This window comes from Caretta caretta, chromosome 2 (assembly GCF_965140235.1).
Source record: "Caretta caretta isolate rCarCar2 chromosome 2, rCarCar1.hap1, whole genome shotgun sequence".
Taxonomy (NCBI): Eukaryota; Metazoa; Chordata; order Testudines; family Cheloniidae; genus Caretta; species Caretta caretta.
The window spans coordinates 269,539,944-269,610,284 of NC_134207.1; the positions used below are offsets into that span (position 1 = coordinate 269,539,944).

At 53.2% G+C, this 70,341-nt stretch overlaps 3 protein-coding genes across 4 annotated transcripts; 2 read left to right on the top strand and 1 right to left on the bottom strand.

Annotated features, from left to right (window-relative positions):
* The first annotated feature begins 4,124 nt into the window (after positions 1-4,124).
* On the top strand, positions 4,125-28,165 carry LOC125633069 (uncharacterized). The gene is made up of 4 exons (XM_048842177.2): positions 4,125-4,567; positions 6,190-7,338; positions 8,025-8,034; positions 24,853-28,165. Exons 2-4 carry the CDS (start codon positions 6,605-6,607, stop codon positions 25,876-25,878), a joined length of 1,770 nt encoding a protein of 589 aa, XP_048698134.2. The 5' UTR covers positions 4,125-4,567; positions 6,190-6,604; the 3' UTR covers positions 25,879-28,165.
* Positions 28,166-30,932: 2,767 nt separating this feature from the next.
* On the bottom strand, positions 30,933-37,469 carry LOC125633028 (uncharacterized). 2 transcript variants are annotated; one of them, XM_075124708.1, is made up of 3 exons: positions 36,897-37,469; positions 34,317-35,474; positions 30,933-33,224 (listed from the first exon to the last, which is right to left on the bottom strand). In XM_075124708.1, the coding sequence occupies exon 2, from the start codon at positions 35,458-35,460 to the stop codon at positions 34,555-34,557; it is 906 nt and encodes a 301-aa protein (XP_074980809.1). In that variant the 5' UTR covers positions 35,461-35,474; positions 36,897-37,469; the 3' UTR covers positions 30,933-33,224; positions 34,317-34,554. The 2 variants fall into 2 exon arrangements, with proteins under 2 accessions (XP_074980809.1, XP_048698111.1); XM_048842154.2 differs by having other exon boundaries at positions 34,308-35,474.
* A 4,750-nt stretch (positions 37,470-42,219) lies between these two features.
* Positions 42,220-53,911, top strand: LOC125632964 (uncharacterized). The gene is made up of 4 exons (XM_048841961.2): positions 42,220-42,743; positions 44,326-44,452; positions 47,977-48,096; positions 50,461-53,911. The coding sequence occupies exons 1-4, from the start codon at positions 42,720-42,722 to the stop codon at positions 52,833-52,835; spliced, it is 2,646 nt and encodes an 881-aa protein (XP_048697918.2). The 5' UTR covers positions 42,220-42,719; the 3' UTR covers positions 52,836-53,911.
* Positions 53,912-70,341: the final 16,430 nt, after the last annotated feature.

Genomic DNA, 70,341 nt, shown 5'->3' on the forward strand with positions numbered 1-70,341 from the left:
AGTACGACTGCTAGCCATCCTCATCTCTTGCCTGCCCGGCAGAAGATGGTACAGTACGACTGCTAGCAATCCGTATCGCCTGCCTGCTCACCATAAGACAGTTCAATAGGACTGACTGCAGGACTAAAGAGAATGACCTGGTCAAGTCACTCCAAATTAAGTCCCTGCGCCCATGTCTGTCCAGGCGCTCCCAGCCGACGTGGCCAGGAGCACCCCGGACATGACGATGACGGCTACCAGTCGTACTGTACCATCTGCTGCCACAAGGCAAGGGGTTGCTGCTACTGTGTAGCAAAGCAGTACCGCGTCTGCCAGCACCCAGGAGACATAGGGTGACGGTTACCTGAGCGGGCTCCATGCTTGCCGTGGTATGGCGTCTGCACAGGTAACTCAGGAAAAAAGGCGCGAAACGATTGTCTGCCCTTGCTTTCACGGAGGGAGGGAGGGAACGGGGGCCTGACGATATGTACCCAGAACCACCCGCGACAATGTTTTAGCCCCATCAGGCATTGGGATCTCAACCCAGAATTCCAATGGGCAGCGGAGACTGCGGGAACTGTGGGATAGCTATCCACAGTGCAATGCTCCGGAAGTCGACTCTAGCCTCGGTACTGTGGAAGCACTCCGCCGAGTTAATGCAGTTAATGCACTTAGAGCATTTTCTGTGGGGACACACACACTCGAATATATAAAACCGATTTCTAAAGAACCGACTTCTATAAATTCGACCTTATTCCTTAGTGTAGACATACCCTAGGTGTGGATAGAGTCATGAATCCTGTGCTGTGAGTGCAGGGCCAGGTGTGTCCTGTAGCCATGTATATCTAATGTCTACACAAGAGTGTCTTGTTGCCCTTGGAGGGCTTGTGGGGTGTTTATTATGTAAATGGCTGGGGATTAGAAAGTTGGTTCTTTTTAATCAAGAATGGAATTTCTTAGCTTGTTTCCATGTAGTGCCTGGTTTTTCAACCACAGGGGATCTGGGAGCCTGAACTCTTTTGCCACAGACCAAACCTTTAAACCCAAGACAACCTGTGCTGTCTGCAAACCCTGTTGAATCGACACGGTTAGTATAAGAAACCACCAGAAATGTGCACTGCTGCAGGTACCCTCAATCCAAGTATCTCTCAGCCCTTCACACACACATGAATTGCGTCTCACAGCCTGCCCTGTGAGGGAGAGAGGCAGTTATTATTATCCTCGCTTTATAAATGGGAAACGTAAGGTCCAGAAAGGGAAAGAGGCGGTGCATCCGGGAGCAACAGAGAAGGGGAGGGGCACTACTTGGCCCTCAAACCTTCCCCCTCTCCCACCCCCATCACAGCCCATGAGGCTGTGGCTGCAAGAAAAGCCCCAGGTGGCCACGTTTGAGAACCGCTGAACCACGTGAGTGGAGAAGGTTCTCAGGAAGGTTATGATCTCTCCTTAGCCCTCTTCTGTGCTACCCTAGAAATAGCTCGTCCCTGCCCGGTGACGTTGTGACAGGTGACTCACCTCTTCGAACAGCGTATGCTTGAGCAGTGAGCTTGTGCGTCAGCCGGTGACGGGGCTCACTCCCCACACTAGTGCCCCTTGCTGGACATCTTAGGGATTAGCTCAGCAGGTCGGTACTCCCTCTCCCGGTGATGCCTCGCCTGCCATCACATCTTCTCTCTGACCCAGGTTACTCCAGGACCGTGGTTTAGACTCTCTGGCTGTAAGGCTCTGTCTACACTACAGCCTATGTTGGCAAAACTTATGTCACTCAGGGGTATGAATATTCCACCCCCCTGAGCAACATCAGTTACGCCGACATCAACGCTCGTGTGCACAGCGCTATATCAGTGGGAGAGCTTCTCTTGCCAACATAGCTTATGCCTCTCGTGGGGCCGGGGGTTTTATGCGGACGGGAGAGCTCTATCCCATTGGCATAGAGCATCTTCACCAGACGCACTGCAGTGCTGCAAGTGTAGACATGCCCTCAGAGTTCAAACAGCGAAGAGAGAGATGGAAAATTTTTCTGTAGCTTTGTTTTATTTCCTTCATTCAGTTCAGCATTTCGATAGGGTCATGAACCAATCCTTTGTATTGCAATGTTCCTTGATGGCCCATCTGATCTGATAGTCCTTCTGGATGGGTAGGGGACAGGGATGATTTCCTTGCCTGGGTTAACAAGTTCAGAGCAAACATTTTCAAAGTTATAAAGCAAAACTTGTGTATTTTCTTATAGCAGGGAATGCCAACATTACACATGAGATTAATGCAAACAACAACTTACAAACATTTCTTAGAGTCTGAACACTAAATATATTCTTATAAGATTAATAGTTTTGCTCAAAATAGATAACATACAGGTGAATTGGTTTGGTCTCCGGTGATAAGTTTAGAGACTAACCAATTTATTTGAGCATGAGCTTTATGCTCAAATAAATTGGTTAGTCTCTAAGGTGCCACAAGTACTCCTTTTCTTTTTGCGAATACAGACTAACACGGCTGTTCCTCTGAAACCGGTGATAAGTTTGTTAGTTTTTAGCTACTGCCTGCAGTATTGGCAAGAGCTGGCCCCTGGTTTGCCAGCGACTCAAAATTAACCAAATGTTTGGAACAGTACAAACATACATGCATAGAAGAAGCTTACTGAAAATACAAATACTCAGTGGGAGGGAGAAACCTAGGAATTGTACTGCTTAGAGAAGCAGGGTGTTCAGTAGTAACTAATACCAATTCTGCACTATGGAGACTTTGGGCCAGATCCTCAGTTGGTGTAAATCTATGAAGTCAATGGATTTTGCTCATATGCATCAGATGAGGATCTGGCCGATTGTGTAGGGTCTAGGAGGACTGGAAGGATTGTATAATAAACTCTGTGCATTTCAGTGTAGCCAACACTCATGGTTTTATTGCAAGTCTCATGGTATTGGATGCTTTTCTTACAAGCCCCAGCTCTGGGAGTCATGTCAACGTGCGAATTTCAGCTAGTGCTCATGGCTTTGCAGGAAAGCTTGGAAACATGACCCATCCGCCTCTGAGGCTACGTGTACACAGCCGGTGGCAGCAAATCTCAGCACCTGGGCAGACTCAGGCTTGCATTACAGCTCTAAAATCAATTGCAGAGACATTCGAGCTGGAGCTTGGGATCTGAAGCCCTTCCCCTTCCCTAGGCTCCAGAGCGGTTTTAGTGCGGAGGCGCCAGTCCTGTGAGTCTGAGCTGCCGACCGGGGGTCTGCAATTCACTGCCGCGGGCTGCCACTCACGGTGTAGATGCACCCTGAAAGGCTCACAAACCAGGCGGCAAATAAAAGAACCAGCCATTTGTGGGTATGAATTTCCATGATTTTTTTTAAAGAAGGAGTACTTGTGGCACCTTAGAGACTAACAAATTCATGAAAAAACTCATGCAGATACAGACAGACATCATCTTCCTTTCCAAATGCAGACAGATGGACGTCGTACCAAAAGGACTGAAGGAAAAAAATGTGTTAGTCTCTAAGGTGCCACAAGTCCTCCTTTTCTGTTTGCGGATACAGACGAACACGGCTGCTACTCTGACACCTGTCATGATTTTTAAGGCAATCGCATCCTTTGGAGGACCTGGCTTATGTGTTTTGAACACTCGGGGTTTGTACTTTCTGCGATCTCAGAAGGCAGCATGGTGTCCTCTCCATTTCACTTACCGATGGGCCCCGGGAGCAGCGACTGGCTCACCACACTGCAGGAACCGGCTCATTTTGGCCACAGCACATTATATTCACTTTTACCAGATCAGCCTAATAACACGCCCCCCCGTCCATTCTCTTCTAGCTGACCTGTTCATTTCAGAGTGCCCACAGCCAAGTCTGATTATAGGAGGCAGGGAGGCTGCAGCCCCAAACAGCTGGAACCCGTTTCAGTGAGACAGGCAGCCACATTGTCTGGGTTTTAATTTTTAATCCCTTATTTTAAGAAGCCTCGTCAGTGCACAGTGCCATGACCTGCCATTGGGCCGGGTATTTCATTGACACCAGGTGTGGATCTGGCCCCGAGCATCCAGCACGCTACGGTCTGTGTTATACCAGTGCGATACACTCCAATCGGCCTGCGTGGAGGAAAAAAAACCAGAAATCCCAACCATCCTCTGCACCAGTAAATCCTTCCAGGAAGGACTACAACTCCCAGGAATACCCTGCAAGAGAGCAGCTCTCACAACAGAGCAGGCTGGGCGAATTAAACACAGCAACAAGGGAGACCAGAGCCCCGTCCTTCCCCCAGCAAAACCTCTGTGGATTATGCTCTAAATCTAGCCTCTATTTGCTCTCCAAGCAGGGACTAATCCCCCCCCCCCCCTCAGCTCAGCTGCGTTTCTGTTTGCTGTGCAGCTTCCCCTGGTACTTTACTGAGCTGCACACAAGCTGGTGGCCTGAGGCTGAGTTTGCAGCCATGATGAGCTGCAGTGAGAGCAGAGAGCAAGCAGGCATGAGGAATGCTAAGAGAACTGAACCCTGTCAGAGCGTGGTCTGGAGCCTTCCTTATTTTCCATTTCTCTGCTGAGAAACCCAGTCTGGCCAGAGGAAGGAGAAGCAAGGAAACGCCTGGAGAGGTTTCTGCTCAGGTAGGAATCTTACCGTGATCTTGGGGCTAATCCAGCTTTCATTCAGATCAATGGGAGTCTTGCTGTGGATGTTGTTAGAGCAGGACCAAGCATCACTAGCTTAACCACATCCAAATGTAGTACAATCTCTGCATTAAAAATCAGTGCAGCCAAGAGAAATTTGTTTAAGCGTCTGCTGCCCATGTGATGACTAATAACTAGTCAGGATCAGACTGCGGGCTCAGTTCTGCCGTGCAAACTTGGAGTAAATCCCCTGCCCTGCTTTCAAAAGAAATCGCCCAATTCGCACTGAGACCACACCATGACCTGTGCTAGTTTTAGAGAATTTAGAAGCTGTAAAACACAAAGTGATGAGTCAAATCCTGCTCTTGTTTACACCCATGTAAATCGTGAGTAACTCCACTGATGTCAATGGAGTTACTCTAGGTTTACAAGCGTGGAATTCAGAGCAGAGTTAATTATGGCTTCAGTTCTGGAGGGGCACTGAGCACCCCCAACACCCACTGAATTCAGTGCAGGTCCTGAGCACCTCTGTGAGTTTGGCCCAGGATTAGCACTCAGAGGGTCTGATTCACCTCTCACTTCCCGCAGTGCAAATAAGGAGCAGCCCCACTGACCTCACTGCTGTAAAACGGGTCTAAGTGACTGGAAAAACCGGGCCGAGAATTTTTGCTAGGGCCAGAGACATTCTGGCTGAACATTTCTGCCCAGCAAAGGGAGCTGGCTGACACCAACGGAGCTGGCCTTCGGTGTCTGTATGACAATTATTCTGTTTTATTGTATTGCTGAGGGGCTTGGCCCTCAGACACACCAATTTAATGACAGGTTCAGTTCTTCTAGCAAGAGGAACAACACTTTCTGCCCCTGTTGCCCCCAGGGAGATGTAAGCCGTTATTCAAGAAAAAGCCCAGGTGGAGAATTAAGTATATCGTTCACTTTATAGTGAATTGATTTAGAATAAAGCTCTGGCCTTAATTCCCCCCTTGTTGTAAGAAAATAACCCGAATAGCAGCACCCTCTCCCCCTGCTGAAAGAGGGGCTCCACTGACACCCGAGACTGCTTTGCGGTGGTGTCAGATCCGCGTTTGGGTCTCCGATGATGGTGTGTAACAGCACGCTTTCCTAACGGGCCCAGTCCTGCAGTGCTACTGGCAGAGCCCCATTTGAAACTGCTAAAGTGCGATGTAAGAAGCCCGAGATTGCATTCCCACTGCTCCTCTCCCCCAGTTTTCAGAGCAACAGCCGTGTTAGTCTGTATTCGCAAAAAGAACAGGAGGACTTGTGGCACCTTAGAGACTAACCAATTTATTTGAGCATGAGCTTTCGTGAGCCACAGCTCACTTCATTCAACATCTGATGAAGTGAGCTGTAGCTCACGAAAGCTCATGCTCAAATAAATTGGTTAGTCTCTAAGGTGCCACAAGTACTCCTTTTCTCCCCCAGTTGACTTTCATTCTGGGCAAGCAACAATTGCAAAACTAGGCTCAAATTATTCCAGTTTCATTCTCACTCACTTCAGCAGTGGGAGGTCTCATGTTTTCAGGCTTATGAAGATATATATGCTTCATGTTGGGACAATTGTATTGCATCACAGTAACCTCCAGAATATCTTTCTTCCCCAGTACCCGAAGGATCCATGAACAAAAAGAAGCAGCAGCATACAGAATACATTGAACTGCAGGGAACAGCCTCAGAAAGACACGATGAGAATGGTTTCTAGGGCTGTGAGAATGGGACAAGCTGCAGGACCTGGTGAAATCTGAAACCAAAGAGGAACCTAGGAGAGAAATCCACTCCTGGTTAAAGAAGACCCAGCACACTTGCTGATGTTAGACTATGGAGACTATGTGATGTGGGGAGTGATTCCCAGAGCAGAATCTTCCTAATGCAGCCCCCACTAGACAGAAACCCTATGCATCTGTACAGCACCTAGCACAATGGGGCCCTGACCAGGTTAAGGCCCCTAGGTGCCATTGCAGTATCAATGTTTAATACTAGAAATACCTTTCCTGTGCCGTAAGCCGGAGGGGAAGGAAGATGCTCAAAGCCCCGCAGAGCCCTGACCTGGACGACAGGCCGTACAAGTGCACCGAGTGCGAGAAGTGCTTCCGGCAGAAGAAAATCCTCAAAGCCCACCAGAGCATCCACACCGGAGAGAAACCGCACACGTGCGCCGAGTGCGGGAAGAGCTTCCGGCAGAAGAACAACCTGCGGAAGCACCAGTGGACCCACACCGGCCAGACTCCCCATCAGTGCGCCGAGTGCGGGAAGCGCTTCAGCGAGAAGCAGCGCCTGCGGAAGCACCAGAAGACGCACACGGGGGAGACGCCGTACGCCTGCCCCGAGTGCGGCACGCGCTTCAGCCACAAGCACAACCTGAAAACCCACCAGCGGGTGCACACCGGCGAGACGCCCTACAAGTGCCCCGAGTGCCAGAAAGGCTTCAAGCAGCAGAACCACCTCGTCAGCCACCTGCGCACCCACCGGGAGGAGAAGCTCTACAAGTGTACCCAGTGTGACAGGTTCTTCAGGAAGAAGCCCAACCTGCTGAAGCACCAGGCGAGCCACGTGGGGGACAGGCCCTATCGCTGCAAGGACTGCGGGAAGACCTTCAAGCAGAACAACCACCTGGTGAGTCACCAGAGGACCCATGCCGCAGGCAGCCTCTACATATGCACCGAGTGCGGGAAGAGCTACAGCCAGTGGGCGCACCTCACCACCCACGGGCAGGCCCACGCCGGGGCGGGCCCGCTGACCTGCAGCGAGTGCCGGTGAGGGCTTCGCACAGACCGTCTCAGAACACATGGATGAGAGACCATCAACAGAACTGAGCATGGTACAGCTTCGTGGAGCAGATGACTAAGGAAAGACCAGGAAAATCAAGACTTTACCCATTTAGATGATATGCTTTTGTTCTGAGTTTGTACAGTGCCTACCACAGAGAGCCCTGGTCCATAGCGAGGGTCGTAGGCACTCTGGTAACACAAATAATAAATCATAATATACCCAGAGGTGAATAGGAAAGCTTCATTGTGAAGCCACTAGGATGGTAAGTGGCAGAGAATCATCCACGCAGGAGAGGAATTCTCTAGGTGTGATAATTACTAGACAGTTTCAGCAATAAATCTAATCTTAGTAGGACAGATGACTCTCCGGAGGAGAGGCGCTGTGTGCATTATGTGGAAATCTGAGTAGCAAGAAGTGTGCTGTTAGAATAGACACATGGAGCTGGATAGAGTGTCACTAATGAGTCCTCTCTGCCCCTGCAGAATTTCTAGCAGAGAGAATGGGTATCATTTTGTTAAAGTATTTCATGAAACACGATGGCTATCTGCTGCATTGTATGTAGTTATATGATGGTCATTTTGTTATTCTCCAGAATAACCATCAGGTTTACACACAGTTGTTGATCAGGTTTCCAATTAACAGCCTCTGTTTTCCTTTCTTGTTTATTCAGGAGTTTCCTGGTTTGCCCCAGAATGTTTCCATTTGCATGACTTTCCAGCCCATCCTTTTAAAAACACCATCTGTTCCCCATGGAAAGTTCTGCCTTATGTTTTTTCCCCAAAGATACTGAATTCAATTCCTTCTGGTGTTGTGTTTTATGGAAAAGCAAGGGGAATAACATAACATAAGAATGGCTCTACTGGGTCAGACCAAAGGTCCATCTAGCCCAGTATCCTGTCTTCCAACAGTGGCCAGTGCCAGGTGCCCCAAAGGGAATGAACGGAACAGAGAATCATCAAGTGATCCATCCCCTGTTGCTCATTCCCAGCTTCTGGCAAACAGAGGCTAGGGACACCATCCCTGCCCATCCTGGCTAATAGCCATCGATGGACCTGTCCTCCAGGAATTTATCTAGTTCTTTTTTGAACCCTGTTATGGTCTTGGCCTTCACAACATCCTCTGGCAAGGAGTTCCACAGGTTGACTGTGTGTTGTGTGAAGAAATACTTCCTTCTATTTGTTTTAAACCTGCTGCCTATTAATTTCATTTGATGACCCCTAGTTCTTGTGTTATGAGAAGTTGTAAACAACACTTCCTTATCTACTTTCTCTACACCAGTCATGATTTTATAGACCTTAATCATATCTCCCCTTAGCCGTCTCTTTTCCAAGCTGAAAAGTCCCAGTCTTATTAATCTCGCCTCATATGGAATCCGTTCCATACCCCTAATCATTTTTGTTGCTCTTTTCTGAACTTTTTCCAATTCCGATATATCTTTTTTGAGATGAGGCAACCACATCTGCACACAGTATTCAAGATGTGGGCGAACCATGGATTTATATAGAAGCAATACGATATTTTCTGTCCTATTATCTATCCCTTTCTTAATGATTCCCAGCATTCTGTTCGCTTTTTTGACTGTCGCTGCACATTGAGTGAATGTTTTCAGAGAACTCTCCACAATGACTCCAAGATCTCTTTCTTGAGTGGTAACAGCTAATTTAGACCCCATTATTTTATATGTAGAATTGGGATTATGCTTTCCCAACTATACATGAGCGAAAATTGCTAAAATGAGATTCCACAGAGAGCAACATATTATGTGCCTAGTTCACCCTACTGGAACATGGATCAGTGCTCCGCAGGCCAAGTGCTTGGTCGAGTTCCATTCAGGGAATTCTTGTCATCCAGGAGTGAGGCGAGTGAGAAGGTTTAGGGCTTCTGTGTCCATGATGGGCACAGCTGTGACATGACGTGGCGTCTCCTGTCATTCTAGGCCCTGATCCTGGGAACATACTCATGTTTAACCCTTAGCACGTGAGCCACCCCTTTGCAGTCAGGGGGACGATTCACCTGGTTAAAGCCAAGCACTTTTGTAAGTGTTTGAAGGATCAGGGCCCTAATTTGTAAACATATTTTTTTCCTTTCTGAGACTAGAAACCTCATTTGAGCCTGGGAAGGGGAACAGAAACAAAGGGATGAATTTTTAACTGTCCCAGCAAAGAACAGGGTGAACAATAGTTTGGGGTGAGTCATTTAAACAAAAGGGCTATTAAAGGGCTCATTGAGATGTATCTATTGTAGAACAATCCCAGCATCAGAGAAAAGATTAATCGGTTTTAAGGGCAATAGGAACCATTCAATCATCTAGTCTGATCCCCTGTATACGGTAGGCGAGAGAATTTCACCCAGTTACTCCTGAACTGAGCTCAAGCATGTTTTCAGGGAAGACAGACCATCCTGATTTGAAGTATCAAAGAATGGCGAAATCTACCACTTCCCTGGGTAATTTGTTCTAGTGTTAAAAATGCATGTCTCATTTCTCATTTTAATTTGTCTGGCTTCCGCTTCCAGCCATTAGTTCTTGTGATGACTTTCGCTGCTGGATTAAAGAGCCGAGCCTGCTAGTACCCAGTGTTTTCTCCCCAGAAGGGTACTTCCAGGCTGTAACCAAGTCAGCTCTCCGTCTTCTTTGTGATAAATTAAACAGACTGAGCTCTTTAACACTCTTGTGTGAAGGCATTTTCTCTAGCCGCTGAGAACCATTTTTATGGTTCTTTTCTGCACCTTCTCCAATTTTTGAACATCCTTTTTAAAATGTCAGTACCAAAATTGGACACAGTAGTCCAGTACCGGTCTCACCAATGCTGTGCACAGAGGTAAAAATTACCTCTCTACTTCTACTCACTGCTCCCCTGTTTATCGAAGGATCACACAGCCCTTTTGTTTGCCACACCATCGCACCAGGAGCTGATGGTTAGTTGTTTGCTCAGCTGACCCCTATGTTTTTTCAGGGTCACCGCTTTCCCGGGTACAGCCCGCAGTCTGTTGCTATGGCTTGCTGTGGCCCACTGCTGCATCCCCAGTCAGGCGCAAAAGACAAAAGGGGTTGAGTTAGCTGTCACCCCTTTCCAGCACGGCACCACCAGCAACAGTGTTATGCAGCAAAGTCACTGGTAGCAAACCAAACAATCATCCCCCATCAGGTCTGCTTCTCCTCGGGGAGGCTCTGGCAGGAGCGCTCCCTAGTCAGACTTCTCCTACCTGGCCCTAGCCAGACTTCTCTGGCTCACAGACAGAGAGCTGGAGGTCTGCTCTTCCTCCCAGCCAGTTCACAGCTGAGCTGGGATCTCCCCCTGGTAATTTCCCCCTGCTAGTCCCACACCTATTGCAGGGCTGAATGGGCCCACAGCAGCTCGTTAAGGCTCTCCAGCCAGCATGGGGCATGTGTACCCCCTCACACCTGCATTCTTTGTTCCTAGCTGTATGACCTCACATGTATTTATCAAATATGGATATAAAATCCCCTCAAATTTCCACCCTTTCGTCTTTGATAATCAAACACTGCTACAAAATCACTCCAAATGTTTGCTTTTATCAAATATGGACATAAAATCCCCTCAGATTTTGATCCGTTTCTCTCATTATCAAATATCAATATAAATGGTATTTTAGATTTTTGCCATTATCCAATTCTCAAATACTGATAGAAAATTTCCTCAGATTTTGGCCCTTTTAATTCTATACTACTATAAAACCGCTTCAGATGTTGCTTCTTCTCTTCAAAATTGTATTGAATACTCTTAGATTTCCCATTTGGTCTTTCTAATTATTTAATATTGATACAGAATCTCCTCACCCTGCTCCAGTTTCCATCAGATTACTGAACTGTGATTAAAATCTCCTCAGATTATGCCATTTTTCATCCAATTTTCAAATATTGACATAAAACCCCCTGAAATGTTCCCTCTCTCTCAGTTATTGAAGAATTATTTAAAACTGCCTTTGCATATTGCCCCTTGTCACTAAATATCAAAATTTGATTTTAAAAGCCTCAAATTTTTCCCATGTTCTCCCCAATTCTCAAATGTTGGTATAAAATCCACTCATGCTTTGCCTCTCCTCTCTAATTATTAAGTATTTATATAAAATCGCCTCTGTTTTCTATCTAATTTTCAAATACAAATATAAAACTCCCTCTGACTTGGGGTTTCCCATCCTGTCTAACTGCAACTCGTTTTGGAGGGAAACTGCTGGCCTGTGTTTTTAACTCAGATGGGCCCTTGCTCTGGATTAACTGCACGGACGGGCTGACACTGAAACACTGGTGGGAGCGAGATTGGAACCCGGGGCTGCCAAGGGTCAGGCCCCTTCTGTGGTACTCGTGCGCTGGGCACCGTGTCATGTCAGCCGCAGCCTGGCGGGACCCTCGCACACTCAGCCGGGCCGTGGGCAGCAGCTGCAGATCCTGCTCTGGGGCACCTGGCACTGGATTGGAGGCAGCCAAGTGGTCTCGTTGCCTCTCGGCGTTCTCTGACACCCCGCTCGCAGGCCCTTGGGGAGGAGGTGTAGCAATGGTAGTGGAAGATGATAAGCAGTGGGGGACCTGGGGATCAAGGGAGGGAAGAGAAGAGGGCTGGCGAAGGGGGAGAAAATGGGGCAGGGGCAGAATCATAGACTTTAAGGTCAGAAGGGACCGTTATGATCATCAAGTCTGACCCCCTGCATAACGCAGGCCACAGAATCTCACCCACCCACTCCTGTAACAAACCCCTAACCTATGTCTGAGCCATTGAAGTCCTCAAATCATGGTTTAAGAATGAGGGAGGCTGCCCCAGATCCCCCACTCCCTCAACAGATGCCTGGTTCCCACTGCCCCCTAAGACACTGCCTCTCCCTCCCAACACACACAGCCATTGCCAGGCTGCCACTGCCCTGGAAACCTCCAAGCTCATCTTTCCTCCCCCCACCACCAACAAGCTGTAACCATCACCCCCTGGGATTGCTGTGACACCAGTCCGGCTCCCTGGCAGTGCCCCCGGGGCATCTCTAACCAGGCCAGTGCTGCAAGCCCATATGACTCTAACAGCCGGAGCGGTCTGATACAGCCCTGTGCCAACCAGCTCCGATACTCCACGCTCCTGCTGGGGTCCCCAGACACCCCTTCTAACTCCTCACAGTCACACTGCCCCTTGCTGGTCCACAACCGCTCAGCAAAATCACCACAAATCCCTCTTCCACGCTCCCCACACCTCAGCAGCCCCTGGCTCCTCTCAGTACCTCCTCCCTATTGGCTCCCCAAACACCCCTGGCTCCCCTCCAGTTCCTGCCTCTCCCACACCTGCTCCCCCTGCTCGGGGGGTACCCTGACTTGGAATCAGTGACGATCGGTCCCCAGTGTCACACGTGGGGCTGCACCAGATTTTGCAACTGTGGGAATTGGGCACACTGGGCCCAGTTCTGCTCTCTGTGATAGCAGTGTAAATCCAGAGTAACCCCACTCACGGCACCAGAGTGACTCCAGGCTTACACCAATGTGCCTGGGAGTGGAGTTTTGGCTCATTTGCTGGGCGGGTGGCATGTGTTTGAATCCCAGCCCCTGAACCTCGGGCAATCCTTGTCCCTTTCGCTCCAAGCCAGAGAAACTTTAATTATGGGAGTGGGCCCATTGGACTTTGTTTCAAAATAGGGGTAAAATCCTCATTAGTTCAAATGGTGTAAATCGTTGTATCTCCCTGTACATGCTTAGGGGCCAGCATCTTTACAGCGATGCCGGTGGCTGAATTGGGGTTATTTATGAGGTTAGACAAAGCCACTGTGGTGGGCTGGGATGGGGAAAGCTACTTTGACTAGCCCTTCAGAGTCTGTGCGTCAGCAGCAGCTCCGAGACAGTTGTTTTCAGAATAGTTCCTCTGTTAGAAAGGTAAAATCAAGAGCACAGAAAGCTCCTGATTCAACAAACCTGGAAAACCAGCAGGGCCAGAGTTCACAAGCTCAAAAACAGTAGAGAGAAAGTATCAGAGGGGCGGCCGTGTTAGTCTGGATCTGTAAGAGCGGCAGAGAGTCCTGTGGCACCTGATAGACTAACAGACGTCTTGGAGCAGGAGCTTCCGTGGGTGAATACATGCCATGCAGCCGACGAAGTGGGGATTCACCCACGAGAGCTCATGCTCCAGTACGTCTGTTTGTCTGTCAGGTGCCACAGGACTCTCTGCCGCTTTAGTAGAGAGAAAGTGTCACACGTAAATAGATTTTTTTAAATTAACAATGTTTGTAGTAGCTGCCACTCCATGGGGGTTGCTGTATCGGCCTGTTAATGCACAACACAGCTGGTTACAGGCATTCAAACGCCATGTACCTGAGCCAAGTACTGTCTTAAAAGACCAATAAAATCCACCTTGTTGTGTATTAATGCTGAGTCATAACTTATTCACCATACTGCATGGGTTGATACTAACTAACTCAGGCAGAATGGACTCTTGGGGACCTATTATTAATCCAATTATTTGTTAGGAGAGAGAGCTTGTTTCTTACTAATGATCTTTTCTTTTTAGTACAGCAGATGATGCCGTGTTGAATGGAAAACAAAACAAAAATCAGCATAAAACTTGAGAGAACAACTGAAAGAAGATACAGTCTGCAATAGATATGAGAGAGGTTCGCAGAGCTGTCGTAGGAGAGCCAATGCAAAGTGAAAAATAAGAGGAATCACATCAAATATCAAACCAAATAAATCGATTTCAGCAAAGAATCCAAGACAAAGAGCCAAAAGCTTCATAATTCTAGGCAGAGAGACCAGACCAGAGAATAACAACATAAATATACTGCAGAACTGAAGACGCAATCAGATTCCTCACTCCGTGGATTATCCAAATGGAAGAGAAACCATTCAAGAGCTCTGAGTGTGGGAAAATCTTCAATCTGAAATGAAATCAAAACACACAAGGCCAGTCACGCAGGAAAAAAAGCTATAAACGTGTACTGACTAATGGGGGAAAACAACATACAAACTGGAACTGGTCTGAAATTTTCCAGCTGGACAACTGTCAGTTCGAAACTGTTGATTCAACTAAATGAGCATATTGATTTCATCGAACATTTCAATTAAACAGTATCCAAACATTTTGTTTTGATTAAGTCCTAGCGCTTTGTCTCAATCATATAAACTATATTATTCATTATATTACATTATGATATGATATTTGAATACGGTGGAAACAAAGTGCTTTGATAAGGTTGTTTCAACATTTCCGGAACAACACTCGATCTGAAGCAGGCCGCCCCAGCTCTGAAATAGTCCTGATGCTCCGCTCCTATATTAAACTGATCTCTGCATGTCCTTTACAGTTCTGCCCCCTTGTGTGACGTGTGCTGAACTAAGCCACAGGCTGGTACCCCCAAGCATCCTGCTCAGCCCTGAGCGGGCACTTGGCGTGGACCAGAAGCTGACACAGGCCGCAGCAGCTGCCCCAGATCTCCGCACCTAGTTCCCACCTCAGGGCTGCTGGGAAATGTAGTTTATTTTTTACATCAGCGACCAAGAGAAAGAACAGGAAACTACAGCAATTCCCCCCAGGAAGTGGTGCTGTGCAAGCCAGCCCCGACTGCATAGCGAGGGATGGAGCTCAGAGCATCTGGCGCCGCGCTAAGGATGGTCTGAATGGCTCACTCTGGGAATATCCCTTCCATAGATCTGCCTTCCCTTATCTCCCAGCCTTCCCCTCCCCTAGGCCCCAACATCCCTCCCGCTCGCTCGGTCCCTTTGTTCTACCCTTGCACTCACTGTAGCCCTTAGGACAGTCAGACACTGCAAGAGGCAGGAGTGGAAACAGGCTCTCCTAACCCTGAAGAGAGGAGAGATCTGGGAACTCACAGCGGTTATAATCACAGCGTCATCAGGGAACCGGACAGGAAAACACCTGGTGAGATTTCAGCTCAGGTAGGACACTGACTTTCTTGTGTTTGCACCTGGACCATGATGACACAGAGGACTGAACAACGAGCTCTGTCTAGGGAACTGAGCTGCTCAGAAATTTAAAATCTCTTCCACATGTAACCTGCCTTTAAGGGAACAGCTGCATTCCAGGAGAGCTTTCTGCGGGCACTGGGTGGCGCAGGGATGGGTAACTGGGCTGTAAACATGTTTTAGCTCTAGGTTGCTAGTCAAATCCAGACCAAGGTGGCGGTGACTGAAGGTTGCTGCCATCTGAGGCTGTTTGCCGGACTAGCTGTTATACATTCTGGGGATCCCAGTGCAGTTCCTACAGGATGGCGATGGGGTTCTCCTCCCCAAGCCTACCATCACAACTGGCCCACGGTCACGGAGTCCCCGGGCGATGCTCTGGAACTGCTCCCCATGAAGCCAGGCAGGACTCTGGGGAAGTCTCCTCTCTGGGCGCAGCCTGTCTGCAGGACACACAGCTCACCCAGCTTCCACCTTCCTGGGTCTGACCTCGGAGCATTCAGCATCCTCTGCCTCTCCGTGCGCTTCCCACAGCGAGTCCGCCCAGGCGGGGTTCTGGGGAAGCCAGAGAGTCCTGCCCCTCAACTCTGCAGTCAGACGGGACTGTCAGTCAGCCAGTAACACAGAGGTTTATTAGACGACAGGAACATGGTCTAACACAGAGCTTGTAGGTGCAGAGAACCGGACCCCTCAGCTGCGTCCATTTTAGGGGCCAGTGAGCCAGACAACCCCGTCTGCACTTCACTCCATGTCCCAGCCAGCCCCAAACTGAAAATCCTTCCAGCCCCTCCTCCTCTGGGCTTTGTCCCTTTCCCGGGCCAGGAGGTCACCTGATTCCTTTGTTCTCCAGCCCTTTAGCTCTCACCTTGCAGGGGGGAAGATCCCAGGGCATCAGTGGCCAGGAAACAGGGTGTTGGCCATTCTCTGTGTCCAGACCCCTGCAGACACCTGCCCTCTAGGGCTCTGCAATGATCATACACCCTTACCCCACCCCCTAGAGACTTAAGAACTGCCTAGGGGAAACTGAGGCACCCCCACACTATTCAGAGGAAACATTAAGAACAGTCCCACTTCGTCACACCCATCGCAACAGAGCCGCTGTAGACCGAACAGTGGCTCTCAACCTTCCCACACGACTGTGTCCCTTGCAGGAGTCTGATTTGTCTGGCGTACCCCCAAGTTTCACCTCACTTGAAAACAACATGCTCACAAAATCAGACATAAAAATACGGAATTGCCACAGCCACGCTGTTACGGAAACGTTGCTGATGTGCTCATTGTTACCATACGATTATCAAATACATCCATTGCAATATATTACTGTCCTTACATTTCAGTGAATAGTGTGCAGAGCAGTATAAACCAGTCATTGCCTGTATGACGTCTTCGCTAGTGCTTTCTATGTAACCTGCTATAAAACCAGGCAAATGTCTAGATGAGCTGACGTGGCCCCTGGAAGACCCCTGCGTCCCCCCAGGGGTACATGTCCCCCTGGCTGAGAACCGCTGGAATAGATCACGGCGAGTCCCCTGCCGCAGGCAGATTCCCGGCCGTTCATAGCTAAGGCACGTGGGCTGGCCCCCGTGAGAAGCGGAGCCCGCGGCTGCACCCGTCACTGGGTGAACCCAGGGTTTCAGTCTCTGGAGATGTCAGGCGGGCGCCTTTCACAAGCAGTCGTGTATCTAAGCAGCTGGCTTTTATCCCACACACCTGAGCACACAGAATTTTGCTACCTATATAGGTTGTTTGCTACTCCAGGCAATGGAAACATCACTGACAAATATCTGTATACAACACAAGGGGCCAACCATCTAATCACACAAACCCAAACATCCTTGCCCTGCCCCTGCCCCTGCCCCACTCCTCCCCCAAGGCCATGCTCCTGCCCCGTCCCTTCTCTGAGGCCCCACCCCCCGCTCAGTCCATCCCCCCCCTCCGTTGCTCGCTCTCCCCCACCCTTACTCACTTTCACCAGGCTGGAGCAGGGAGTTGGGGTGCGGGCTCTGGGCTGGGGCTGAGGGGTTTGGAGTGTGGGAGGGGCTCAAGGCTGGGGCAAGAAGTTGGGGTGCAGGAGGGGGTGCAGGCTCTGTGCGGGAGTTTGGGTGCAGGAGGAAGCTGAGGTCTGGAGTGCAGGAGGGGGTGAGGGGTGTGAGCTCTGGGAGGGCTTTGGGGTCAGGAGGGGGCTCAGGGCTGGGGCAGGGGGTTGGGGTGAAGGAGGGGGTGAGGGATGTGGGCTCTAGATGGGAGTTTGGATGCAGGAGGGGGCTCACGGCTGGGGCCGGCAGGGGGTTGGGGTGCAGGAGGGGGTGAAGGGTGCAGGCTCCAGCCGGGCAGTGCTTACCTAGGGCAGCTCCCGGAAGTGGCCAGCATATCTGGCTCCTAGGCTCAGAGGCAACCAGGTGGCTCTGCGCACTGCCCCTGCAGCTCCCCTTGGCTGAAGTTCCTGGCCAATGGGAGCTATGGAGTCTGCGCTCGGGGCGGGGACACCACACAGAGACACCCTGGCCACCCCTGCACCTAGGAGCTGGACATGCCGGCCACTTCCAGGAGCCGCACGGGACCAGGGCAGGTAGGGAGCCTGCCTTAGCCCCGCTGTGCCGCTCACCGGACTGTTGGCCTATTAAAATCTCCCGGATAGCTTTCAATAGCCGCCGGGAGATTGAGGCCGATTCCGGTGGACTCCTGGCCAATCCAGGAGGGTGGGCAACCCTAGCTGCTGATGCCAGCACTGCCTGGCATTTGTGTTCTCCAAGATGCAGCGGGCGTTTGAGGGAGAGATCGGGGATGTCAAGGCCTCCTTGTCTTAGGACATACTAAACAAGAAATTTTTATCCTAACCATAGTGTGATGCTTTTTGGGCTCTGCCCAGTGATGAGCTGCCAAAATCTTAACAACTGGTTCCCTATAAAAAGTTCTGATTTAAGGGATGTGTCCCAGTATGTATTTTTATGTACCAACAGGGTTACCCTACGTCCGTATTTTCCCGGGAGGAATTTTTAAAATTTAAAAAATGTCCGGGGAAATACGGGTGTGTGTTAACCCTGTCGAAAGTTCCTTTTTAAAAAGATGGGCCTGACCTAGCAATGAGCTTGTTTCACATGTGTGGGGCCCCGCCACGCCCTGGGCATGTGCTAGGGTGACCAGATGTCCCGATTTTATAGGGACAGTCCCGGTTTTGGGGTCTTTTTCTTATATAGGCTCCTATTATCCCCACCCCCGTCCTGATTTTTCACACTTGCTGTCTGATCACCCTAGGGTGTGCACATGTGTGGGTCCCAGCTGCTCCCGGCCCCCCTCATTGAAGCAGGTCTGCAGGGTTACTGCCCTGGGAACTGCAGGGCACCAATGGATGTGGGGCCAGCTGCAGACAGGGGCGTGGGGCAGGGCTAGCTGGAGGCAGGGGGGGCAGGGCTGGCTGCAGGCAGGGCAGGGGGTGCGGAGCTGGCTGGAGACAGGAGGGTGGGGGGTTGGCTGCAGGCAAGGGGGTGCAGGGCTGGCTAGTGACAGGGCAGGGGCTGACTGCAGGCAGGGTAGGGGGGTGCAGGGCTGGCTGGAGACAGGGGCTGGCTGTAGGCAGGGCAGGGGGTGCGGCGGGGCTGGTACGGCAGGGCAGGGGTGCGGCAGAGGCAGAGGCTGGCTGCAGGCAGGGGTGCGGGGGTGGCTGGAGGCAGGGGTTAGCTGCCGGCAGGGCAGGGGGTGTGGCAGGGCCTGGCTGCGGGCAGGGCAGGGGGTGTGACAGGGGCTGGCTGCGGGCAGGGCAGGGGGTACGGTTATCTCAAGTGCTTATATACGAATGCACAAAGCCTTGGAAACAAGCAGGGAGAACTGGAGGTCCTGGTGATATCAAGGAATTATGACGTGATTGGAATAACAGAGACTTGGTGGGATAACTCACATGACTGGAGTACTGTCATGGATGGTTATAAACTGTTCAGGAAGGACAGGCAGGGCAGAAAATGTGGGGGAGTTGCACTGTATGTAAGGGAACAGTATGACTGCTCAGAGCTCCGGTACGAAACTGCAGAAAAACCGGAGTGTCTCTGGATTAAGTTTAGAAGTGTGTGCAACAAGAGTGATGTAGTGGTGGGAGTCTGCTATAGCCCACCGGACCAGGGGGATGAGGTGGATGAGGCTTTCTTCTGGCAGCTTGTGGAAGCTACTAGATCGCACGCCCTGGTTCTCATGGGTGACTTTAATTTTCCTGATATCTGCTGGGAGAGCAATACAGCGATGCACAGACAATCCAGGAAGTTTTTGGAAAGCGTAGGGGACAATTTCCTGGCGCAAGTGCTGGAGGAGCCAACTAGGGGGGGCGCTTTTCTTGACCTGCTGCTCACAAACCGGGTAGAATTAGTGGGGGAAGCAAAAGTGGATGGGAATCTGGGAGGCAGTGACCATGAGTTGGTTGAGTTCAGGATCCTGACACAGGGAAGAAAGGTAAGCAGCAGGATACGGACCCTGGACTTCAGGAAAGCAGACTTCGACTCCCTCAGGGAACGGATGGGTAGGATCCCCTGGGGGGCTAACATGAAGGGGAAAGGAGTCCAGGAGAGCTGGCTGTATTTCAAGGTATCCCTGTTGAGGTTACAGGGACAAACCATCCCGATGTGTCGAAAGAATAGTAAATATGGCAGGCGACCAGCTTGGCTTAACGGTGAAATCCTAGCGGATCTTAAACATAAAAAAGAAGCTTACAAGAAGTGGAAGGTTGGACATATGACCAGGGAAGAGTATAAAAATATTGCTCGGGCATGTAGGAATGAAATCAGGAGGGCCAAATCGCACCTGGAGCTGCAGCTAGCGAGAGATGTTAAGAGTAACAAGATGGGTTTCTTCAGGTATGTTGGCAACAAGAAGAAAGCCAAGGAAAGTGTGGGCCCCTTACTGAATGAGGGAGGTAACCTAGTGACAGAGGATGTGGAAAAAGCTAATGTACTCAATGCTTTTTTTGCCTCTGTCTTCACGAACAAGGTCAGCTCCCAGACTGCTGCGCTGGGCATCACAAAATGGGGAAGAGATGGCCAGCCCTCTGTGGAGATAGAGGTGGTTAGGGACTATTTAGAAAAGCTGGACGTGCACAAGTCCATGGGGCCGGACGAGTTGCATCCGAGAGTGCTAAAGGAACTGGCGGCTGTGATTGCAGAGCCATTGGCCATGATCTTTGAAAACTCGTGGTGAACGGGGAAGTCCCGGATGACTGGAAAAAGGATAATGTAGTGCCAATCTTTAAAAAAGGGAAGAAGGAGGATCCTGGGAACTACAGGCCAGTCAGCCTCACTTCAGTCCCCGGAAAAATCATGGAGCAGGTCCTCAAAGAATCAATCCTGAAGCACTTACATGAGAGGGAAGTGATCAGGAACAGTCAGCATGGATTCACCAAGAGAAGGTCATGCCTGACTAATCTAATCGCCTCTATGATGAGATTACTGGTTCTGTGGATGAAGGGAAAGCAGTGGATGTATTGTTTCTTGACTTTAGCAAAGCTTTTGACACGGTCTCCCATAGTATTCTTGTCAGCAAGTTAAAGAAGTATGGGCTGGATGAATGCACTAGAAGGTGGGTAGAAAGTTGGCTAGATTGTCAGGCTCAACGGGTGGTGATCAATGGCTCCATGTCTAGTTGGCAGCCGGTGTCAAGTGGAGTGCCCCAGGGGTCGGTCCTGGGGCCGGTTTTGTTCAATATCTTCATAAATGATCTGGAGGATGGTGTGGATTGCACTCTCAGCAAATTTGCGGATGATACTAAACTGGGAGGAGTGGTAGATACGCTGGAGGGCAGGGATAGGATACAGAGGGACCTAGACAAATTGGAGGATTGGGCCAAAAGAAATCTGATGAGGTTCAATAAGGATAAGTGCAGGGTCCTGCACTTAGGACGGAAGAACCCAATGCACAGCTACAGACTAGGGACCGAATGGCTAGGTAGCAGTTCTGCAGAAAAGGACCTAGGGGTGACAGTGGACGAGAAGCTGGATATGAGTCAGCAGTATGCCCTTGTTGCCAAGAAGGCCAATGGCATTTTGGGATGTATAAGTAGGGGCATTGCCAGCAGATCGAGGGACGTGATCGTTCCCCTCTATTCCTCATTGGTGAGGCCTCATCTGGAGTACTGTGTCCAGTTTTGGGCCCCACACTACAAGAAGGATGTGGATAAATTGGAAAGAGTCCAGCGCAGTGCAACAAAAATGAGTAGGGGTCTGGAACACATGACTTATGAGGAGAGGCTGAAGGAACTGGGATTGTTTAGTCTGCAGAAGAGAAGAATGAGGGGGGATTTGATAGCTGCTTTCAACTACCTGAGAGGTGGTTCCAGAGAGGATGGTTCTAGACTATTCTCAGTGGTAGAAGAGGACAGGACAAGGAGTAATGGTCTCAAGTTGCAGTGGGGGAGGTTTAGGTTGGATATTAGAAAAAACTTTTTCACTAGGAGGGTGGTGAAGCACTGGCATGTGTTGCCTAGGGAGGTGGTGGAATCTCCTTCCTTAAAAGATTTTAAGGTCAGGCTTGACAAAGCCTTGGCTGGGATGATTTAATTGGGGATTGGTCCTGATTTGAACAGGGGGTTGGACTAGATGACCTCCTGAGGTCCCTTCCAACCCTGATATTCTATGATTCTATGTGACAGGGGCTGGCTGTGAGCAGGGCAGGGGGTGCGGCAGGGGCTGGTGCGGGCGCGGCAGAGGGTGTGGCAGGGGCTGGCTGCGGGCAGGGGGTGCGGCAGGGGCTTGCTGCGGGCAGGGCGGGGGTGCGGCAGGTGCTGGCTGCAGGCAGGAGGTGCAGGGGTGGCTGGAGACAGGGGCTGGTGCGGGCAGGGGGGCTGGGTGTGTGGCAGGGGCTGGCTGCAGGCAGAGCAGGGGGTGCGGGGGTGGCTGGAGACAGGGGCTGGTGCAGGCAGGGGGACCAGGGGTGCAGCAGGGGCTGGCTGCAGGCAGGGCAGGGGGTGGCTGGAGACGGGCTGGCTGCAGGCAGGGCAGGGGGTGGCTGGAGACGGGGGCTGGCTGCAGGCAGGGGGTGTGGGGGTGGCTGGAGGCAGGGGCTGGCTGCAGGCAGGGGGTGCGGCAGGGGCTGGCTGGAGGCAGGGCAGGGGGTGACTGGAGTCAGGGGGTGCAGGGGTGGCTGGATACAGGGGCTGGTGCAGGCAGGGGGTACAGGGGGTGCAGCAGGGGCTGGCTGGAGACAGGGGCTGGCTGCAGGCATGGGGTGCGGGGGTGGCTGGAGGCAGGGGCTGGCTGCAGGCAGGGGGTGCGGGGGTGGTTGGAGACGGGGACTGGCTGCAGGCAGGGCAGGGGGTGGCTGGAGACGGGCTGGCTGCAGGCAGGGCAGGGGGTGGCTGGAGACAGGGGTTGGCTGCAGGCAGGGCAGGGGCTGGCTGGGGGCAGGGGCTGGCTGCGGGCAGGGCAGGGGGTGCAGGAGTGGCTGGAGACGGGCTGGCTGCAGGCTGGGCAGGGGGTGCGTGCGGCAGGGGTTGGCTGCAGGCAGGGCAGGGGGTGCGGCAGGGGGTGGCTGGAGGCAGGGTAGGGGGGTGGCTGCAGGCAGGGACTGGCTGCAGGCAGGGCAGGAGCTGGCTGGGGGCAGGGACAGGCTGTGGGCAGGGCAGGGGGTGCAGGTGGCAGGGGCTGGCTGCGGGCAGGGCAGGGCAGGGCAGGGGGTGCAGGTGGCAGGGGCTGGCTGCGGGCAGGGCAGGGGGTGCAGGGGTGGCTGGAGACGGGCTGGCTGCAGGCTGGGCAGGGGGTGCGTGCGGCAGGGGCTGGCTGCGGGCAGGGCAGGGCAGGGGGTGCAGGTGGCAGGGGCTGGCTGCGGGCAGGGCAGGGGGTGCAGGGGTGGCTGGAGACGGGCTGGCTGCGGGCAGGGCAGGGGCTGGCTGCAGGCAGGGCAGGGGGTGCGGCAGGGGGTGGCTGGAGGCAGGGTAGGGGGGTGGCTGCAGGCAGGGCAGGAGCTGGCTGGGGGCAGGGACAGGCTGTGGGCAGGGCAGGGGGTGCAGGTGGCAGGGGCTGGCTGCGGGCAGGGCAGGGCAGGGGGTGCGTGCGGCGGGGCTGGCTGCGGGCAGGGTGGTGGGGGCTCGCGGGGAGCAGCCCGAGCAGCAGGACGCAGCCCCGGCCCAGCAGAGCAGCCGGGGACCCCCCAGGCAGCAGCGGGAGCCCCAGGGCCAGGGGAGCAGCAGCACCAGGGCTCATGCCCAGGGCCGGGGGGCAGCCCACGTCGCTCCCGCAGCAGCGCCCCCGGTGGCCGGAGGAGGAATCACATCACTTCCCGGCCGGAGCCCAGCAAAGCCCCCTGCAGGGAAGCGGGTTAACAGCCAGTTCTAAAACTGGTTCAGAATTTAACAACCAGTTCACGCGAACCGGTGCGAACCGGCTCCAGCTCCCCCCTGGCTCTGCCATGGCTTTTAATGCCACAGCATGTAATGGGGCTAAAAGTGAACTTACCATGAGCATGCATGTTCCAAGCTATAAACACGTGTGTACACTGTAGGAAGCCACTGCTTTTGCTTTAAGAGCTTTGGTCGGTTAATTGAAGAGGTGACAGTGTGAGGTGTCTGAAATATGACACAAGGGAAATCTCTATACCCATTGGTCCAAATTATCGCGGACTCTCAAACATTACACCCGAGAGGCAGCACTTTCAATGTAGCAACAACAGTGAAGAATCAAAAATTTTGGAGACCCCCCTGTGAATAAGAGTTTTCTGGATTATTTTTGCATTTGACGATAGCGCCATTGCTAGCAACAAAATAATTTGCTTTTTCCATTTTCATTACAGTGGGTAAAAGGTCCACGAGTGGAAACTAGAGAAGAGAAACACCATAAAAATATAAAGCAACTGGAGGAACGGGAGTTTCCGAGAGAAAGACACAAAGAGCTGGTTTCTGGAGCAGTGATAATGAGAGAAGCTGAAACAGCTGGAGGAGACTGAGAAAGAAGAGGAAGCCAGCAGAAAACAAGCCAGATACATTCACTGCTGGTGAAAGAAGTTTCAACAAACTCAGCAGCGTTTTTAAGATTCCCGGTGCCATGCACACAGATCTGGTACACATACAATAATCACACCCATTAGACACCACAGAAAAAAAACATGTCCGTTTGGGGGAAAAACTCATGGAGTCTTCACAGAATTAACAGAGCTGGCTGAATGATACGAAACATATTTTGGAGACTGGAAGCTATTAATTTGGTTCCATGTTATTTCTGCAGTCTCATTCTTTGCTATTCACCAGTATTTGAATAGCCATCGGGTATTTGTGAAAATGTCTGCGCACCGCCAGAGTTTCATGAATTTTAACTCCAGTGATTACCTGTCCAAACCTTCATCCGGGGAAACACATTTTTCATTATTTACTATTCATTATTTTTTTAGTTTAAACGTTTCAGCCATGCAGTCAGGGAGCAGAAACAATCCCATGGGACCGAGGTGATCAGTCAAACCCCCACGAATAACGAATAGTAAATAACTTGTGGACAACCCATAGACTGAGATTTATTAGCACAAACCCGCTGGTGAACACATTCACATTGCAAAGATGCTCCGGCCGAGGAGAAAGGGCTGAATCCCCAGCACAGGCCGATCGCAATGACCCATCGTTCAGCCAGCTCTAGTAGATAATACCCTGTATGTGGGCCACGAACAGCAACACCATGTTCCAAGCTGCCCAGGTTCTCTGTGGGGATGAGAAGCCCTATAAATGCAGTGAGTGTGGGAAAGGCTTTGGCCAGGAGAAGATCCTCCGAGAGCACCGGCGAATCCACACAGGCGAGAGGCCGCACAAATGCGCTCACTGCGAGAAAAGCTTCACCTGGAGCACCAGCCTGATCAAGCACCAGCAGATCCACACGGGCAGCAAGCTGCACGCCTGCCCCGCGTGCGAGAAGAGCTTCCGGTGGCGGCATAGCCTCCTGCAGCACCAGGCGGTGCACACCGGCGCCAAGCCGCACACCTGCGCCCAGTGCGGCCGCAGCTTTGTGGAGAAGCAGGCGCTGAAGAAACACGAGAGCATCCACACGGGGGAGAAGCCCTTCACCTGCAGCGAGTGCGGGAAGAGCTTCCGGCAGAAGGGCAACCTGGTGTCGCACGAGAGGAGCCACCTGAAGGAGAAGCCGCACCGATGCCCCGAGTGCGGGAAGTGCTTCCGGGAGCAGCGCTTCCTGGCCACCCACCAGCGCACCCACACCCAGGAGCGGCCCTACCAGTGCGCCCAGTGCCAGAAGAGCTTTGGTGCCAAGCAGGGGCTCCGCGTCCACCAGCGCCTGCACACCGGGGAGCGGCCCTTCCCGTGCCCCCTGTGCGGGAGGAGCTTCACCGAGAGGAAGAACCTCAACAAGCACCAGCGGACCCACAGCGGGGAGACGCCCTACACCTGCGGGGAGTGCGGGAACAGCTACACCCAGAAGTACAGCCTGAAGGTACACCAGCGAACCCACAGCGGGGAGACCTCCCACACCTGCGGGGAGTGTGGGGAGCGCTTCAAGCAGAGGAACCACCTGGTGAGCCACCAGCGGGGCCACAAAGCCGGGAGCCTCTACATATGCGCCGAATGTGGAGAGAGCTACAGCCAGTGGGCGCATCTCACCGCCCACGAGAGAATCCACACCAGGCAGAGCCAGCCAGCGCGCACTGAATACGGGTAACAGAGGCAATGTATCTCAGAGCATGCCAAGGATCCACACGACAGCCCATATCCATACACCAGTTAAAGGCCCCGGCTACGCCCCAGGTATAGGGCATTAGCCAGAGCCATTCTGAAACAGAATGCTTCCCAGAGAGGCGTCAGGACGTCTGGGCCTTCCCGGTCTCTCTAAGGACCTGATCCAATCAATGGGAATCTTTCTGTTGACTTCAGTGAACACTGGATTGGGTCTCAGTTGTGTAGACTGGGTAGAACTTGCCATAAACCATTTTACTAGCCAACTAGATAACAGTGATAAGCATCATGCACAATTTACGTGGTGTCCTAGACTTGCAGGTACTTGTAAACATCAATTAATTAAATGAGGCAGAATCCTAGTCTAGGAAGCCGTGTAGGTCAACCAGTTTGTCACACAGCCCGTAGCGGGTTGGGGATCCATTTGGAAGTTGTGTTCCCGCCTTCCTGGAACAATTTTATTTCAGAAGAGCTCTGTCTAAAATGTTGTCCCTCTCGGGCAGGCAGGGCCAAAGAAACTGGTTCAAAACACAGAGAATGCTTCGCAGAGCCAGTCCTGCTCCCATTGAAGTCCATGGAGAATTTGCAATCGAGCCCTTTATGTTTGCTGTCTGCGCACATGCATTTGGAGTAGAAAGTGCACACTTTAAAGGAAAGTGATTCCATTTCTAAGGCACTTATCTCACACAAGAAACATCTGTCTTGACATTGATGCTGATGGTGTAAACAAAGCTAGAGCTGGGGCAGAGAAGACCTTTAAGCTATAACTTTCCCTGGGTTTAGCTGAGCGGGAAAGGCTGGATCCCCTGGCAGCAAACAGAACACCAGCATCTTCAGAAAAGGACAGTTGGTGAAAGAACTTCTGGGGGATCCTGGCAAGGATGGACCCATGACAAGCATCACTAACCTCCCTACTGGGTATACTTGAAGTGTTAAATTTAAAAAGCTAATGCCCTCAAGGGACAGGCAGTTTGAGACGGGCAACAAACCCAAACGCACAACAAACACCATACAAAAACCCACCAGCCACAACTAGCAAAGAGATTCCTCCAATAACACAATGTTGTTAATGTATGATTGTCTCCTAGAGAAGAGCCCTGTGATCCAGATTCTCGCTCATCATGAGTGGATGCTGGTATTCCAGTGGGGAAGGAAGCACCCAGTCCCGCCTATTTCATGGAGGAGTTTGAAGGGGACTTCCTGAATTTAGCTACCAAAGATCACCCTTTGCACGTAGAGAAATACCACATATATGCACCACTTGCTGGAGGTGCAGGTCTTGGTGGGACATTTATCAATGACCTTGCTGGACACGAGGGATGGGACCAAGTTCTGGCAGCCACTGGGCAGCAGAAAGCTTAGCTCGAAGCACATGCTAAGATGTTCATTCTTCCAGATTTAAGTCCAACCAGAGCAAATGGAAGCAGAGAGTGCCATGCTGTGAAGTAGAAGTCATGTGGGTGAGGACACAAGGGTTTCCATTCTGTGTCCTGCCAATGCATGGGCAATTCCTAACAAGTCCTTTACCTGTTGGGACGTCGGGTGATGAAATTGGGTGCTGGGAAACATCACACCAGACAAATGCCCGAGAAAAAGAAGGTTTGAAAGGTGACCCGGGAGATGAATGAGCTGTAACTGTGCCATTTGTATGACGCACACTCAGGCTGTGAATGCCGGCTTTCTTAGAATGTATTTCTATAATTTATTATTTGCATAATGGCAGCAGATGCTGAGCAGTTTACGGACAGGTATAAAGGAAAGGCTTCGCCTCATTGATTTTACAGTTTCGAGTTCCTGTCTACTATATGGTCCTTAATGCACAAACATTAAAATCAGCACTAAGAGTTGCTGATGTCCGTTCCTTACCATTTAATTGTGTTGAGATGGAAGCTACTCGACCCATTGTTCCGTAAAAAGATGGAGCACAGAATTCTCTTTAAATGTGGTATTGATTTTCTAATGTGGTAAGGAGAGTGATCCTGGCAATTTAGGTCTGTAACTCATAGCCCTAGTAAAAACAGTAAAACATATATTACAGAAAAAAAATCACTGATCAGCCACAAGGAACAGAACCATGAGCAATAATGAGCTTGGGTTAATTATTATGAGGAATATCTTAGGCACAGAGAATGTGTTTCGTGTTGCACAAGACACAGATTGGTTGTCTATAACTAACCCTAAGAGGTGCTGATGGTCTGTAAGACGAATATAGAAAAGATGAGATGTATTCGGAGATTCTCTGTGAAAAGAATAAAATTTCCTGCATAAACACACCTGGCATTTTGGCAGAACGGTGAATTAGTGGGTGAAGTGACTGCAATAAATCAGAAATGTGAAATATATTTGGATTTTAGTCAAACATTTGATTCTGTGACTCACAAAATTTCCTTTCAAAAGTTCATTCAGATTGGTGTGGATTGAAAACCGGTTGGAAGACCAGTCAGTCTAACCTATCTATGTTCTTATTATGGTTCCCATCATTGGGGTATTTTCACAAAGAGTAATCAGAAATGGCCATGTAACCAGTTATAGGGAGGTGTCTCACAGGGTTTACAGGAACTGGTGAGAGGTCCTGTTTTAGTTAACATCTCAGTCAGTGATCTAAAAGATGAGGTGACCAGCACACCAATGAAATCTGTACATGATACCAAATTGGAAGGACTTGCTAACATCAATAATCCCAAGGGTCCTAGTGGGATTAGAGACCTGGGCAGGAAATAACTAAATTAAGATCAACTTGGAAAAAAGCAGTTAGTACATGTCAAGGAAAGTAACCAGAATCTCACATACTCAGTGGGGAAGGAGACACCTGGGAAGCAGAAATGGCTGGAATGGACCCAGGTCTGACGGTGGTCAGCAAATTAGACATGTGATGTGGTGGCAAAAAGTTGTGTCCTGCATGCAATTGTTAGCACTGGTTTTCAAAAATCAAATGAGAAGAAAATTCCCAAAGTGACCAGATCATCAGTTATCAGAGCATTTCCTATTGGTCCTTGAAGACTTCATGTTACAATTTTTAAATGGGCTGGGAAGTTCTTGGATACGGCATAACGGTCCATGGCCACATGTCCATAGACGCCACCACAACCAACTCAGCTGCACTCCTGCAGCAGTGTGCTCCTCAAACCCAGGACCACAGGGATGGCCCTGAGAAGACAGTAGCAGCAAGGCTTTCCTCCCTCCCTGGCTCCAGACACACACTAGGGGGTAATGGTGCATGAACCTGCTAGCCTGGATACTGCACAGTTCTCCTTACCTGTGAGCTGAGGCTGGAGAATTTCTTTCTAGATAGTTAAGTGGTTAGAAGAAAATTCTCGGTTTTATTTGGGGTTGGTTTTTTTTTTTTTTTTTTTGCTTTGTTTTATATAGTTCCTTGTTCTAGCAGCCATGTGGATGCCAGGGGCTGGGGCTCTTGGATTGGTCCCTGCCCCCAGGCCGGGTAGGCTTACCTGCCCCGGGTAGAACACTAAATGCCTCTTGACCCTGGACGTTCAGCCCTGTTTCCAAGACAGCTCTGGCCAGAGTGGGGCCTTCCGAGGGTACACGGGAGGGAGTAAAAGAGATGAGCTGCAGGATGGCATCGGAGGACCGCACGCTAGGTGTATGCGACTAGCTGAGAATTGCCCTCTCCCTCTCAGGCCATAGGCATACGGACTGGGTCGTTCCGTAGGGTTAAAAAACTTTTCCTCCCACCCCCGGGAAAGAAGCCAACACTTCATTGATTCATGCACAGATAAAACAGATGGTGCCTCCTAGCAGCAGGCCCTGCGGCTCAGTACGCACAGAGAAATACCGGCCGGAGCAGCAGCTCAAAGACCCCAGCTGGTGCCATGGGGCTCATAGGGATCAAACCAGACCTGTGCGAGGAGCTGGGGCACATGGAGATGCTACTCTCATTAGCTGCGGCGGAGCCCTCCATCTTGGCTCCAACGGGATTGTGCGGAAGAACTACTCCAGTGGGAGGAGATTAGGTGACAAATTCAGATCCTGAAATGAGTTTCTCAGACTGGCGTTCGCATCGCATTAACAGCGAGGGCACGGGAAATGCGCTCAGTCACGCAGCTCCCCTTGGAAGTACTGTTTGGGAAACCCAGCGGGTGAGTCTTTGGCACATATGTTACGAGGGAGGTCTCTGATCTCCTGAAACTCCACCCTGAAGGCAAGTGATCTCCGAAGAAACCCAGTTTATTGTGTGGATCTCTTCCTTTCATCTGAATAAATCCCATTCGGCTACAGGCACTGTCTGTCAGGGCCCTTTGAACGTGCAGGGACAAGCCTCAAGAATACGGCTTTGAGATCATTACTGAACAGAGGTGTTGGGCAGCAGGAGGGAACTGATGAAATAGAGAAAGCTGGGAGGGGGACAAGGGCTTGTTTTCTGCTCCACCCCATATCTGTTCTGGGTATCCCCCATCTTGGGGAGAGGGCCTGGTTTGGTTAACCTCTCAGGGAATGCTCTGGAAGAGAAGGTGACCAGCACACCTGTGGATGGCGTCCCCACGGGGCCTTAAGCTCACAGTGCTCGCTGGAGAAGCTTCCATTGGGGGGATGATGTGAGGGTGTCATTCCCCTGCACCCAGCATCCCTCCTCCGCCAGCCCCCACGTCCCTTACGCTCATGGAAGCGGAGGGGAGGAACTAGACCGAAGTCTGTGCACTGTTGCATGTGGCCTGGAGTACATTCCATGGGTCCACAGGGCCTCCCACGTGCTGATGGGACGCTGCTTCCGAGGGCCATTGCAGCTCCAGGGCTCAAGGGTTCCCACTGGTTAAGTGCATGTGATTGTGTCTCCCAAGCCCCAGTGACCATCACAGTCTGCTACTGCCTCAAGCTAACGGAGCGTGGTTGTTTTTTTTCCCTTTAGCTGAACGGGTAGAAGCCAGTGGTTTAAGCGCTGATGTTCCTGGGCCGCGAGAGTGGGGATAGCCATATCTGTGCAGCCAGTTCGTTACACCTAACCAGGGGCTGATGCTGGAAGATCATGGGTGAGCCGCGATCAGGACAGATTTTCACATCAATCAATCATCACACAGCGCAGAGTTCCTTTCAAACACACCTTCCTTTATTGATCTCTAGCATTCCAGCTACAGTACCCGAGAGACACCCCCCATTTCACTGCTGCTTCCCCCCAGGATTAACCCTCAGCAGACATGCCCCTCCCCACCATGCTCCTGTCATATTTTCACACCCTTTAATCAACCCATATCCTTCTGCCCAGGCAGGGGTCACTACAAGTATTCAAGCAGATAGTTAAAGACCCAGGATCCTCTATAGAAATACGAGCCATCACATGCCTCTTAATCAGGAATACGGCACTCTCCAGCCATAGAAAGGTCTTGGGGAAATGGTAGCCGTGCCTTCCCAAAGAGAAACTTACCCAGCCAATCCTCTGGGGTTACAGACAACATTCAGATTTTTTTTTTAAAAAAGGGTGTTGGGAGGGTGAGGATCTCAAAAACCTTGTACCGATCGGAGTGTTTGCATGAATCTCTGACGATGAGATACACATGCTCTCTCATCCAGGGTGGGTACCCTATCCCTTCGTAGGATAAGGGTGATCAGATTTTCTCCTCAGTCACTAAGGCCTCAATCCTGCAAGGTGCTCAGCACTCTGACCCTGATCCAGTGAAGCACTTACGCCCTTGCTAAACCAGTGAGTAGTCCCACTGATGCCAATGCATGTGCTAAAGTGCTTTGCTTTGCTGGATCATGGCCAGAGTATTCAGCACCTTGAAGGATTGAGCCTTTCTGCTCCTGTTCCCACTGAAGTCAATGAGAGCCTGTCCATTTATTTCAACAGGAGTTGGACTGGGCCCTAAAGTCTGATCTATGATGTTAATCTCTGGATGTATCAGCTGTTATGACTTGAAATCCATGGGTTAATTTTACCCCAATACAGCTCCACTGAACCCAGTAACGATATGCCCATGGCGAGATCCGGAAAGTGAAAATGGCTAGAAACTAAAACTGACCAATCTGGTTTCCTTGCCCAGGCAGAGTGAGATGTAACACTGAGCAAACGGCAGAAAACCATGAAAGGAAAATTCATTTTTCCAAACCATTTCTCTTTTACTCATCTGAACAGCTGAGTGACACAGGCAGGAACCGTTTGTGTTGGACATCTCTTGAGTTTTATGCTGACTGCACTGATGGCCTTTTCCAGCAGCTGCCTCTCCCAGGGAAAACAGACTGAATTCTTGCCCTCCTCACATGCAGCAGAAACTTGCCTCCTTTTGAAACATTAATGAAACCTTCCCCTTCTGCCCGAAATCTTCAGGCATAGAAAAGAAACATTACAAACACAAACAGAAAGGACCAGAAGAGACTAGAACAGGAGGTGGGAAATATCACAAAGGGAAAAATGTGGATGCAACTACATGCCACTGGCATAGCAACTCTCCTTGAACTGGCCTGTAACAGCAACCAGGGAGCAACACTCCAGTGCAGCCACTTGGAGATTTCTTGCTGTCCTGTACAGCAAGGGGAGCGAACAAGATTTTTCCAACATACATGACATTTGTATGATGTCTCTCCTTGTGTTTTATCAAAATATTTTCCCACCTTCAGGAGGTCTCAGGTGTATATTCAGAATTACAGATTCACAGAATTTAAAGCCAGAAGAAATCACTGTGCTCCTCTAGCCAGACCTCCTGCACCAGCCAGGTCACAGAACCATACCCAGTGATTCCGGCAGAGAGAATTATTCTTAGCTTATCTTTGCAGCTCCTTAGTTCTCCAGTTCTGGTTAAGTGATCTCACTCATGCAGATTCACTGGGGAAGTTTTATCTTATGAGGAGCGTGCCCTCCCTTGGGGCATTTAAATGGTCTCCTCTGTTACGGATTCTCTGGGGTATAATGACAGCTGAGGCATGTCCCGTGCTCAGAGCAGGTAAATGGGGCCCCTCCTTTGCGGATTTTCTCATATGTCAGCAGGAATATCCTCAAACCAAGCCTCTCCCACATTCAGTTAACTGGGATGGTCTCTCCCAAGTGCAGGTTCTCTGGGGTTTTGTGGGCCTGCTTCTCCCTGAAGGTTTTGCAGCAAGGACTATATTTGCTCAGTCTCTGCTCTGTGTAGGGTCCCTGGTGATTTAGAAGAAATCTCTGGTCTCTGAAGTTTTTTTTTTTTTAATCAATTATGAGGATAACACAGTTTCTCTGGGTTGGATTCCAGGGGGTGGGATGAGATCCTGCTCCAGGTGCCACCTTCTCTCCTGTGTGGTTTCTAGGAGAGGTGGCTGTGGGCTGAAGCTCTTCCCACATACAGTGTATGAATATTTCACATGAGTCATGAGCTCCTGCTTCTTTTTCACACTCATCCTTCTCGCTCCCTGGGTAAATGAACACATTCAGAGATTAATTCATGCGCTAGTGGAAAATTTCCAACTACCCGGATAACGCAAACAATACCGAGCACATATAAATAGTGCTTTACGGGCCAGTGCCAGGGCCAAACACCCCAGGGCAAGAGCTGGGGGGGGAAGCCGGGCAAACATGACTGACAACTGCTGTAATTTACACAGCTCTGCAATGGTCACAAAGCACTCTTAATTCAGCCAAGGGCTGGGATGGTGCAGCCACGTTTGCCTTCTCTGGGCACACTCCCCTCTGCTCTGTTCACTGGCACCAGCCACCCTGCCTGCATCCCCTAACGCAGAGCTGCTGGTACCTTCGTGCTTCCGCTGTCCCAAAAGGGGCTGCAGCAGACGCACCCCAACTGCCCAGCTAAGGGTATTTAACCAACAGCCTGGGAGCTGTGTCTAATTGGCAAGAAGTGAGTGCAGCTCCCCTAACCCTTAATATGGAGGAGGGGCTTACAGAGAGCCCCGATCCCAGCATGCCTGGCCTCGACTTGCTCTGAGCAGCCAGGCGAACGCCGTTTGGAAGACCAGGGCCCTTGTGGCCCACGCTGTAGAACACTGGGCCTGCAGTGATCCCAGGGCTGAATATTGGCCAGGCCAGAACTACGGGCTTTAAGGTCCTCAAGGCTGCAATGCTCCACGACAGAGAGAAAGTGAAGAGAGCTGTTCCTAGTTTTCAGGGGTGCTTGGCATTCACCGCTCCCATGGGAGCCAGCAGGAGGAGTGGGTGCTCAGCACCTCTGAAAAGCAGGCCAGTCAGGTCTGATCCTGCAAGATGTCAGGTGTCTCCAATGGAGGCTGAAGGGTACTGACGGGACTCAGCACTTCACAGGATCAGTCCCTACAGTAGCAATAAAGAACTTCGCCAGGAGTTTCCCTCATTGTTTAGCTCATCTGCTCCCAAGCACAGGAAGCTGAGCGAGCCGGGACAGGGACAGGGAGCTGGGAGAGGGACGTGGGTGGAGGGCGAGGCCATCACCATGGAGTCGGGGCGCTGGGACTTGGGATTCCTTCTGGGGCTTCTATGTGGGGTGGGCACAGAAGAGCACGAACCTGACCGACCAATGGAAAGAGGAGCTGTACAGGGGGACCCAGAGTCAGTGCGTGAAGACAATCAGTATCCCCTGTGGGGACTCCGGGGTGCGTAAGGAGCGACTGAGGCCTTCTGGACACTCCGAACGTTCACATGGCGTCTCTGCCGTTCAGCCTCTCACATCCAGTGCAGTCATGGGCCCCTCCAGGAGCTCCCAGTGGAGTTCAGAGCTATCCGCTCTGCAAAGCTTTTAGCATGACATCAGGCTCATGTCAGGGCTTTGTCTCCCAGGTGGGTTCTCTGGTGCGTAGTCAGGTTTATCTTCTGCGTGAAGGTTTTCCCGCACTCGGGGCATGTGAAGGGGGTCTCCCCAGTGTGGATTCTCTGGTGGATCTTCAGAGAGCCTTTCTGGCTGAAGCGCTTCCCGCAGTCGGGGCAGGCGAAGGGCCGCTCCCCGGTGTGGATGCGCTGGTGGGTGACAAGGCCGCTCTTGCAACTGAAGCTCTTCCCGCACTCGTCGCAGGTGAACGGGCTCCCCCCTTGGTGGGTCTTCTCGTGCGTCACCAGGAACGTGCGCTGGCTGAAGCTCTTCCCGCACTCAGTGCACTGGTACGGCCTGTCCCCGCTATGGGTCCTCTGGTGGCTGGCGAGTGTCTGCTTCTCCTTGAAGGCCTTGCCGCAGTCACCGCATTCGTAGGGCCGCTCCTCCGTGTGGGTCCTCTGGTGGTTGAGGAGGAATCGCTGCTCCCGGAAGCTCTTCCCACACTCGGGGCAGGCGAAGGGCCGCTCCCCGGTGTGGATGCGCTGGTGGGTGACGAGGTTCTGCTTCAGGCTGAAGCTCTTCTCGCAGACACTGCACTTGTAGGGCTGCTCGCCCGTGTGCGTGCGCTGATGGATGATCAGGTTGTGCTTGAGGCTGAAGCTCTTACCGCACTCGGGGCAGACGTAGGCCCTCTCCCCCGTGTGGTTCTTCTGGTGCCGGGTCAGGCTGGGCTGCTGGTTGAAGCATTTCCCGCACAGAATGCATTTGTACTCCCGTTCCTCCGCCTGGCTGTGAATTATGAGGTCTCTCTCATCGCTAAAGCTTTCGTCGCAAGCGGGAAATGTGAATGGCCTTTCTCCGGGGGGGGGCGTCAGGTGAGTCATGAGATCCTGCTTCTGATCCGCACTCATGGGACCGTCATCTCCTGGATAAACAAACACACTGCAGGTAGTAAGCCAGGCCCCAGTGGAAAAGAGCTGTGAACACACCCTTGGACACTGAACAGACTCCTCACGGTCACTTCCAGCATCAACAGCCATTAACTCTGCCTGAAGACAGCTGGGTTTTATTATTATTAACAACACCCCCATTCCATTGATTTGTCCACTTCTACTCAGAATAGCCCCAGTGTGGTTTACAAATATAAACGGATACAGAGATGAAAGGGATCATGCTGAAACGCAGCCTCCTCCAGGGTGGAATACGAGAGCCCTGAAACACCACACAACAACAGCTAAGCACCCAAAAGGAAGACTCCAATTTCAGCAGTGGAGGGAATTTAAATAAAGACAGTGTAACCAATCAAGTCAAATAGGGCACTGACCCTTACCCAGCGTGCCATGCTTCCCGTAATGACTATCAGTGATCAGGGCCTGGCTGTCTTGTATACCTCACCTGAAGGATGGTACCTACAGCAACAGTGACCCGTGCATGTCTACACCCTGGTATTTATTCAGTACTGGAGTAGAGGGAAGAGTGACATCTATTCAGTCTCACCACATCTGTGTATCCTGGGAGGTCTCCAACTCCCCTAGCCTGACTGCTTAACGGGAAGGCATGAGGGGATCACAGCACAAGGTGGGGGGGGGGGCTGATGGCTGGGGGGTTCCTCGTCATTGGAATATGTTGCAACCAGAGGGAAGTTGTCCCTCTGCTTGTATACGCTCAAGCAGCTGAATTAGGGTGCCCCAGCTTTCCCCAGCAGGCGACTGCATGGAGACCCAGGAGCCCAAGTGATGAAGGTCCTGCCCACAAAGTGGGGCTGGTAGCAGCCAAACTCCCCCTTCACAGTGCCGCCCACAGAGACGACAAATCCCAGCATGCAATGGACCAGAGTCCCAGCATGCAACGAATCAGGCTTAGCCCTGGACCAGCGAGTGCTGCCCGCTGGGGGCAGCCTAGGACCCCGCGCTGTGTCCGCATGGAGACAGGGCAGCCGCGTGGGACAGCCAGGAGCAAACGCGGAGCCGCTGAGCCCCACAATGCCCCCGCCAGGCGTGTTCGCCTCGCCCACGGCGAAGTGACTTGCCCAAGGCCGCGCAGCCAGGCGGTGGCAGAGTTCGCGCTCCACGGGAGCCGGGCAGCGCGTCGCACTCCCTTGGGCTGGCAGCCCGCTCGCGCCCGTGGGCCTGCGGCGTGGGCGGGACCCGTCTCCCCTCTGCTGGGCCGTGTGAATGCCCAGGGGCGTGCTGCCCCCCGACGCCCACCCGCGTCCACCCCGGTACTGCCCCACCCCTACCCCTCGGCGCGGCCGCAGGGCCCCGGCCACGCAGAGCAGCCAGTCACCGGGCCGGGGTCCCCGCCCCCCACGCGCCTCACTGCGGAATCCCCAAGCGAACGCTCTTACCCAGATCCGCTTTCACTCCGGCGTGGCCGCGCGCAGACGCTGCACCGGTGCGGGACCCGCAGCGAGCGCCGGGAGGTTTGTGTACAGCAACCCAGCCCGGGCTGTTCCCCGGGAGACAGGCTGGGTCCCGGGTGCAACTCCCCGGCTCCCTCGGTGCAAGCCGGCGGCGAGTTGGCTGGAAGCGTCCGACGGGAGCGGAGGTGGCTGGGCCTTCCTCGGGCGGATTCCCCGCTTCGGCTCGGTGCGCCGGGCTCCCGGGCTCGGCTGCAATGCGGAGCTTGTGCCTCGCTCCGCTTCCTTCTCCTCCCCCAGCCCCGCGCCGCTAAGAGACTCCCCCGCGGGCAGGGGCGGAGAGGAGCTTGCGGAGCAAGAGGCGGCGTGTGGGAAGCGGGACAGGCTGGATTCACACCGCACGGGCGAGTGCGCCGGTGATGCCGGGAACTCAGCTCGCCCTTGGCGAGTCACACCGAGCCCGCTCCATTGTGCGGGGCTTCCAGCCTCCCAGCCTTGCAGTGCATCCCTGGGAGTAGCTGGGGCACTTCCTGCGAGGGGAAGGAGGCTGGCGATTGCTGCGATTTCCTGTTTTATCACGGGGTGGGGACGGGCTGACAGGCCTCCGCCCTGGCGAGGAGACACCGGCCAGACAAACTGTGACCCCCCCAGGGTCAGTCCGGAGAGAAGAGCTGGGTGTATTCATAGAATCATAGAATATCAGGGTTGGAAGGGACCTCAGGAGGTCATCTAGTCCAACCCCCTGCTCGAAGCAGGACCAATCCCCAGTTTTTGCCCCAGATCCATAAATGGCCCCCTCAAGGTGCTCCAAAGCTTCTCTCCCCCCCCCCCCCCGCCCCAGAAGTTGGTCCAATAAAAGATATGACCTCCCCCGCCTTGTCTCTGTCACCCCCTGGGACCCACCGGCTACCACAACGCTGCCTACACACTTCTGTCCGCTGTGCAGTCATGTATGTTGTCGGTATGTATCCTCCCAGATCATCCCGCTTTCTGGGCCAAAGACCATCTGGTCACCGTGTGCAGATGAATCCAGAAAGCGAGCTGCAAAGGGGTGAAATGGGTTTGTGCCTTTTATAAAAAGACATTCTAAGATGTATTAAAAAAGGCAAGTGTCAGGGGGTAGCCATGTTAGTCTGTATCCACAAAAACAACCAGAAGTCCGGTGGCACCTCAAAGAATAACAGATTCATTTGGACATAAGCTTTCATGGGTAAAAAACCACTTTTTTTTATTTTGGCATCTGAAGAAGTGGGTTTTTTACCCACCAAAGCTTATGTCCAAATAAATCTGTGAGTCTTTAAGGTGCCTCCGGACTCCTCGCCTCCTCTCCTTGTTTTTCACGTTAGAAATTTAGGTCTTCTTTAATCTGTTTTTTTCGTGGAAGACTCTATGGATGACTAGAAAACTCTGAATCGCTGGAGATGTTCATATACTATGATGATGAGGATGGTATAAAAAGACAGGCAAACAGAACTAGACTTATGGCACTAGAGAGACCATTCAACTGACCCTTGATTAATTGAGTGGGGAGATAATTGTTATTCAGCACGTTTAAAACGCTTTGGTTTTTGTTTGCGTTTGTTGACACATTTAACTCAGATGCCCGAGAAACGCTTGGAAGAAAGATGTCTTTGTTAAAACTTCAGACCTGGCCCCGATCCCTTCCGTTAAGGGCTAGGGAAACTCACAATCCTTATTGGCCCCCTCTGAACACTGCTGCTAACAACACCTTCCTGCTTCTATGGGTCATCCTGAGTTCATCCAACCCCTCTCTGTCCCTCCGCTGGCTCCCCCTTCTCCACTGCAGCCAACACAAGCTTCTTGTCTTCCTCTGTAAGGCTCTTTGTGACTTAGCCTCACCCTCTCTGATCTGGTATTTTACCCCACCTTTTCACTGACAAATAACCCAGCCTTTGCTGTCCACCACTCAGCTTCGAGCCTCAGACATGGCTGTGATTTCTTCAGCACCACCTAGTAAAAGTTCCCCAGCAAGGTGGGGATGAGGTGGATGAAGCTTTCTTCCGGCAACTCGCAGAAGCTACTAGATCGCACGCCCTTGTTCTCATGGGCAACTTCAATCACACTGATATCTGCTGGGAGAGCAATACTGCGGTGCACAGACAATCCAGGAAGTTTTTGCAAAATGTAGGGGACAATTTCCTGGTGCAAGTGCTGGAGGAACCAACTGGGGGGGAGCTTTTCTTGACCTGCTGCTCACAAACCAGGAAGAATCAGTAAGGAAAGCAAAAGTGGATGGGAATCTGGGAGACACTGACCATGAGTTGGTCGAGTGCAGGATCCTGACACAGGGAAGAAAGGTAAGCAGCAGAATACGGACCCTGGACTTCAGGAAAGCAGACTTCGACTCCCTCAGGGAACTGATGGGTAGGATCCCCTGGGGGAATAACATGAGGAGGAAAGGAGTCCAGGAGAGCTGGCTGTATTTCAATGAATCCCTACTGATGTTACAGGGACAAACCATCCCGATGTGTCGAAAGAATAGTAAACAGCAGGCGACCAGCTTGGCTTAACAGTGAAATCCTTGCGGATCTTAAACATAAAAAAGAAGCTTACAAGATGTGGAAGATTGGACAAATGACCAGGGAAGAGTATAAAAATGTTGCTCAGACATGTAGGAATGAAATCAGGAGGGCCAAATCGCACCTGGAGCTGCAGCTAGCAAGAGATGTTAAGAGTAACAAGAAGGGTTTCTTCAGGTATGTTGGCAACAAGAAGAAAGCCAAGGAAAGTGTGGGCCCCTTACTGAATGAGGGAGGCAACCTAGTGACAGAGGATGTGGAAAAAGCCAATGTACTCAATGCTTTTTTTGCCTCTGTCTTCACGAACAAGATCAGCTCCCAGGCTGCTGCGCTGGGCAACACAGCATGGGGAGTAGGTGGCCAGCCCTCTGTGGAGAAAGAAGTGGTTCGGGACTATTTAGAAAAACTGGACGTGCACAAGTCCATGGGGCTGGATGCGTTGCATCCGAGAGTGCTAAAGGAGTTGGCGGCTGTGATTGCAGAGCCATTGGCCATTATCTTTGAAAACTCATGGCGATCGAGGGAAATCCCGGACGACTGGAAAAAGGCTAATGTAGTGCCCATCTTTTAAAAAGGGAGGAAGGAGGATCCTGGGAACTACAGGCCAGTCAGCCTCACTTCAGTCCCCGGAAAAATCATGGAGCAGGTCCTCAAGGAATCAATCCTGAAGCACTTACACGAGAGGAAAGTGATCAGGAACAGTCAGCATGGATTCACCAAGGGAAGGTCATGCCTGACTAATCTAATCGCCTTCTATGATGAGATTACTGCTTCTATGGATGAAGGGAAAGCAGTGGATGTATTGTTTCTTGACTTTAGCAAAGCTTTTGACACGGTCTCCCACAGTATTCTTGTCAGCAAGTTAAAGAAGTATGGGCTGGATGAATGCACTAGAAGGTGGGTAGAAAGTTGGCTAGATTGTCGGGCTCAACGGGTAGTGATCAATGGCTCCATGTCTGGATGGCAGCCGGTATCAAGTGGAGTGCCCCAAGGGTCGGTCCTGGGGCCGGTTTTGTTCAATATCTTCATAAATGATCTGGAGGATGGTGTGGATTGCACCCTCAGCAAATTTGCGGATGGTACTAAACTAGGAGGAGTGGTAGATACGGTGGCAGGTAGGGATAGGATACAGAGGAACCTAGATAAATTGGAGGATTGGGCCAAAAGAAATCTGATGAGGTTCAACAAGGATAAGTGCAGGGTTCTGCACTTAGGACGGAAGAATCCAATGCACTGCTACAGACTAGGGACCGAATGGCTAGGCAGCAGTTCTGCGGAAAAGGACTTAGGGGTGACAGTGGACGAGAAGCTGGATATGAGTCAGCAGTGTGCCCTTGTTGCCAAGAAGGCCAATGGCATTTTGGGATGTATAAGTAGGGGCATTGCCAGCAGATCTACGGACGTGATCATTCCCCTCTATTCGACATTAGTGAGGCCTCATCTGGAGTACTGTGTCCAGTTTTGGGCCCCACACTAGAAGAAGGATGTGGAAAAATTGGAGAGAGTCCAGCGAAGGGCAACAAAAATGATTAGGGGTCTGGAACACATGACTTATGAGGAGAGGCTGAGGGAACTGGGATTGTTTAGTCTGCAGAAGAGAAGAATGAGGGGGGATTTGATAGCTGCTTTCAACTACCTGAGAGGTGGTTCCAAAGAGGATGGTTCTAGACTATTCTCAGTTGTAGAAGATGACAGGACAAGGAGTAATGGTCTCAAGTTGCAGTGGGGGAGGTTTAGGTTGGATATTAGGAAAAACTTTTTCACTAGGAGGGTGGTGAAGCACTGGAATGAGTTACTTAGGGAGGGGGTAGAATCTCCTTCCTTAGAAATTTTTAAGGTCAGGCTTGACAAAGCCCTGGCTGGGATGATTTAATTGGGGATTGGTCCTGCTTTGAGCAGGGGGTTGGACTAGATGACCTCCTGAGGTCCCTTCCAACTCTGATATTCTATGATTCTAAGGTCTGTTGACCTATCAGCCTCTGCCTGTAAATCCCCGAAAACTCACCTCGGCTGTGATGCCTACAGAGCTCTGCCAGCTGACAAAGGGAAGGGAGAGAGGATGAAATGTACAGACAAGGTTAGAGGGCAACTTGGATGTTGTATTTATAGATTCCAAGGCCAAAAGGGACCATTGTGATCATTTGGTCTGACCCCCTGTATAATACAGGCCAGAGGACAACCCCCAAAATAATTCCTAGAGAAGAGCTCTTTAGAAAAACATCCTACCTTGGTTTTAAAATGACCAGTAATAGAGAATCCACAGGACTAAATGGTGGTGAATCATCCTGCAATTTACATGGTCTAATCATATCCACACATTTATAACATGCCCATCACCATAGTATCTAAGCAAAACCAACGCACTGGATTTGTAACGAAGCCTATACCAAGCCTCTTCCCCCCAAGTATGTTTGCACCTGCAGTATATAGTGCCAGACTGTTTGCCCCACACTTAAATCTGGGTGCAAGTACGTCACTCTCTAAATGCTGCTCTACGTACCCACCGTTAAAAGGCGCCCACCAACATCGGAGGGGGGCCCTGAAAAGCTGGCTCAGACACGTGCCCAAGTTTCACCAACTCTAGACCTCTGAGGACTCTACTCATGCAAGTGGGTCCATGGAGGGCTGGGGGATCAGACCCTTAGTTTCCTAAATGTAAAGAGACTGATTTGTAATGCAGAGGGGACGGGCTTTGCTGGCAGTGCAAGGGTGGGAAGGTTTGCCACAGCAGCCATGCAGAAAACAAAGGGTTTACATGACTGCTCCGTGGGCTGATGGGAAGTGTAGTTCTCCCTCTCTGATAAGGTTAAACATCTGTGCTGTGATCACAGGCAGCTTCAGTACCTTCCGGGGAAGGACTACAGCTCCCAGGAATGCTTTGCAGCTCTGTAGGAGTAAAAGCCTTACAATAGAAGGGACTCTATGGGGCTAAGACAGCTGCACATGTGATCTCTGTGGGTAACTGCCTTATTCCTCAGCATCCTTAGTTTGTCAGGGTTTGCTTTAAAAAAAAATCCCTCATAGTCCTGCCTGCAGATCGCCCCCCTTTTTCTTCTGTCTAATCTTTCACTGCCTTTCCTGGTAACCTGAAATCAGACCAGAGTCTCTCTGCACTGGCAGCCATTAAGAGAGAAAAAACGGGCAGAGGGAATAGGAATCTCTAAATACTGATTGATTAAAAAAAAAAAACCGGATCTGGGGTCCTCATGGTCTGAGGAGTTCCAGCCAAGAAAGCCCATCTACACCCGGTTCATTCCAGCATCAGAGGGGAATGGCTGAGGAGATCTCCGCTCAGGTAGGACATTTACCTTGAACATCGTGTTTGCAGATAAATTAGAAATACACCGAAGAATCTGTCATGAAGCAGATGGCGATCTCAGTTACACTGGTGTAAATCCAGAGCAGCTCTACTGAATTAAGTGGAGTAGCTCCAGATTTACACCAAGATCAGGATGTGTCTCTGTGTCCTGATACTCAGCCTGAGCCAACCAGTTAGGCTGCAGCTAGGGTGACCAGATAGCAAGTGCAAAAAATCAGGACAGGGATGGGGGGGTGATAGGCGCCTGTATAAGACAAAGCCCTAAATATAGGGACTGTCCCTATAAAATCGTGACATCTGGTCACCCTAGCTGCAGCCTGCAGGTTTCTAAATACATAGGTTGAGACTTGGATTTCGTTCTACTGGAGCAGTTTCTAATGAAAGGGTAAAATACCTCTCGGCTGGGACTCCACTATAAAGTCATCGATTCCAATGCCAGGCGGGACCGTTCATTGTAATCATCTCACCTGACCTCCTGGGTAACACAGGCCAGAGAACGGCCCCAGAGTAATTCCTGGAGCAGAGCTTTTAGAAAACCCTGCCTAGGAGCAGGGAACATATATATTCGAGCTGCCCCATCTGCCCTATGCAGGAAAGCAGTGCCAGGCTGTCATATCTGAGGGGATCTGACCTACAGCACTGCATCTCTCCATAGAGCATTTGTGGCCGTCGTCAGGTGCATGTTCCATTTAAAAACGTGGCCCGAGATGGCTGAGAAGTGCACTTGGGCTGAAGAACCTCATTTTGGAGATGGGGCATGGAAGGGGATAATCTAGATTAGTTTTAGACTGGAGCGCAGGTTAGAGGCTGAACCAGGACTCAGGGTTTATATTTAGCAGCACAGAGCCCGGCTGTTCTTGTGAGATTTCATCCCCAAACGGCAGAGAACTCACGGGAACAGCTGATCTCACAAGTCTTGTGCCACATGAGGCCAAAATCACATGAGAACAGGTTCCAGCTTCATCTTAGCCAGAAGAGGAAAATAAGACCCTGCCAGGTTTAGAATCCAACCTAGAATCAAAACCATAGGGCGAGCTTTGGAGCTGGGGATCCGTATCCAGCCCCTCGGCTTTCGAAGGGGTTTGGATCATAGGTCGTGCAGCATTAATAGCTATGGTCTTTGGGAAGAGAATTAGAAAAATAACCTGTGGTTATGGTCACCTAAATGTGTTACTGTTCTGCAAAGGCTGGGCATGTTCTTTGGAGGAGCTCAAAGTAACGATCCCTGCAGACAAACCATTCCTTGGCAAGGCAATGCCATGTATTGTAGGTAACCAGCTCTGTATTTGCACCCACAAGACAAGGCATATGCCTGTAGCTAGTTGAAGGGCAAATGGCAGGTTTCAGGAAGGTAAGTACCACACAAGGGTTCCAGAACTGAGCATTCTCACAATCCCGTTACAAACCCTCGGGTTCCCTGAATTTGTTCACCTGCTTCCTACTTCACACACTGTTAACCCCACACACACACACACAGAGCAGCTTTTAACCTCACACCGATACCATTAGCCCTTCATGTTCCAGGTGGGCACTGAGCGGGTTGCTGTTTGTGTTTCAGAGGCTGGTAACATTTGAGGATGTCAGTGTCTATTTCTCCCCGGAGGAGTGGGTGATTTTGGAAGAATGGCAGAGAGAGTTTTACCGGGACGTCATGAGGGAGAATTATGAGCTTCTGATCTCAATGGGTAAAAATCAACAATCGTTTTGCCTTCACTTTATGGATAGCCTGATTCTGGGCATGTCTGGGGGGACTTCAGTTTAGTCACTTTGGACCACATTTTTAAGGGTTTGATTTCAATAAGAGTTAGGCCCGTAGGTGCTTCTGAAATCCCACTAGGTGCCGATCTGCATCTTTAGGCACCTGAATATCTTTAAACATCTGGCCCTTTCTCTTTCTCCATCATGGTGAAGCTGTGGGCCTGATTCTGAGCTCAGTTACGCTAATGTAAATCTGGAGTAACTCCAGTGAGGTCCATGGAGATTCACCACTGTAAACATGGTTTAAGTGAGAGTAGAATCATACTCTGTGAATGGAAATAAGGCAGTAACATGCCTCGAATCTGACCCACTAATCTGGAAATGGGGGTGAACAGTGAAAAGGCAAAGTTTACAGATGATACAAAATTATTCAAGACAGTGAAGTTCAAAGCAGACTGCGAAGAGCTACAAAGGGATCTCACGAAGCTGGGTGATGAGGTAACAACATGGCAGATGAAATGCAACCTTGACACGTGCAAAGTAACGCACACTGGAAAAAATAATCCCGACTGCACATCTATAATGATGGGTTCTAAATTAGCTGTTACCACTTAGAGAGATCTTGGAGTCACCATGGATAGTTCAGCTCAATGTGCAGCAATGGTCAAAAAGGCAAAGAGATTGCTAGGAACTATTAGGAAAGGAATAGAAAATAAGGTAGAACATTTCACATACCATTATGTAAGTCCCTGGTGCCCCCACACCTGCTATACTGTGACCAATTCTGGTCACCCCATCTGAGAAAGGATACAGGGGAACTGGAAAAAGTTCAGAGAAGGGAAACAGAGACGATCAAGGGTATGTAACAGCTTCCATATGAGGAGAGACTAAAAAGATTAGGGCTGTTCATCTTAGCAGAGACGACTCGTGGGGATATGATAGAGGTCTATAAAATCATGACTGGTGTGGAAAAAAGTGTTATTTGCCCTTTCCCACACTACAAAAACTAGGGATCACCCAATAAAATTAATAGGCAGCAGGTTTAATACAACCAAGAAGTACTTTGTCACACAATGCACAATTAACCTGTGGAACTCATTGCCAGGGGATGTTGTGAAGGCCAAAAATATAACTGGGTTCAAAAAAGAACTAGATAAGTTCATGGAGGATAGGTCCATCAGTCAAGATGGGCATGAATGCAAAACCATGCTCTGAAGTGTTTGCCAGAAGACGGGTGGATCACTCCAGCTGCCCTGTTTTTTACAGTTCCCTGAAGTTCTGGGACCAGCCATTGTTGGAAGACAGGATACTGGGCTAGCGGGACCATTGGTCTGACCCAGCACAGCCGTTCTCATGTTCTTAACTGCTGACTTGTGGCGTATCCCTCCTCAGTACAGTTCTCTGAAAAATGCCCTCTGAGTTGGTTTGTTTTGCAACTTTTTTTCTGCAGATCATCATTGCACTAGATGACGCGTGCAATAGAAACGCCCGTTCATTCATGCATTTACTCCAGAGCGTTCTTCCTCTAGGGCAGCCCACAAACCCACCACCATCCACCGGAACAAATATTCTCTTAAATATTCCTCTTCATTGCTGTAGAGCAGAGGTACCCTCAATTTCTTGCTGCACCCCTTCTCCACAGGAGTCACATAACAGCCCACCCCCAAACTCCCACCCAACTGGGGCAAAAGCAACTCACCAAGCAGGGCAGGCGGCTCACCCCGAGGTCAGGGCAGGACCTGGCTGGCTACGTCTCCAGAGAAGCCCACGGCAGCACAGTGCGGGACTAGACCAGGGCACCTTGTGCTTCCTCCCCCTGCCCAGAGCCTCTAGCTCCTGCAGGCTCCTGCAGCACATGGTGCTGGGGCAGGTCAGGCCTGTGGGCCAGGGCAGGACAGCAGCGGGGACAGTGCACAAGGAGTCCCCAGCAGTCCGGGAGCGGGAGGAAGAAGAGAGCAGCAGGCTGCCGCTAGGATGGGGTGGGGCTGCACTCCCCCTCCCACCCCGAGTGCTAGGGGCTTCCTGTATGTTATTTTTCCACATTTAAACTCCAGGGTCCTGATCTTTCAGAGATTTCGGACCAGGAGTGGTGCTGACTGCCTTGAAAGCAGTGGAATGACTCGTGGCAGTCAGTCCCACTCCCTGTAGTGCGTTGTTCGCAAGATAAAACCCTTACACACACAGCAACAGCTCCACGGACGCCAGGTGTAGCAGAGTGCGGCATGGCCCCCTTGGCTCCTGCCTCTGCTAGGTCCATAAAGTCACTCGGTGCAGTTTATTTACAGGCTTGTTCCCATCTGCAGGCCACCCTCGCTGCTTCCACTCTCTGCCTTTTCCCTGCGGCTTTTATACAGCCCCAGGTTAATCAGGCGGCAGCTGTCTCTGCTTCCCCAGTTAGGACCAGGTTAGCTCCAGCCAGCTCTAATTTATTCCCCTGAATGGGAGCTGGCCTGACAGAGGGCTGAATCAGCAACCCTTTGCCCAGCGCCCTGTCACACAAGGGGTGTTATAATCACTGACATCGGGGTGACTGTCCTTTATTCCACACACGCTGTGACTGGAACAATTCTCAGTGGAATACAGAAGTAGGACATTCTAGGTAACAGAGGGGTGGGTGGTGATGTGGTACTGGAAAGAGACCCTCCGGCCCGCCCACCCAGCGGTGTCTGTGCACCACTGTCCCAGGCCACATCCACACCAGTGACCTGGCAGGCATGTTGCCCAGCGCTGGCCAGTCCCCCTGTGTGAGGCCACTGTATTCCCATGCCATGGACCACATTGCCAGCCAGGCTCGGCTGCCTGGCGAGTAGGCCCCGGGCTGCGGCTGTCCAGGCAAGACACCCCCTCCCCATTGAGTCCTGTTGCTGCATGAGGCCAGGAAGGGGATAGCACCATCTCACCCACTTCTCTTGCTGGTGAGACAGGGGGGCAGGACCGGGAGCTGCAAACGGTGCCCACCGTCTCCCAAGCGGTTGCCATGGCACTGGCTGTCGAGGGTACCGGCCCTGAAGGATGCAGGGCAGCGCAGTGGATAGCCCTATGCTACGCAGGGGGCTGTATCTCTGTATCCAATCCAAGGGAGGGCAGGGGGCAGCCTGCTACACGGGCTCTCTGTGGTGGGAGAGCTGTGTGGGGTGGAGAGGCATGCTAGGCCCGGTCTCTGTGTCCCAGGAGGGTAGCCCCAGCTGGAGGGAGGCCCCTGCCAAGATGAGAGTCCCTGGGGGAGAAGGGGACCAGGCTGAGTAGAGAGATGCTGCCTCAGATGGGGTGGGGGGCAACACACAACAAAGCAGGGGACCCTCCTGAGGGGCAGTGGAGCAGGGAAACCCACCCTTGGGAGGGATTAGGAAGAGTGGGGCTTGCAGAAGCAAGACCGTCTCTCGGAGGGGAGTTTTCACCTTGCCAGGGGGCACATTCACCAGGAGGAGGGGACCTTGTCAAGGGGCCACAGAAGACTCTGAAGCCTGGGAGATGCAAAAGGAAACTAACTGGGTCTGCCTTGCGCTCTCAGCAGGTCATTCTGTTACGAAACGTGACCTCCCGCCACAGACCGAGCGAGGGGAGGACCCGCCACGTCCCAGGGCGTGGAGCGACGTAGAGGAAAAGGGGACTCTGCAGAGCTCCTTCACAGGTGAGGGATCAGACCTGCTCCAGAACGCAGAGGTGTAGGCCCTGCCAGCCCTAGCCAGCGGAAATGGGCTCACAGCTTCCTAGGGAGGAGCTGCATTTAAACACGAATCTCTGAGGGCTGCTCCACTGGTTCTTTCTTGGCGGATGCCGCCAGGGCGGAAACGGAGCAAGGCCACCATTCCACGAGCGCTTCAGGTTACAGGGTTTCTCTTCCGAGCTTCAGATTTTTACCTCTTCGTTGTCACATCTTGGTGGGCTGAGCGCTCAAATGCCATTCAAAGATTTTGTTCACCTAGAGCGTCTTGAATTTTTTGCTACAAATTTAGCACCTCGTTGGTTAATCTCGCTCTCAGATCCATCCTTCGTTTCTTCAAATGGTTCGTTATTCTCTGGGCAGTAGGGATGTAGCGACACGGGACTCACTGGCACAGCGCCTCCCGCTGGTCATCCTGGGAATTAGCTCTCCAGCCTCCGGAGCACCCCCTGCAGGCCAGGGTCCTGCTTGCCTCAGGCCCCCCGTGCCCCCCCGGACCCCAGTGCTCCTCTACATCAGGGTTCTGCCCCCTGCAGTACCCCTGCACACTGGGTCTCCCCTCCCTGGGGAATCCCCACCCCATCTCAGCAGCTACTGCCAGTCCTCACCTAGCCCCCACACACTGGGGCAGACTGCAGCCATCATCGGCAAGGAGGGTTTGGACCTGCTGCCTTTGCCTAACCTTGGGCTGCCCCTTTGCAACCCCAGTACCTGCTTTAGACCTTCAGCAAGGCCTGCAGGCTGGGGATTTTCCAGCCTGGAGCCCCCCAGCTCCTCTGGCCTTTCCCCAGCCCTGCTCCACTTTGGGTACCCTGTTGAGCTCCCAGGCAGCCAGGCCCATCTCTCTCCACAGCTAGAGAGAGACTACTTGAGCCCCTGGCCCACAGCCTTTTATAGGGCCAGCTGTGGCCTGATTGGGGCATGGCCCCAGCTGTGGCTGCTTCCCCTTCAGCCTAGCCCTTGGCTCGCAGCCCCAGCCCTCTCCCAGGGCTGGCTGTAACCCTTTCAGGCCCGGAGTGGGTGACCACCCCGCTACAGGGGGCCTATAGTTTTCAGGCTGTTGGCTGTTCGCAAACTGTTCGTTTTGATGATTTCGATTCATTATTAGTGCTTCTTACAGTGCTATGTGGTTGGGAAAATTAAGACACATGATATTGTGTGTGCTTCCTGTCTGGGAGAATAGCAAATAAGAAATCAAGAATAGCACATGATTAATAGCACGCTTTCTGGTGTGGATTTTCCTACTCAATCTTTTCTGTGAAAATTTTTGGAATTTCGGGTAATTTTTGCAATACGGTAGACTCTCAGAGTTATGAGCACCAGAGTTACCAACTGACCCATCAACCACATGCCGCATTTGGAACTGGAAGTGCGCAATCAGACAGCCGCAGAGACCTTGAAAAAAACCCCACCAAAGACAGTACAGTCCTGTGTTAAGTGTAAACTGCTAAAAAAATAAAGGGAAAGTTTAAAAAAAAGTTTTGACAAGGCAAGGAAGCTGTTTCTGTGCTTGTTCCATTTAAATTAAGATGGTTAAAAGCAGCATTTTGCTTCTGCACAGTAAAGTTTCAAAGCAGGATTAAGTCAATGTTCAGTTGTAAACTTTTGAAGGAACCGCCCTCGGGCTTTGTTCCGAGTGACGAACATTTCAGAGTGACGTACAACCTCCCTTCCCGAGGGGCTCGTAACTCTGCGGTTCTGCTGTATGTGACAGTCATCTTAATCTTCCTAAGTAACCAGCAGTGCGACCTTCTGGCTCACTGCAAACTGATGTGACCTGACAGCATTTTTTAAAATCTATCTTTCATACATGCCACCTAGTGTTCAAATAATTAAGACGATCCTGGGAGCAATTTTATCTTTAACCAGCAAATTCTAAGAAATCTTGGAAAGGAGGAAGCAGCATGTATGGTGGGAGTACGGTCTCCTGAGTTGTGTTCCCAGCTTTCTGTCACTAACCTATTGTGTGACTTCTGCCAAGCCACTTGATCTCACTGTGCCTCAGTGAGCCACTCTGTAAAACGGGTATGATACCACTACTGCTTACCTACCTATCTCACAGCACGGGTTTGGGGGACTAGATAATGCCAGTAAAATGCTTTGAGATCCTAATATGGAGGCAACATCCTGTTGGCACGATGACTTCCTACAAAAGTTCAAAATCTTTTAAACCTTGTATCTGTAGACATGGAGGTGGTACAAGGGGCCTATAACCAGTGCTGCTTGTGAGACACACCTTCATGGGATCACACTGGAAATCAGACAGAGCTGATATTAAGAGTTTTACCTTCCCTTGCAATAATATTCTGAACTCTTGTCTCTGTGTTGTAGATGATGACAACTCTACTATAAAATCAGAACCACCTGACCCCTTACCAGAGAGATCAGAAGAGAGTCTCTCCATGTCTCCAGACTGGAGAAATGCCTACAAGATCCAGTGCAAACCACAAAGGCAACAGATGTACCATGCAGAAGCCAAGCATGAGAAACTAACTATAAAATTAGAGCCAAGTGAGCCCTCATCAGAAAAGTCTGAAGAAGATCTTTCCACATCTTCAGACATCTACAGGATCCAGTGCAAACCAGAAAGGCAGCAGATGAACCCCACCGGAGCAGAGAATGAGAACCTTACTGTGAAATTAGACTCACCCGAACTATCACCGGAACAGTGCAAAGACACTGTTCTTAAGTCTTCAGACTGGGACAGCATCTTCAGGATCCCTTGCAAATCAGGAAGGCAGCCGGTGAGCCTCATTGAAGCGACCCATGAGACCTCTGCTATAAAACTGGAGGTATCGGACCGATCATCGGAAACACGCCAAGAGAACGTGGCCATGAATCCAGACTGGGGGAGTGTCTGCAGGGTCCCATGCAGATCACAAAGGCAGCTGAGGAGCACTCTAGAGGCTGAGGCTGAACAATCCAGCTTTGGCAACATGGAGAATTTTGCACTTTTCCAAGGACACCTGAAGAGAGAAATGCCATACGTGTGCATGGAATACAAAGACAACTTTGCGGATCAGGTTGGCCTGGAACCACACCAGGGAAAGCTCCCACTGGAGGCTCCATTTAACTGGACTGATTGCAGCAGCAGCTTTGGGCCGATGTCCCTTCTCGTGACTCATCGGGAAACCCACATGGGAGTGAGGCCATACATCTGCACCGAATGCAAGAAGGGCTTCAATCACAAACAAGACTTGATACGGCATTACCGTATCCACACGGGAGAGAGGCCCTATCAGTGCACTGAATGCGGGAGAAGCTTCATCCAGAAAACGCACCTTATAACGCACTTCCGAATCCACACGGGCGAGAGGCCATTTCCATGCACCGAGTGTGGGAAAAACTTCAGGAAGAAAACCCACCTGGTGCGGCACCAGAGGACTCACTCGGGAACCCGGCCGCTTCCCTGCTCTGTATGCCAGAAGAACTTCAGCCACAAGCAAGATCTCGCCAGGCACCAGCAGATCCACACAGGGGAACGGCCGTTCACGTGCATCGAGTGTGGGAAGAACTTCAGCTGGAAGAAGAATCTTATCACCCACCAGCGTATCCACACGGGGGAGCGGCCCTTCAGCTGCGTCAAGTGTGGGAAAAGCTTCAGCTGGAAGAAATACCTCATCACGCACCAGAAGACCCATGAGGAGAAGAGACTGTACAACTGCCCTCACTGCGACAGGAGCTTCTGCCAGAAGTCCGTGCTCACCATGCACCAGAAGACACACCTCGAGAGGCGATCCTACACCTGCGCCATATGCCAGAGGAGCTTTGGTCACAAGCAGGACCTCATAAGGCACCACCGGATCCACACCGGAGAGAGACCCTTCGCCTGCAGCGAATGCGGGAAGAGCTTCAGCCAGAAGACTCACCTGGTTACCCACTTCAGGATCCACACAGGCGAGAGGCCGTTCCTGTGCAGCGAATGCGGGAAAGGGTTCAGCAAGAAAACCCACCTGATGAGGCACCAGCAAATCCACACAGGGGAGCGCCCCTTCAGGTGCACCCAGTGCGACAAAGGCTTCAGCTGCAAGAAGAACCTCCTCACCCACCAGCTGATCCACTCGGGGGACGTGACCCTCTATGCCTGCGCCGAGTGTGAGAAGAGCTTCACCTGGAAGAAGAACCTCATCACCCACCAGAAGATCCACGCGGGGAAGAAGCCGTTCATCTGCACCGAGTGCGGGAAGAGCTTCAGCCAGAAAACCCACCTGAACGCCCACCAGCGCATCCATACCGGAGAGCGGCCCTTCCCCTGCGCCCAGTGCGGGAAGGCCTTCAGCCAGAAGTCCATCCTCATCACACACCAGAAGACCCACCTGGGCAGCCGGCCCTACGCCTGCACAGAGTGTGAGAAGAGATTCAGCCACAAGCAGGACCTGAAGAGACACCTGAGGATCCACACAGGAGAGAGGCCCTATGCATGCACCGAGTGCGGCAAGAGCTTCAACCAGAGGACACACCTCGTCACGCACTACAGGATCCACACCGGAGAGAGGCCCTTCCCCTGCGACCTCTGCGGGAAGCGCTTCAGCAAGAAAACACACCTCATGAGGCACCAGAGAGTGCACGCAGTGGTAAAGCCGCACGTGCGCTTACTCAACATGGGGGCCATCGCCATGGGGAGCCAGCTTTCGGTCTCGGTTGGAAGTCCTATCTCACTCGGGGATCCGCTGAAGGAGGAGACCATATACATTTACCAGCTGTGAAAGAAGAGCAACACTAGACACCTGCCCAACGGAGCTGAGCAAGGAAGGTGCAAGGAAGAAGCTTCTTGTAAAATAACCACTCAGAATCCAGACACTGCTGAATGTGAGAGAAGCTTCATTCTTGCTCCACAGCAAGGCCACATGCCTGGACCCAGTGTGCAGGAGCAGGTCCAGTCTAACCGTCCAGCTCCTGTTCCCACCAGCAAATGCGCACAGAGCAGAATCCGTGTCTCTTTATCAGGCTGAAGTCTGCAGATAAACTTCATAGCACTCCAGGGACCAGCCTAGCGCTGGGACCCTAGAGGAAAGGTTCGTCTCCTCTCTAAGGTTAATTAGTGGCCTCACACAAAGAACATACTTTGGCCCCAATTTGCAGCAAGTTGCCTTAGTTGCACATGCAGAAGTTGAGTGCATCTGTCTGCGCCCCCGAAAGTGCATCAGCCTACGCAAGACGAGCAACTGCCTGCACAAAGCACGCTGGGGGTGCAGTACTTGTGAGCACTGTTAAAGAGTCCCCCTGGAAACACGTCCCTTTGTATCCTGGATGTGAGAAGAACGTCCATCACAACTGGACATTTTAAAGGTCACAAGACAGTCCACATAGACATTCACGGGAATATACCGGGAGGAATATAAGCTTCACTACTCGGTCCTGCTTCAGTCTACTCTGCAGATCTGAACCAGGAGAGCAAAGACAGAACTGCAATGAATGTGTGAAAAGCTGCTATCATGTTTATATGTAAATTTCAAATGGGATCATCGCAGGAATCAACAAACCACAAAGACTGCCCTCAGTCAAACTCAGACTGAGTTTGTGTGTGTATGGGGGTGGGGGGGATGTGAGAAAACCTGGACTTGTGCTGGAAATGGCCCACCTTAATTATGCACATTGTAGGGAGAGTGGTCACTTTGGATGAGCTATTACCAGCAGGATAGTGAGTTTGTGTGTGTGTTTTTTGGAGGGGGGTGAGGGGGTGAGAGAACCTGGATTTGTGCAGGAAATGGCCCAACTTTATTATCATGCACATTGTGTAGAGAGTTGTCACTTTGGATGGGCTATTACCAGCAGGAGAGTGAGTTTGGGGGGGGGGGGGGCGCGGAGGGTGAGAAAACCTGGATTTGTGCTGGAAATGGCCCACCTGATGATCACTTTAGATAAGCTATTACCAGCAGGACAGTGGGGTGGGAGGAGGTATTTTTTCATATTCTCTGTGTATAAATAAAGTCTGCTGCAGTTTCCATGGTATGCATCCGATGAAGTGAGCTGTAGCTCACGAAAGCTCATGCTCAAATAAATTGGTTAGTCTCTAAGGTGCCACAAGTCCTCCTTTTCTCAGTTGTACAGTAACCCCTGAAAACGTGAGAAATGGGGTGACACAGTGTCCGACATGTAGAATGTTTTCAAAAGAAGAGGAGTAAAGGAATAACCAAGATACCCTGTTATCATCTCTGTCAGCCACTCCCCCTGCACCCCGTATCTGCAGGGTGGCAGAGGACACTGAACACGAGTTGGCAGGAAGCTGTAGTGGGAAACAGTTTCGAACAGAACCATCATTTCTCCTTGAACTGCTCCTGGAAATACTGGAGTGTATTTCAGTGGCGCATCAGCACACACTGCAGTGACCAAACCAGGGGCTTTCCGTTCAGACAGTGGGAATGTCTACCTAGTTCTTCTCTCATTTGGCTCGTACATCCGCAGCAGAGAGCAGCTTGATGGGATTCAGAACCGGGCACACCATGAGAATCCGAGCACCGTCTGCTTCCCCACAGGGACCCAGGGCTGTTATTGCAGATGTTAGATCTCGCTTGCAAAACGAGCGTGCTGAGTATCAGACACGCTCACCACCGTCCAGCCATGACACACTAACAGGGCTTAAATTCGTCCGGAGCAGAGCTCTAGTAAATATTCCCGAGCCCCAGCACCACCCTGTGGGGTGGAGCCCCTGCCTGCCCTGAGACCCGATGTGCCCCTCCTCCCCTACCCCCATTGCAGCTATATCCCAGAGCCCCGCCACAGGGCAGAATCCCCGAGCTCGCCCCACCAGCCCAGCGGCTGGAGCCCTGAGCCTCCCCTCCACCCTGCTGGGCCCTGGAGTTTTTATAGCATGGTGGGGGGAGGTGAGGGGGGCTCTGGGAAATAATCTATAAGAATTTAAGCTCCGCCCACTAATACTGCGGCCTCTGCTACAGGGGATAGCAGAGACTTCGGTGCCTAACACACAACACGAAGACTTGTTCATCCACAGAAGCAGAGAATATCTAAAGTCGCATTCAGTGTCCTGCGTAAAGCGCGGGTACCTTGTCGTGAAAGGGGTGGTACGACTGGTGTTACAGCACTTCCCGCTCCCAGGCGGTCTAGGGGCCAGTCTGAGCTGTCCAGCGTCTAGGGGCTTGTCTCTTCTCCCCACATCGCTGGAGTATCTGAAAGCCTCCCAGTAAAACCAACCCTGCTGTTGCTGCCATTGGAGGGTTTTAAGGGCAGGTTGGACAAACCCTGTCAGGGATGGTCTAGTTATTATGCAGTCCTGCCGTGAGTGCAGGGGACTGGACTAGGTGACCTCTCGAGGGCCCTTCCAGGCCTGTGGTTCTATTTCCTTCTTCCGTCCCTGCAGGCGAGAAGCCGGTTTGGTGGACACGGACACACAGCCTGGGGCAAATAAAGAACATGGGTTTAATGTTGTGCAATGTAATATACGTGGGGGGGGAGTTACTGAGAAGGGGACTGTAGAGATCCATGAGCTCAGAAAATGCCTGCCTTGGTTTGTAAAGGCACCGCGGCGTGAAAACGCAGGAAATCCCCTCCTGTCCCTGCACGTTGTAACGCTCGCTGAAAGGGCTTCCCTCGGTGGTTCATGTGCCGCGCCGAACCTGCAGCGTCAGGGGCTGGACTTTGCTGCTCATTGTAAATGGAGCGAATTTGACCTGGAACCCACTGAGGCAGAATCAGTGTTAACTGCCCCACCCCGCAGTGCTGTTTCAACAGGGGCCTACCTCTCTGGCCACACTCACACTCTAGGTAAAGTCCCATAGCAGCAGGCCCGCCAACGCGGGGCAGGAGGGGGCAAAGGGGGCAATGGCCCAGGGGCCCCCAGCCCCCACCCCAACCGCCAACTCCGCAACTCCCATTGGCCGGGAACTGCAGCCAATGGGAGCTGCAGGGGCAGTGTCTGCGGGCAGCAGCATGCGGAGACACCCTAAGCCCCCCGCCTACGAGCCGCTGCGAGGGGGGTGTGTGGGTCGCGTTCGAGAGCCGCCCAAGATAAGCGCTGACCCCCGCCTACAACCCAGCCCCCTGCCCCAACCTAGAGCCCCGACCCCCTCCTGCACCCAACATTCTGCCCCAGCCCAGAGCCCGACCCCTCACCCCCTCCCGCACCCAAACTCCCTCCCAGAGCCCCGACCCCTCGCCCCCTCCCGCACCCAAACTCCCTCCCAGAGCCCCGACCCCTCACCCCCTCCCGCACCCAAACTCCCTCCCAGAGCCCGACCCCTCACCCCCTCCCGCACCCAAACTCCCTCCCAGAGCCCCGACCCCTCACCCCCTCCCGCACCCAAACTCCCTCCCAGAGCCCCGACCCCTCACCCCCTCCCGCACCCAAACTCCCTCCCAGAGCCCGACCCCTCACCCCCTCCCGCACCCAAACTCCCTCCCAGAGCCCCGACCCCTCACCCCCTCCCGCACCCAAACTCCCTCCCAGAGCCCCGACCCCTCATCCCCTCCCGCACCCAAACTCCCTCCCAGAGCCCCGACCCCTCACCCCCTCCCACACCCAAACTCCCTCCCAGAGCCCCGACCCCCTCCCACACCCAAACTCCTTCCCAGAGCCCGACCCCTCACCCCCTCCCGCACCCAAACTCCCTCCCAGAGCCCCGACCCCTCGCCCCCTCCCGCACCCAAACTCCCTCCCAGAGCCCCGACCCCTCGCCCCCTCCCGCACCCAAACTCCCTCCCAGAGCCCCGACCCCTCGCCCCCTCCCGCACCCAAACTCCCTCCCAGAGCCCCGACCCCTCGCCCCCTCCCGCACCCAAACTCCCTCCCAGAGCCCCGACCCCTCGCCCCCTCCCGCACCCAAACTCCCTCCCAGAGCCCCGACCCCTCCTCCCCTCCCGCACCCAAACTCCCTCCCAGAGCCCCGACCCCTCACCCCCTCCCGCACCCAAACTCCCTCCCAGAGCCCCGACCCCTCGCCCCCTCCCGCACCCAAACTCCCTCCCAGAGCCCCGACCCCTCGCCCCCTCCCGCACCCAAACTCCCTCCCAGAGCCCGACCCCTCGCCCCCTCCCGCACCCAAACTCCCTCCCAGAGCCCCGACCCCTCACCCCCTCCCGCACCCAAACTCCCTCCCAGAGCCCCGACCCCTCATCCCCTCCCGCACCCAAACTCCCTCCCAGAGCCCCGACCCCTCGCCCCCTCCCGCACCCAAACTCCCTCCCAGAGCCCCGACCCCTCGCCCCCTCCCGCACCCAAACTCCCTCCCAGAGCCCCGACCCCTCGCCCCCTCCCGCACCCAAACTCCCTCCCAGAGCCCCGACCCCTCGCCCCCTCCCGCACCCAAACTCCCTCCCAGAGCCCCGACCCCTCGCCCCCTCCCGCACCCAAACTCCCTCCCAGAGCCCCGACCCCTCGCCCCCTCCCGCACCCAAACTCCCTCCCAGAGCCCCGACCCCTCGCCCCCTCCCGCACCCAAACTCCCTCCCAGAGCCCCGACCCCTCGCCCCCTCCCGCACCCAAACTCCCTCCCAGAGCCCCGACCCCTCACCCCCTCCCGCACCCAAACTCCCTCCCAGAGCCCCGACCCCCTCCCACACCCAAACTCCTTCCCAGAGCCCGACCCCTCACCCCCTCCCACACCCAAACTCCCTCCCAGAGCCCCGACCCCTCACCCCCTCCCGCACCCAAACTCCCTCCCAGAGCCCCGACCCCTCATCCCCTCCCGCACCCAAACTCCCTCCCAGAGCCCCGACCCCTCACCCCCTCCCGCACCCAAACTCCCTCCCAGAGCCCGACCCCTCACCCCCTCCCACACCCAAACTCCCTCCCAGAGCCCCGACCCCTCACCCCCTCCCGCACCCAAACTCCCTCCCAGAGCCCCGACCCCTCATCCCCTCCCGCACCCAAACTCCCTCCCAGAGCCCCGACCCCTCGCCCCCTCCCGCACCCAAACTCCCTCCCAGAGCCCGACCCCTCACCCCCTCCCACACCCAAACTCCCTCCCAGAGCCCCGACCCCTCATCCCCTCCCGCACCCAAACTCCCTCCCAGAGCCCCGACCCCTCGCCCCCTCCCGCACCCAAACTCCCTCCCAGAGCCCCGACCCCTCACCCCCTCCCGTACCCAAACTCCCTCCCAGAGCCCCGACCCCTCGCCCCCTCCCGCACCCAAACTCCCTCCCAGAGCCCCGACCCCTCGCCCCCTCCCGCACCCAAACTCCCTCCCAGAGCCCCGACCCCTCGCCCCCTCCCGCACCCAAACTCCCTCCCAGAGCCCCGACCCCTCGCCCCCTCCCGCACCCAAACTCCCTCCCAGAGCCCCGACCCCTCCTCCCCTCCCGCACCCAAACTCCCTCCCAGAGCCCCGACCCCTCACCCCCTCCTGCACCCAAACTCCCTCCCAGAGCCCCGACCCCTCGCCCCCTCCCGCACCCAAACTCCCTCCCAGAGCCCCGACCCCTCGCCCCCTCCCGCACCCAAACTCCCTCCCAGAGCCCGACCCCTCGCCCCCTCCCGCACCCAAACTCCCTCCCAGAGCCCCGACCCCTCACCCCCTCCCGCACCCAAACTCCCTCCCAGAGCCCCGACCCCTCATCCCCTCCCGCACCCAAACTCCCTCCCAGAGCCCCGACCCCTCGCCCCCTCCCGCACCCAAACTCCCTCCCAGAGCCCCGACCCCTCGCCCCCTCCCGCACCCAAACTCCCTCCCAGAGCCCCGACCCCTCGCCCCCTCCCGCACCCAAACTCCCTCCCAGAGCCCCGACCCCTCGCCCCCTCCCGCACCCAAACTCCCTCCCAGAGCCCCGACCCCTCGCCCCCTCCCGCACCCAAACTCCCTCCCAGAGCCCCGACCCCTCGCCCCCTCCCGCACCCAAACTCCCTCCCAGAGCCCCGACCCCTCGCCCCCTCCCGCACCCAAACTCCCTCCCAGAGCCCCGACCCCTCGCCCCCTCCCGCACCCAAACTCCCTCCCAGAGCCCCGACCCCCTCCCACACCCAAACTCCTTCCCAGAGCCCGACCCCTCACCCCCTCCCACACCCAAACTCCCTCCCAGAGCCCCGACCCCTCACCCCCTCCCGCACCCAAACTCCCTCCCAGAGCCCCGACCCCTCATCCCCTCCCGCACCCAAACTCCCTCCCAGAGCCCCGACCCCTCACCCCCTCCCGCACCCAAACTCCCTCCCAGAGCCCCGACCCCTCGCCCCCTCCCGCACCCAAACTCCCTCCCAGAGCCCCGACCCCTCGCCCCCTCCCGCACCCAAACTCCCTCCCAGAGCCCCGACCCCTCGCCCCCTCCCGCACCCAAACTCCCTCCCAGAGCCCCGACCCCTCATCCCCTCCCGCACCCAAACTCCCTCCCAGAGCCCCGACCCCTCACCCCCTCCCGCACCCAAACTCCCTCCCAGAGCCCCGACCCCTCGCCCCCTCCCGCACCCAAACTCCCTCCCAGAGCCCCGACCCCTCACCCCCTCCCGCACCCAAACTCCCTCCCAGAGCCCCGACCCCTCACCCCCTCCCACACCCAAACTCCCTCCCAGAGCCCCGACCCCCTCCCACACCCAAACTCCTTCCCAGAGCCCGACCCCTCACCCCCTCCCACACCCAAACTCCCTCCCAGAGCCCCGACCCCTCACCCCCTCCCGCACCCAAACTCCCTCCCAGAGCCCCGACCCCTCATCCCCTCCCGCACCCAAACTCCCTCCCAGAGCCCCGACCCCTCACCCCCTCCCGCACCCAAACTCCCTCCCAGAGCCCGACCCCTCACCCCCTCCCACACCCAAACTCCCTCCCAGAGCCCCGACCCCTCACCCCCTCCCGCACCCAAACTCCCTCCCAGAGCCCCGACCCCTCATCCCCTCCCGCACCCAAACTCCCTCCCAGAGCCCCGACCCCTCACCCCCTCCCACACCCAAACTCCCTCCCAGAGCCCCGACCCCTCACCCCCTCCCACACCCAAACTCCCTCCCAGAGCCCCGACCCCTCACCCCCTCCCGCACCCAAACTCCTTCCCAGAGCCCCGACCCCTCGCCCCCTCCCGCACCCAAACTCCCTCCCAGAGCCCGACCCCTCACCCCCTCCCGCACCCAAACTCCCTCCCAGAGCCCCGACCCCCTCCCACACCCAAACTCCTTCCCAGAGCCCCGACCCCACACCCCCCCCGCACCCAAACTCCCTCCCAGAGCCCCGACCCCTCGCCCCCTCCCGCACCCAAACTCCCTCCCAGAGCCCGACCCCTCACCCCCTCCCGCACCCAAACTCCCTCCCAGAGCCCCGACCCCTCACCCCCTCCCGCACCCAAACTCCCTCCCAGAGCCCCGACCCCACACCCCCCCCGCACCCAAACTCCCTCCCAGAGCCCCGACCCCTCGCCCCCTCCCGCACCCAAACTCCCTCCCAGAGCCCGACCCCTCACCCCCTCCCGCACCCAAACTCCCTCCCAGAGCCCCGACCCCTCACCCCCTCCCGCACCCAAACTCCCTCCCAGAGCCCGACCCCTCACCCCCCCACACCCAAACTCCCTCCCAGAGCCCCGACCCCTCGCCCCCTCCCGCACCCAAACTCCCTCCCAGAGCCCGACCCCTCACCCCCCCGCACCCAAACTCCCTCCCAGAGCCCCGACCCCTCACCCCCTCCCGCACCCAAACTCCCTCCCAGAGCCCTGACCCCTCACCCCCTCCCGCACCCAAACTCCCTCCCAGAGCCCAACCCCTCACCCCCTCCCGCACCCAAACTCCCTCCCAGAGCCCCGACCCCTCGCCCCCTCCCGCACCCAAACTCCCTCCCAGAGCCCGAACCCTCACCCCCTCCCGCACCCAAACTCCCTCCCAGAACCCGACCCCTCGCCCCCTCCCGCACCCAAACTCCCTCCCAGAGCCCCGACCCCTCGCCCCCTCCCGCACCCAAACTCCCTCCCAGAGCCCCGACCCCTCGCCCCCTCCCGCACCCAAACTCCCTCCCAGAGCCCCGACCCCCTCCCACACCCAAACTCCTTCCCAGAGCCCGACCCCTCACCCCCTCCCACACCCAAACTCCTTCCCAGAGCCCGACCCCTCACCCCCTCCCACACCCAAACTCCCTCCCAGAGCCCCGACCCCTCACCCCCTCCCGCACCCAAACTCCCTCCCAGAGCCCCGACCCCTCACCCCCTCCCGCACCCAAACTCCTTCCCAGAGCCCCGACCCCACACCCCCTCCCGCACCCAAACTCCCTCCCAGAGCCCCGACCCCTCACCCCCTCCCGCACCCAAACTCCCTCCCAGAGCCCCGACCCCTCACCCCCTCCCGCACCCAAACTCCCTCCCAGAACCCGACCCCTCGCCCCCTCCCGCACCCAAACTCCCTCCCAGAGCCCCGACCCCCTCCCACACCCAAACTCCTTCCCAGAGCCCGACCCCTCACCCCCTCCCACACCCAAACTCCTTCCCAGAGCCCGACCCCTCACCCCCTCCCACACCCAAACTCCCTCCCAGAGCCCCGACCCCTCACCCCCTCCCGCACCCAAACTCCCTCCCAGAGCCCCGACCCCTCACCCCCTCCCGCACCCAAACTCCTTCCCAGAGCCCCGACCCCACACCCCCTCCCGCACCCAAACTCCCTCCCAGAGCCCCGACCCCTCACCCCCTCCCGCACCCAAACTCCCTCCCAGAGCCCCGACCCGTCACCCCCTCCCGCACCAAGCTCCCTCTCAAGGCCTCCACCCCAACCCCCTGCCCCAGCCCACAGCCTGCACCCCCTCCCACATCCAAACACCCTCCCAGAGCCTGCATCCCCACCCCAGCCTGGTGAAAGTGAGTGAGGGTAGGGGAAAGCGAGGGACAGAGGGTGGATGGAGTGAGCAGGGGCGGGGCCTCGCAGAAGGGGTGGGATGGGCGTGGCCTCATGGAGGGGGCGGGGCAAGTGTCTGGGTTTGTGCAATTAGACAGTTGGCAACCCGACCAGCCGGGCATGAGCAAGCCCTGGCTGTGCCAGAAGTAGGGTGACCAGATAGCAAATGTGAAAAATGGGGACAGGGGGTGGGAGGTAATAGGCACCTATATAAGACAAAGCCCCAAATATCGGGACTGTCCCTATGAAATCGGGACATCTGGTCACCCTAGCCAGAAGAGCACTCCCGGCAGCACAGCCCGCTGGGCACCAGCCAGCGCAGGGGACACCACCCAAATGTCAGGCGGACCACAGCCGCGTGGGCCCAGCTTGTGCGTGCACAGGGGCCCGGACTTGCTGCCGGCCGGCCTGCGTAGCAGCGTACAGAGTTACAGTCTCATCCATACAGCAGCAGGTCTGTATTCTCATTTCATAAATAAAACGCGTCCCTGTACAAACCAATGTGTTTCAGTGGCGAGGTTAAAATAACACACCATGAATTACACATCAGCACAGCAGTGAGTACTGGTAAGGTGCTGAGAGCCTTCTCCCGGTGACGTCAAGAGCACGCAGCCCCTTGAGAGAACAGGCCCTGGGCATCTCGTACACAATTGCTAAATATTCCTACCCTGTCTACATGGCCTGTTTGCGAGCAGGAGGCGGTAGGGTGGAGATCAGAGGCTGGTGGCTTTGAGGGACGCCGGTTTGGGATTCTTGTCTGGAGAGTTTTCTACCAACATCTGAACCACTGAACCATCTTGACCTGCTCTGAGCAAGTTAAGACAACGTGGTGATGAGAGCACCTGTGCCCTGTCTACACTAGCGCGCCCACTGTTGCTACCTCGACTTCCACTGGCTTCAGTAGGCATTGGATCAGCCCCCCGACAAGCAGCTATGGCAGGTCATGGAGGTGCTAACGTTGGAAGGGGCAAACTCAGGGCAAGATTCTGCCCCCGGAATCCCATGTTGTGTCCGGAGTCAGACTTTGATGCTCAGCTCCCCGTACGGGCATAGACCTGGGGCAGAACTCCGGCCATTTGCTTGAACCTCTGTGGGGGGTGATACGGGACCACGTATGGAGACTTCCCCCTTGGCGAAGAAGAATGACACAGAGTATGTTAGACACTGCAACAGCCAGCAAAGCTGGCATTAGCCACGATGACTTTAGCTTCTTAGGAGTGTAAAAGTAAATGAAAATGTTAATTGCAGTAGAGACAAAATGTCTCTCTCCCTCTGTCCACACGCATAATTCTCACTATTGCACCTGGCTTCCAATCATTAAGAAAACAAAACTCCACAGGTCTTTAAATACTAGCACGTCTTGTCAGATTCTGTTAAGGGCTTGGATTTTGCCGAGGTTTCTTTCTCCCTTCTTGTACGTGCTCCAAGAGGTTAAAATATTGATGATAATGAAAACATACACACTTAAAATAAAACACCACCACCAAGGTGACACAATGGCCCCCCACGGAGTCACATCTCGCCCTCAAAACAGAATTGTCTAATTATAAAGCCAGTGCAGCAAAGAATATGATTGACTGGTTATAATTATGCTATCTGTGTATTTGTATCATTTTTCTAGTTAAAGTTATGAATATTGGCTCTATACTGTCTGTATTTCAAACTTATGCTATGCTTCTGGGTGACACCCCAGACAAGTTGGTCTCAGCTCTGCCCAGCCTTCTTGATGGCCCATTGAGGACCATCTGCTACACAACTGACCTATCGAAAGAAGGCAGATACACCTTGGGACTCAGCAAGGTGTGCAGGGTCCTGCCTATGGACAGAACTCTGAGGTGTTTCCAGGCCATGGGATGGGCAGCTTGTCCTTGGGACAAAGAAAGCAGAGACCACATGGCAAGAGACTATAAAAAGCTGCTGCAGCTCCTCCATCTGGTCTTCAATCCTGCTTCATTCCTCTGGAGGGACTTGGCTACAAACGGAAGCTCTACACAAAGGACTGAATGATGAACCAAGAACTTTGACATTACTATATGTAATTGATTCCATTTCATAGAATCATACAATCATAGGATATCAGGGATGGAAGGGACCTCAGGAGGTCATCTAGTCCAACCCCCTGCTCAAAGCAGGACCCATCCCCAACTAAATCATCCCAGCCAGGGCTTTGTCAAGCCTGACCTTAAAAACTTCTAAGGAAGGAGATTTCACCACCTCCCTAGGTAACGCATTCCAGTGCTTCACCACCCTCCTAGTGAAAAAGTTTTTCCTAATATCCAACCTAAATCTCCCCCACTGCAACTTGAGACCATTACTCCTTGTTCTGTCATCTGCCACCACTCAGAACAGTCTAGATCCATCCTCTTTGGAACCCCCTTTCAGGTACTTGAAAGCAGCTTTCAAATCCCCCCTCATTCTTCTCTTCCGCAGAGTAAACAATCCCAGTTCCCTCAGCCTCTCCTCATAACTCATGTGTTCCAGTCCCCTAATCATTTTTGTTGCCCTCCGCTGGACTCTTTCCAATTTTTCCACATCCTTCTTGTAGTGTGGGGCCCAAAACTGGACACAGTACTCCAGATGAGGCCTCACCAATGAGGAATAGAGGGGAACGATCACGTCCCTCGATCTGCTGGCAATGCCCCTACTTATACAGCCCAAAATGCCATTGGCCTTCTTGGCAACAAGGGCACACTGTTGACTCATATCCAGCTTCTCGTCCACTGTCACCCCTAGGTCCTTTTCTGCAGAACTGCTGCCGAGCCATTTGGTCCCTAGTCTGTAACGGTGCATTGGGTTCTTCCGTCCCAAGTGCAGGACGCTGCACTTATCCTTGTTGAACCTCATCAGATTTCTTTTGGCCCAATCCTCTAATTTGTCTAGGACCCTCTGTATCCTATCCCTACCCTCCAGCGTATCTACCACTCCTCCCACTTTAGTGTCATCTGCAAACTTGCTGAGGGTGCAATCCACACCATCCTCCAGATCATTTATGAAGATATTGAACAAAACCAGCCCCAGGACCGACCCTTGGGGCACTCCACTTGATACCGGCTGCCAACTAGACGTGGAGCCATTGATCACTACCCATTGAGCCCGACAATCTAGCCAACCTTCTATCCACCTTATAGTCCATTCATCCAGCCCATACTTCTTTAACTTGCTGGCAAGAATACTGTGGGAGACCGTGTCAAAAGCTTTGCTAAAGTCAAGGAATAACACGTCCACTGCTTTCCCCTTATCCTCAGAGCCAGTTATCTCATCATAGAAGGCAATTAGATTAGTCAGGCATGACCTTCCCTTGGTGAATCCATGCTGACTGCTCCTGATCACTTTCCTCTCCTCTAAGTGCTTCAGAATTGATTCCTTGAGGACCTGCTCCATGATTTTTCCAGGGATTGATGTGAGGCTGACTGGCCTGTAGGTCCCAGAATCCTCCTTCTTCCCTTTTTTAAAGATGGGCACTATATTAGCATTTTTCCAGTCGTCTGGGACTTCCCCCGATCGCCATGAGTTTTCAAAGATCATGGCCAATGGCTCCGCAATCACATCCGCCAACTCCTTTAGCACTCTCGGATGCAGCGCATCCGGCCCCATGGACTTGTGCTCGTCCAGCTTTTCTAAATAGTCCCGAACCACTTCTTTCTCCACAGCGGGCTGGTCACCTCCTCCCCGTGCTGTGCTGCCCAGTCCAGTAGTCTGGGAGCTGACCTTGTTCGTGAAGACAGAGGCAAAAAAACCATTGAGTACATTTGCTTTTTCCACATCCTCTGTCACTAGGTTGCCTCCCTCATTCAGTAAGGGGCCCACCCTTTCCTTGTCTTTCTTCTTGTTCCTAACATACCTGAAGAAACCCTTCTTATTACTCTTAACATCTCTTGCTAGCTGCAACTCCAGGTGTGATTTGGCCTTCCTGATTTCCCTCCTGCAAGCCCGAGCAATATTTTTATACTCTTCCCTGGTCATTTGTCCAGTCTTCCACTTCTTGTAAGCTTCTTTTTTGTGTTTAAGATCAGCAAGGATTTCACTGTGAAGCCAAGCTGGTTGCCTGCCATATTTACTATTCTTTCTACACATCCTGATGGTTTGTCCCTGTAACCTCAATAAGGATTCTTTAAAATACAGCCAGCTCTCCTGGACTCCTTTCCCCCTCATGTTATTCTCCCAGGGGATCCTACCCATCAGTTCCCTGAGGGAGTCAGAGTCTGCTTTTCTGAAGTCCAGGGTCTGTATTCTGCTGCTCTCCTTTCTTCCTTGTGTTAGGATCCTGAACTTGACCATTTCATGGTCACTGCCTCCCAGATTCCCATCCACTTTTGCTTCCCCTACTAATTCTTCCCGGTTTGTGAGCAGCAGGTCAAGAAGAGCTCTGCCCCTAGTTGGTTTCTCCATCACTTGTCCCCTACGCTTTCCAAAAACTTCCTGGATTGTCTGTGCACCGCTGTATTGCTCTCCCAGCAGGTATCAGGGTGATTGAAGTCTCCCATGAGAACCAGGGCCTGCGATCTAGTAACTTCCGTGAGTTTCTGGAAGAAAGCCTCGTCCACCTCATCCCCCTGGTCCGGTGGTCTATAGCAGACTCCCACCACGACATCACCCTTGTTGCTCACATTTCTAAACTTAATCCAGAGACTCTCAGGTTTTTCTGCAGTTTCATACCGGAGCTCTGAGCAGTCATACTGCTCCCTTACATACAGTGCAACTCCCCCACCTTTTCTGCCCTTCCTGTCCTTCCTGAACAGTTTATACCCATCCATGACAGTACTCCAGTCATGTGAGTTATCCCACCAAGTCTCTGTTGTTCTGATCACATCATAATTCCTTGACTGTGCCAGGACTTCCAGTTCTCCCTGCTTGTTTCCCAGGCTTCTTGCATTTGTGTCTAGGCACCTGAGATAACTCGCTGATCATCCCTCTTTCTCAGTATGAAGCAGGAGCCATCGCGCGCTCCTGCTCGTGCTTCCTCCCGGTATCCCACTTCCCCACTTACCTCAGGGCTTTGGTCTCCTTCCCCCGGTTTAAAGTTTAAAGCCCTCCTCACTAGATTAGCCAGCCTGCTTGCGAAGATGCTCTTCCCTCTCTTCGTTAGGTGGAGTCCGTCTCTGCCTAGCACTACTCCTCCTTGGAACGCCATCCCATGGTCAAAGAATCCAAAGCCTTCTCTCCGACACCACCTGCGTAGCCATTCATTGATTTCCATGATTCGACAGTCTCTACCCAGGCCTAACCAATTCTAGCTCTAATCCATATATTTTTCCTTTTATGAATAAACCTTTAGATTTTAGATTCTAAAGGATTGGCAACAGCGTGATTTGTGGGTAAGATCTGACTGGTATATTGACTTGGGTCTGGGGCTTGGTCCTTCAGGATCCAGAGAACCTTTTTTCTTTTACTGGGGTGTTGGTTTTCATAACCATTCGTCCCCATAACAAGTGGCGCTGGTGGTGATACTGGGAAACTGGAGTGTCTAAGGGAATTGCTTGTGTGGTTAGCTAGTGGGGTAAAACTGAAGTCTTCCCTGTTTGGCTGGTTTGGTTTGCCTTGGTGTGCATAGAAACCCCAGCCTTGGCCTGTAACTGCCCTGCTTTAAGCAGTTTGTCCTGAACTGGCACTCTCAGTTGTGTCCCACCAGAACCAGCATCGTTACAAAGGTCTTTTAAGCACAGCCAGTGCATGATCAACAACCTTGTTCAGACCTTTCTTCCTCTCCCACTTCCATACCCACAGGCCTGCCTGCCATCTCGCTAGGCTGAGCTTTGCTGCTCTTCTTCCTGGGAGACACCCCCAGACAGAGGCTAGGGAGCAATGTGCATCTGAGCTTTGCCAGTCCGGGCATGAGAGGGATGTTATCATCCTAGTGCAGCAGTTCTCAAAGTTCATTGCACTGTGACCTCCGCCCCTTCTGACAACAAAAATTACTACATGGCCCCAGGAGGGGGACCAAAGACTAAGCCCCCTTCCCCACTCCCCACCGAGCCCAGCTGCCCGAGCCCCACCACCTGGGGCAGGGAGGCCAAAGCTGAAGCCCAAGGGCTTCTGCCCTGGCCGGGGGCATGTAACCTTAGCCCTGGGCGGTGGGGCTTGGGTTTCAGACTTGCTGGGGCCCAGGGCCAACACCGGCCTTGGCGACCCCCACTTTGGGGTCCCAACCCACAGTTTGAGAACCCTTGTCTTAGTGCATTTGATTAGAAAGGCAACTGACCATCAGCCAAACAATGAAGCTGGCTCCCCACACAAGGTGGTCTCAATGCACAAAGCAAAGACATGTTAACAGCAGAGAAGCAGGGTTGTTTCTGTCACGTGCAAAGTGCTCAGAGGGAAATGAGGTTTTCCAGAGGACAGCAGCTCCTTTAACCCTGGCGTAACCGAGAGCTTTGAACTGACCACCGTTCTCTCACACCCTTCATTCCTAACGAAACCGGGCACGCAGCCGCTCAGCCCAGGCAGGAGATTTTTGACAATAACAAAATGATCGGGTTCGAGTTGAAAATTATAGGCACTGCAAATCATAGGAAGCCACCAAACTAGGTTGTTTTAGTTGGGATGACTAGGGTTTGAAAACAAGCCTCGGCCAATCAATACCCCGCAGTGTGACCGGCTTATTTGGAACAGTTTGCGAATGACTGAGCAAGATTTGAAATGAGTCCACAAAGAGAGGAGTTTTTATCCTGGGAGCCTGGCTGATGAGTTTGGGGGTCCAGTGACCGTGCAACTACTCAGGGGGCCAGGACACTTTCCCAGAGCCCCTTGGACATGCTGGGTGGGGATTCTCTAGGGCTCTGAGAACCACAGAGTTACAAACCTCAGAATCACAATCCGACTGGTCGACCCCACACCGCATTTGGAACCAGAAGTTCACCATCAGGCAGCAGCAGAGACGCACACAAAAACGAACACAGTGCAGTGCTGGGTGAAACGTCAACTACGAATAAAACCAAGGAAAAGTTTACGATGTTTTGACAAGGGAAGGAAACTGTTTCTGTGCTTGTTTCATTTAAATCAAGATGGTTAAAAGCAGCATTTGTCTTCTGCACAGTAACATTTCACAGCGGCATTAAGCCACTGGTCAGTTGTACACTTTTGAAGGAACAGCCCTCAGGCTTTGTTCCAAGTGACGAGCAGCCTCCAGCCCCGAGGGGTCCGTAACGCCGAGGCTCTGCTGTAAAATGACTCTGAGGCTAACCCGGAGCAGCGGAAGCACATGGAGAACCATGGTTAACGTCATGAGGCGAGCGGGCTCGACGTAGTCTGGGACAAACAGGGCTCTGCTGGTTTGCTTTGTCCAGGCAGGGTCTCAGTGGCTGTCACTCACCCGTGCAGACATTTCTTGGCATTTCCTTCTCTGTGGAGTCCCTTTGATGCAGGGAGCCCAGCTCCTGCCTCCTCTCCATCCTTGTAATTGGGCGGCGAGGTTCACAGACTTGGAGGACCTGGTAGGGAAAAGGTCATTCAAATGGTAGGAAGAGGCTGCCCTGCGGTGGGGACACAGGTCCTCAGAAGCAGCAGCACTGGGATGAGCCTGCTGGGGTCAGGCCGGCAACAGGTTGATTCCAGAAGGAGCCAACACGAGTGACCCAGGGTCTGTCCAAATGGGTGGAGAGTAGTAATGGAACGACACCCCACCAAACAGCCTCTGCTATACTCCCCCTCATGCTCCGGCTGCTCTGAAACCACCCCACCCCCCCAGCTCAGCCCCTCCCAGCGCTGCAGCCCTCCCACCGCCACACCTCACCTCCAGCAACGCAGAGCCGCAGAAGGGACAAAATACTGCGCGACCCTCGACCCTGCCTGCACAGGGCAAGAGCTGGCGTGGGTGTGGCACCCTGCTCCCTTGGGTAGGTGGCATGGCTCATGGAAACTACAGGGCTCATCCCTCAGTTTGACTCCGGATTTGAGTGCAAAGCCTTTGCATGGGTTTGTACAGCACCAAGCACACCTACAGCACCGTATCACCAGCTCTGCCATATTTGTGGCGCCAGGGGGCCAAGCTGGGGGGCTGCACTGGGACAGCCCATGGCACTTGTGCAGATGTGGGGCCTGTCACAGACCCAGGATTCACTGCACCTCTGCCCCTATGGGGTCTCCTTTAGGTTTCAGCGCTCCAGAACCCACATCCCTCTCCCTCCAGACCAGGAGTTTAGGCTTGCAGCCCCCGCTTGCAATTCACTGTGATTATCCCAGCAGCTCTGACCTTAGTCCAGCGCCTGCATCTCACTCTCCCAGGGCTTTGGTGGGGATTACTAGAGACCAGCCAGCTATCACAATGCCCAGTACATTTATTTAGGACAAAAACAGCACAGGGAGGGTCCTAGTGGCTTCTCCATCGCTGGATATTTTGAAATGAAGATTGGAAGGGTTTGGAACTTCTTTAAAGAGATGCTCTAACTCAGAAGTTGTGGTTCCGGGGAAGTCCTCTGGCCTGTGTTATGCAGGAGGTCAGACTGATCACAATGGTCCCTGCTGGCCTGGGAAT

Coding starts and splice junctions, on each gene's coding strand:
- LOC125633069 (XM_048842177.2), top strand. CDS start 6,605: ATGCTCAAAGCCCCGCAGAGCCCTGACCTGGACGACAGGCCGTACAAG.
- LOC125633028 (XM_075124708.1), bottom strand. CDS start 35,460: ATGAGTGCGGATCAGAAGCAGGATCTCATGACTCACCTGACGCCCCCC.
- LOC125632964 (XM_048841961.2), top strand. CDS start 42,720: ATGGCTGAGGAGATCTCCGCTCAG. Junction 42,744..44,325: donor CTGAGGAGATCTCCGCTCAG/GTAGGACATTTA, acceptor TTTGTGTTTCAG/AGGCTGGTAACATTTGAGGA. Junction 48,097..50,460: donor TCTGCAGAGCTCCTTCACAG/GTGAGGGATCAG, acceptor TCTGTGTTGTAG/ATGATGACAACTCTACTATA.